The sequence below is a fragment of the Coregonus clupeaformis genome, chromosome 36 (assembly GCF_020615455.1).
Source record: "Coregonus clupeaformis isolate EN_2021a chromosome 36, ASM2061545v1, whole genome shotgun sequence".
In the NCBI taxonomy this organism is placed as follows: Eukaryota; Metazoa; Chordata; class Actinopteri; order Salmoniformes; family Salmonidae; genus Coregonus; species Coregonus clupeaformis.
Genome location: NC_059227.1, coordinates 19,246,123 through 19,318,211, shown reverse-complemented (window position 1 = coordinate 19,318,211; position 72,089 = coordinate 19,246,123). Strand labels below are relative to the sequence as shown.

The 72,089-nt window shown below is 42.8% G+C and overlaps 1 protein-coding gene across 4 annotated transcripts; it reads left to right on the top strand.

Annotated features, from left to right (window-relative positions):
* The first annotated feature begins 19,703 nt into the window (after positions 1 to 19,703).
* LOC121552814 (beta-taxilin) lies at positions 19,704 to 63,939 on the top strand. Of its 4 annotated transcripts, none has more exons than XM_041865865.2 (11): positions 19,704 to 19,869; positions 20,239 to 20,340; positions 42,599 to 42,925; positions 45,702 to 45,793; positions 46,419 to 46,589; positions 55,827 to 56,021; positions 60,159 to 60,278; positions 60,721 to 60,795; positions 62,514 to 62,606; positions 62,818 to 62,913; positions 62,994 to 63,939. In XM_041865865.2, the coding sequence occupies exons 2-11, from the start codon at positions 20,247 to 20,249 to the stop codon at positions 63,588 to 63,590; spliced, it is 1,860 nt and encodes a 619-aa protein (XP_041721799.1). In that variant the 5' UTR covers positions 19,704 to 19,869; positions 20,239 to 20,246; the 3' UTR covers positions 63,591 to 63,939. The 4 variants fall into 4 exon arrangements, with proteins under 4 accessions (XP_041721799.1, XP_041721800.1, XP_041721802.1 ...); XM_041865866.2 differs by lacking the exon at positions 60,721 to 60,795 and adding an exon at positions 60,608 to 60,682; XM_041865868.2 differs by lacking the exons at positions 19,704 to 19,869; positions 20,239 to 20,340; positions 60,721 to 60,795 and adding exons at positions 38,914 to 38,996; positions 60,608 to 60,682.
* The last annotated feature ends 8,150 nt before the right edge of the window (positions 63,940 to 72,089 follow it).

Sequence of the window (72,089 nt, the reverse complement as noted above, 5' to 3'; positions counted from 1 at the left end):
CATCTGGGGACTGAGGTGATAGTCTACACTCCCTCCATAGCTAATAAACATTCCTCCAAATATGGTGTCAGGCTGCATGACCACAGGGCAGTGAAAAAAGGACAAAAGGGCTCCTTTTGAGAACTGTTTGTGTTTCAAGATGGAGAGAATGTCAGAGAATCATGCTGAGATGTCAGAAGGGCTGAGCAGTGAAATGAATAAAGAGTTCTCCCTGCGTGGTGCTGGGGGAAACACTAGCTCTGAGGGAAGCCTGATTAGGAGGTGTTTTTCTTCACTGACCCAATTGGTGCTTACAAGGTCCTGATCCCCTGGCCAACTCTGTGGCTCAGCGCTGTGACCTGGAGGAATTTCTATCACACTCATTAGACGCTGAGCCTCTCTCACGATATGCTAAACCAGACAACTTTGTATTCCACTTATATGGTCAGAGATCATATCAGTAGTTCACATTAGTTGAAGTTACTACAAGGACAACTGATGTGCTCTGATTAGGTTTTAAAAGGTAAATGGACATTTCCCTATACAGTGCCTTGCAAAAGTATTCATCCCCCTTGGCGTTTTCACATTTTGTTGCATTACAACCTGTAATTTAATTTGATTTATATTTGGATTTCATGTAATGGACATACACAAAATAGTCCAAATAGGTGAAGTGAAATGAAAAAAATAACTTGATTCAGAAAATTATAAAAAAGAAATATCGGAAAATTGGTGCGTGCATATGTATTCACCCCCTTTGCTATAAAGCCCCTAAATAAGATCTGGTGCAACCAATTACCTTCAGAAGTCACATAATTAGTTAAATAAAGTCCACCTGTGTGCAATCTAAGTGTCACATGATCTGTCACATGATCTCAGTATATATACACCTGTTCTGAAAGGCCCCAGAGTCTGAAACACCACTAAGCAAGTGGCACCATAAAGACCAAGGACCTCTCCAAACAGGTCAGGGACAAAGTTGTGGAGAAGTACAGATCAGGGTTGGTTATAAAAAAATATCTGAAACTTTGAACATCCCACGGAGCTCCATTAAATCCATTATAAAAAAATTGAAAGAATATGGCACCACAACAAACCTGCCAAGAGAGGGCCGCCCACCAAAACTCACGGACCAGGCAAGGAGGCCATTAATCAGAGGCAACAAAGAGACCAAAGATAACCCTGAAGGAGCTGCAAAGCTCCACAGCAGAGACTGGAGTATATGTCCATAGGACCACTTTAAGCTGTACACTCCACAGAGCTGGGCTTTACGGAAGAGTGGCCAGAAAAAAGCCATTGCTTAAAGAAAAAAATAAGCAAACAAGTTTGGTGTTCGCCAAAAGGCATGTTTTAGACTCCCCAAACATATGGAAGAAGGTACTCTGTGCAGATAAGCTTTTTGGTCATCAAGGAAAGCGCTATGTCTGGCGCAAACCCAACACCTCTCATCACCCCGAGAACACCATCCCCTCAGTGAAGCATGGGGGTGGCAGCATCATGCTGTGGGGATGTTTTTAATCGGCAGGGATTGGGAAACTGGTCAGAATTGAAGGAATGATGGATGGCGCTAAATACAGGGAAATTCTTGAGGGAAACCTGTTTCAGTCTTCCAGAGATTTGAGACTGGGACGGAGGTTCACCTTCCAGCAGGACAATGACCCTAAGCATACTGCTAAAGCAACACTTGAGTGGTTTAAGGGGAAACATTTAAATGTCTTGGAATGGCCTAGTCAAAGCCCAGACCTCAATCCAATTGAGAATCTGTGGTATGATTTAAAGATTGCTGTACACCAGTGGAACCCATCCAACTTGAAGGAGCTGGAGCAGTTTTGCCTTGAAGAATGGGCAAAAATCCCAGTGGCTAGATGTGCCAAGCTTATAGAGACATGCCCCAAGAGACTTGCAGCTGTAATTGCTGCAAAAGGTGGCTCTACAAAGTATTGACTTTGGCGGGGGTGAATAGTTATGCACGTTCAAGTTCTGTTTTTTTGTCTTATTTCTTGTTTGTTTCGCAATAGAAAAATATTTTGCATCTTCAAAGTGGTAGGCATGTTGTGTAAATCAAATGATACAAACCCCCAAAAAATCCATTTTAATTCCAGTATGTTAGGCAACAAAATAGGAAAAATGCCAAGGGGGGTGAATACTTTCGCAAGCCACTGTAACTGAAAGAACTGTTCGTTTATTATTTACAATGGTCTTCCATTTAATAACATGGGTGAAATCTTCCTCATTCAAAACAGCACTGACCTGTGCAAAAACAACAACAATAACAGTTTTACTTAACAGCGTGAAAATATGTCGCACGCAGTGCAATCATTGCAGTATTCATAACTCTTGTATGACATGCCTTTCCCATCTATAAAAAATTGTAGTAGTTATTTTGCTCACTCTGTAATATTTTTTCCCATGAGGAAACAGGAACCTCAAACAGTATTTCTGAGGTGCTAGAGAAAAGCCACCCAGCTGAGAAACTGTGGTCTAACAGTGAGTTGAACTTTGCCTTTCAATGAATCCAGAGCTTAACATGAAATTGACTCTGATTGGTGTTTGCCAATGCTTCAAAGGAAGTCCTTACATGAACATGTATTTCCCGTCTTGTGCAACAGCATGCCTGGGGTCACAATGGAAGTTTGAGCCAGGACATAGCCTACCAAGCTTTTAACAGGGAGCCAGAGGCATCCTCTCTCTAACTTGTAGTAAGTCCAGTTGGTTTCAATATGAAAAGTTATGCCCTTCTGACAATCTCATGAAATTAAATATTACAAAACAATAAATTTAGTATACATGACATATTGTTCATCCCCGACCCTGTACAGTACAATATTGGCTGAGCGTAACCAATAAAGTGCCTTCTAACCACTAAACCTTCTAACCACTAAAGCACACGATTGTGAAATATTGTGGAGCATGTGGTATCACATGTGGATGTTATTCCCTTTATTTCCCCATTTTAACACAATCAAATAAATCTGCACTTTTCACAATTACAAGAGCCTCTCAGAAAAAACATATATATATATTTTAAATTACTAGTAAAAAGACAAATTGTCTCCAAACAATGAAGTTCACCTGCTATTTGATGAGCGAGAGAGAAGTGAATCATCCTGCAAGTTTTGTTGCAGTAAACATTTGTCATTATGTTCTGCTGCAGTTGCCTGGCAACATTTGAGAGAGAGGGTAGAGGAGAGATGACAGGCAGTGAGGGCTAAGTATGGGAGGGCAGCCCACACTACTCTAATCAAACTGCTAAGATGAAGCTAATTATTACTCTGGTAAAATGAAAGACAAAAAAAATCCTTAATATCCTTTACTCAAACTGGGTCGCAAGCTGAATCTTCCATAGCGAATCAAACAACCCTTTAATAATAGCATTGTCTGCATGGCAGGCCTGAAATTCTGTGATTTTAGGGACAAGGCCATTTGGCCTTCAAGAGGTGCCCAATCTGCCAGGGCACCAAGGCCATCTGATAGGGCACCAAGGCCATTAACCAAAATAGCCAATTAAATTGATTTAAAAACAGAAAAACACTAGCTATTCTGTTAAGAAAAACATAAGTGTATGTAAATGTACATAAATAATTAGCATACATGTCGAAGTGTCGATGAAGTGCAGGTGATAGCCTATGCATACTGGCTACAGCCTGTCATGTCCAGACCGATGCTGTCATGAGGGAGGTGCCTGAAAATGTAGCCAAACTTTAATGAGACTTTTAATTACATATACTGAACAAAAATATACACGCAACATGTAAAGTGTTGGTCCCATGTTTCATGAACTGAAATAAAAGATCCCAGAAATGTTCCATATGCACAAAAAGCTTATTTCTCTCAAATGTTGTGCACAAATTTGTTTACATCCCTGTTAGTGAGCATTTCTCCTTTGCCAAGATAATCCATCCACCTGACAGGTGTGGCATGTCAAGAAGCTGAATAAACAGCATGATCATTACACAGGTGCACCTTGTGCTGGGGACAATAAAAGGCCACTCTAAAATGTGCAGGTTTGTCACACAACACATAGCCACAGATGTCTCAAGTTTTGAGGGAGCATGCAATTGGCATCCTGACTGCAGGAATGTTCACCAGAGCTGTTGCCAGAGAATGTAATGTTAATTTCTCTACCATAAGCCGCCTCCAACTTCATTTTAGAGAATTTGGCAGTACGTCCAACCAGCCCCACAACCGTAGACAAAGTGTAACCACGCCAGCCCAGGACCTCCACATCCGGCTTCTTCACCTGCTGGATCGTCTGAGACCAGCCACCCGGACAGCTGATGAAACTGAGAAGTATTTCTGTCTGTAATAAAGCCCTTTGATTGACTGTGCCTGGCTCCCAAGTGGGTAGGGCTATGCCCTCCCAGGCCCACTCATGGCTGCGCCCCTGCCTAGTAATGTGAAATCCATAGATTAGGGCCTAATTTATTTATTTCAATTGGCTGATTACCTTATATGAACTGTAACTCAGTAAAATCATTTAAATTGTTGCATGTTGCGTTTATATTTTTGTTCAGTATATATATAGGCTAAATGCCAGTCATGTTTGACAAATATAATGTTGGATCATTATTAATATCTAAAGGCTTGATTCTGTCGACATACTTGAGGCACTGTTAGTTCCGAGAGAAAGGCCAGTGCCTGTTGTGCACTGCAACATCACTCACCTTGCAATCTGAGCGGAGGTAGTCAACATTTTGAAACTATTTAACCATAAACGTAATTGTCATTTTATGAGGCATGTCACAACCATAGTAATGTTAAAGGCATTATTTTATAAACACTTCCTCATATGCCATTGAAACCAGTAGGGCCTATTTCTCTCATGTTCTCAACTTTCTTTCGTTGTCCACCAGCCAAAGACACAATCCTAGCCATATTAACAACCCATGCTTGTTGACGCGTATTTAGATCTTCCCTCTTTCTACATTTCTGAAGGATATTTTCATCTCTGTCATATGAAATCGCTCGCATTTGCGGTGCACTTTTGAGAATGGTGTTTTCCCACTAATTGCATTTTGGAGCATTCGTGCGTATAGCCTACTGCCGTGTGCGCACTGCTGCGTTTATAATGTGAAGAAATAGCCTAATAGTTTATCAACATTTTAAGCAAACGTTCTGATCTGTTGAATCAGCCTTATTGCTTTTAAAAGGTTTTTTGATGTACAGTGATTCTATTAATTTGAGATTTATCGCATCCCACAACTGTCCCCGAGTATGTTTGGAATATTTATTTATCGCACAGAAGGACAAGCTGACCAATAGACTAGGTCAACTTTTGTACTATGGGGGATAGTAGATTGACATAGGCTAGTGCTTTTGCTGTTCATTAGGCCTACTCATCTTGTTGGCTGACGAAAAGTAAATGTGGACAGTTCTTCTAACATATTCAATATGCACCTCGGAGTTCGATAAGAAAGACGCGCGCTGTTGCTTCCCGGATGTGTCTGTCTTTACTTGTAGCCTACTTCGGAGCTGCGATACCTGTCATTAGGGCCCGATCACGTGACGGGCATTGGCTAATAAGAATTTAGATATCTGAGAAAGCCATGTGAGTGAGAGGTGCTTTAGAGTTCGCTACGGTGATTGGCAGCCGTGAGAAGGGAATTATAATTATTATATTCAGCCCAAGGGCACAACCGCAACTTTGTCCGCATTACAGCCACACAAAGGGGTATCAACGGCCTGCTGCATGGTATTAGATAGCAAGAAGTTAGTGAAATGTCAAATGTCTTGTGTTAAACAGGGAACGCAATAACCTATGGAGTCAGTTTGTCATTGTGTACATGATGTTGTCCTATACAACTCTCTGTTGTCCAATAACTTCTTAAAGGGGGATTGGATAAGGACAACAATGGTTAGATTATTTATGAGCCGAGTAATAGTTCATTTGCATTTGGCAGCAAACTCTATTGTTCATTAGCATCCAGGAACTGACTTTGCACAGATGTTTCTAAGCATATCAATTTAAATCCTTTAAATCATTTTGGTTTCTGATCAATACATTGGGTGCAAAATCCACACTTACTTACTGAAATCAATTGATCAGATAAATCAAGGCAAAGCAAACTAACCCTTATCTCACGTGTGTATGTTAATGGTTTTCTAAAGTGGCTCGTGACACACTGCTGCATATTGACACACCATATGGCCACCAAAACACAATCAACTTCCATGTGCTTCATGTGAATTCCTAAGTGTGCTGGAGCAGTAATGGCTCTGTATTCCAATATTAGATTCCATAAAGTGTAGCTCAGTGTGCAATACATGCGCGCATGTGTGTGTGCGTACATGGGTTCCTGCCTGCATGCGTGGGTCTGACAAACTTCATAAGGTAGAGTAGATGAGTATGTAGACTATCTAACCTGTCTGAGTGCTTCATGTCTGGTAAATTTTGGTAATATCGCCAACATTTCAGTTACAGAGCCACACGGCTTAATTTAATACCTTCAGGCTGGCAATTACATTCCGGATAGCTACCAGTACACTGTCGGATAGAGTATTAATTTCCAATGGCTCTTGTTGCTTGGAGACCAGGGGAAAGTTGCTCTCGCTCTTTTTTTATCTGCTGGATTGCCTCAATGTTTATTTATCCTGCTGCTCTCAGCCAAGTGATGGGGAAAATATTCTGGATATATTTGGGATGAGAAAAAAGCTATTGGTTTAGTGGGAGAAAAACAAAGTTGTCAGTCCTTTCTTGTGGTCTTTTAGTTGAGATGTGCTGTAGATATTGTAGACAGTGAAATAAATACAGCCAATGAGAAGTATGTTTTGTTCTAAGCATTTTACCTTTGTGACAGGTCATACAGATGGAGAATTACAATTGGTCCAATGAGTAACATTAGTCCATAAATGTACACTACTGTTCAAAAGTTTGGAGTCACTTAGAAATGTCCTTGTTTTTGAAAGAAAAGCAATTTTTGAATCCATTAAAATAACATCAAATTGATCAGAAATACAGTGTAGACATTGTTAATGTTGTAAATGGCTATTGTAGCTGGAAACGGCAGATTTTTTATGGAATATCTACATAGGTGTACAGAGGCCCATTATCAGCAACCATCAGTCCTGTGTTCCAACGGCACGTTGTGTTTGCTAATCCAAGTTTACAATTTTAAAAGGCTAATTGATCATTAGAAAACCCTTTTGCAATTATGTTAGCACAGCTGAAAACTGTTGTGCTGATTAAAGAAACAATAAAACTGGCCTTCTTGAGACTAGTTGAGTATCTGGAGCATCAGCAATTGTGGGTTCGATTACAGGCTCAAAATGGCCAGAAACAAATAACTTTCTTCTGAAACTCGTCAGTCTATTCTTGTTCTGAGAAATGAAGGCTATTCCATACAAGAAATTGCCAAGAAACTGAAGCCCATCTCCAAACCAAAGTGAATTGATTTATGGTAATTTTATGGCGAATTGGCTCTGGAGTGTGTAAACATCCTGTCTTTGCATAATGAAACAAATGAAAGGCCCCAGCCAGCAGCCGCGTCCCACTGAGAGAGAGAGAGGAGCAGAGCCAAACAGAGTGTGGTGTGGTGGTCACATGCACACATTCCTGGTGTGCCTGACCCCCCTGACCCTGCAGGCTGTTTTGGAGCATGGAACACATATCACGGGGGTGGGACTGGGACTGCATGGGAAGGAGAAGTGTGCAAAGCCTTGCTGTAAAGCCCCAACAGAGAAACACCTTCTGGCCTAACAGCATGCAAACTGAAATTTGGAATAGCATGAAAGGACATTAATACACAGAAACCAGTCAGCTTAGGGGTACAATTAGCTTAGAGGAAGGACAGATAGGAACAAGCTCTGTTTGATTGATTTGTTTTTCCTGGAAGTACTTTACAAATGAGGGGTGAGGAGGGTGAGGTGTGTGAGGTGGTGCACCATAGAGGTAAAAAAAAATGGTGCCATTGATTGTATGTTTATGAGGGTAAAAACCATAAACTGTTCACTTTACACTCCGATATACTAATACAATAATTTGATGAATGAGGGACAAGGTGATTATCCATCTTGAACCCCTATACTCAACTGGCGGACCGTGGACAGGATCCGGACCCAGAACAGGGTCAATACGGGCCGAGGGTCCCAAAAAAAAAAGTATATATATATATATATATATACAGTACTAGTCAAAGGTTTGGACACGCCTACTCATTCAAGGGTTTTTCTTTATTTTTACTATTTTTTACATTGTAGAATAATAGTGAAGACATCAAAACTATGAAATAACACATACGGAATCATGTAGTAACCAAAAAAGTGTTAAACAAATCAAAATATATTTAATATTTGAGATTCTTCAAATAGCCACCCTTTGCTTTGATGACAGCTTTGCACACTCTTGGCATTCTCTAAACCAGCTTCATGAGGTAGTCACCTGGAATGCATTTAAATTAACAGGTGTGCCTTCTTAAAAGTTAATTTGTGGAATTTCTTTCCTTCTTAATGCATTTGTGCCAATCAGTTGTGTTGTGAAAAGGTAGGTGGGGGTGGGGGGGATATACAGAAGATAGCCCTATTTGGAAAAATACCAAGTCCATACTATGGCAAGAACAGCTCAAATAAAGCAAAGACAAACGACAGTCCATCATTACTTTAAGACATGAAGGTCAGTCAATACGGAACGTTTCAAGAATTTTGAACGTTTCTTCAAGTGCAGTCACAAAAACCATCAACCGCTATGATGAAACTGGCTCTCATGAGGACTGCCACAGAAATGGAAGACCCACAGTTACCTCTGCTGCAGAGGATAAGTTCATTAGAGTTACCAGCCTCAGAAATTGCAGCCCAAATAAATGCTTCACAGAGTTCAAGTAACAGACAAATCTCAACATCAACTTTTCAGAGGAGACTGTGTGAATCAGGCCTTCATGGTCGAATTGCTACAAAGAAACCAATAGTAAAGGACACCAGTAAGAATAAGAGACCTGCTTGGGCCAAGAAACATAAGCAATGGACATTAGACCGGTGGAAATGTGTCCTTTAGTCTGGAGTCCAAATTGGAGATTTTTGCTTTCAACCGCCGTGGCTTTGAGAGACGCGGTGTGGGTGAACGGATGATCTCCGCATGTGTAGTTCCCACCGTAAAGCATGGAGGAAGAGGTGTTATGGTGTGGGGGTGCTTTGCTGGTGACACTGTCTGTGATTTATTTAGAATTCAAGGCACACTTAACCAGCATAGCTACCACAGCATTCTGCAGCGATACGCCATCCCATTTGGTTTTGGCTTAGTGGGACTATCAATTGTTTTTCAACAGGACAATGACCCAACACACCTCCAGGCTGTGTAAGGTCTATTTTACCAAGAAGGAGAGTGATGGAGTGCTGCATCAGATGACCTGGCCTCCACAATCCCCCGACCTCAACCCAATTGAGATGGTTTGGGATGAGTCGGACCGCAGAGTGAAGAAAAAACAGCCAACAAGTGCTCAGCTTATGTGGGAACTCCTTCAAGACTGTTGGAAAAGCATTCCAGGTGAAGCTGGTTGAGAGAATGCCAAGAGTGTGCAAAGCTGTCATCAAGGCAAAGGGTGGCTATTTGAAGAATCTCAAATATAAAATATATTTTGATTTGTTTAACACTTTTTGGGTTACTACATGATTCCATATGTGTTATTTCATAGTTTTGATGTCTTCACTATTATTCTACAATGTAGAAAATAGTAAAAATACAGAAAAACCCTTGAATGAGTAGTTGTGTCCAATGTTTGGGGTCGCGTGGGTTGCGAGGTGGGGGTTTGTTACTATGCCGATAAATTCTGGACCTTTGCAAACTAGGACATTTGTGTGACTGGACCTTCTCAAATAGTACTTGAGTACCCCTGATCTAGAACATGAGAGCTGATACTACCAGGCACCACCTTTGAGGAGCAGCTAGCCATGTGAAGAATCGTCCTATATGAGGGATGACCAAGAGATGGTGTATTTTACAGTTAAATAGCAGGACAGGGTAGGCTATAGTATATTCTGGTATCTATAGACAACAATCAAAGCTTTTAGAGTATTGTGTGGTTGTGTGCTTTATATTAACCAAAGGCCTTCAGCCACAGCACCGGATACAGAGACATCTGACACTCAAGGTCATTCTTCAATTAGAGCTGACAGGAGATGACTCAAAGCAGCTTCTTTTCTCCCATTATGACCATATCCAAATGGGTATGTTTATCCACAATGTAAGTAAAGCTGACTGAAAGTGTGCTGTGTTTATTTTCAAATGCTGAAATTGTTTACCTGCTAAAATACTGACTGTTGTTTTTATCCCTGCTTCAGCATTTTCTGGTGACACACAAGGGTGAGGTAGTAAACAAAAAACATGTTGCAACCAAAGCAGTCCAAGGTTTTACGAAATGTAGGCTTCTGTAGATTGAAATTCTTCAACCGTAATGTACAGTCTCAGTCTTGAACAGTAAATATAAGTCAAAAATCACAAGCAGAGTATCCCAATACCAAAAAGTTGATGTAAATACTTTACAAGCAAACATGTCATCTGAACTAATTCCACAGTAAGTTTCATAAGGGCTTGAGACAGCCAGCTAATAAAGAAATAAAGAGAATATATAATTCATGGAAGACATGGATGTACAATATAACCCAACCATCAGGCTCAATAAAAAATGCATAGTGTTATTCCTGTGGCCGACAGACAGTTGTCTTGATGTTTAGAGAGCGAGAGACAAAGAAAGAGAGAGAACGAGAGAGACAGAGAATGAAAAGGAGAGAGAGGGAGGAGGGAGCGAGCGAGAGAGCGAGAGAGTGAGAACGAGAGAGACAGAGAATGAAAAGGAGAGAGAGGGAGGAGGGAGCGAGAGAGCGAGAGAGTGAGAGAGAGAGAGAGAGAGAGAGAGAGAGAGAGAGAGAGAGAGAGAGAGAGAGAGAGAGAGAGAGAGAGAGAAAATGAAAAGGAGAGAGAGGGAGGAGGGAGCGAGAGAGCGAGAGAGAGTGAGAGAGTGAGAGAGAGAGTGAGAGAGAGAGAGAGAGAGAGAGAGAGAGAGAGAGAGAGAGAGAGAGAGAGAGAGAGAGGAAAACAAAGAGATGTATTAGGTGACAAATGATTTATAATAATAATAATATCTTTATTTGTGTAGCGCTTTCAATATAAGTAATAAAGTGCTCATATCATAATAAAATAAAATAAAATAAAAGTACCAACATAGAAACATAGACAGGAGGAAGGAGAATGGAACAAGATAGTTAATTAAAATCATAATATACATTGAAATCATACATTGAAATCATTTTCAGCAGGGATTTAAAAAGAGGCACTGGCTGAATCTGTAAGCCTGATCTCCTCTGGCAGGCCATACCAAAGTCTAGGGGCCCTAATGGCAAATGTCCGGTCTCCTTTATTTTTCAACCTAGACTTTGGAATGGTCAACAGTGGTGCCCTGCCAGAGGATCTCAGGCTGCGTCCTGGCTCGTAAGGAGATCAAATATCTGAGATATTGGATGGGGCTAAACCGAGCTTAGCCTTAAACGTGATTAATAACATTTTAAAATCTATTCTAAAAGTGAATGGTAGGCAGTATAGAGAAGCTAAAATAGGTGTGATATGGTTACATTTTCTTGTGCCTGTTAAAAGCCGAGCTGCAGCATTTTGAACTAACTGTAGACGATGGAGTAATTTCTAACTGAGACATGTAGACAAAGAGTTACAGTAATCTAGGCATGAGGAAATAAAAGCATGTATAACTTACTCAAGATCAGTGACTGAAATAAAACACTTGACTTTAGCTATATTTTTTTGATGATAAAAGCAGGACTGGACAACCTTCTTTACATGCAGCTCAACATTTAGTTAAGGGTCAAAGAAGACACCAAGGTTTCTGGCCGTAAGCTTTACATTAGTGAAAGGACCAAGGTTATTTTTAATCTGGGTTCTAGCAAGGTGGGGGCAAAATAAAACCACCTCTGATTTCTTATCATTAAGCTGGAGGAAGTTGTCAGACATCCAACATTTGATGTCAGCAAGACACTTGTGAAGGGTAGCTACGCTAGCTTGATCACTGGGTCTGATTGGTAAATAAAGCTGCGTATTATCCGCATACCAGTGAAACTCAATGTTACGATTGCGGATGATGTCACCAAGTGGAAGCATGTACAGGGAAAAAAGGATGGGTCCCAGAATTTACCCCTGAGGGATACCATAGTGAATAGGTGCTGGGGACGATACTGAACCACCCATGCTCACTGAGAAAGGTCTGTCACATAAATATGACCTGAACTAATCGAAGGCAACGCCAGAGATTCCCACCCACCTCTACAGCCGGTCAACAACAATGTTATGATCAATAGTATCAAACGCGCCACTGAGATCCAAAATAACTACAATAGAGCATGCACTGGCATCGGCAGCCAACAGAAGGTAATTGTTGACTTTCAATAAAGCAGTTTCCGTGCTGTGAAGTGAGCGGAAGCCCGACTGGAAATGTTGTAATAAATTGTTCATACTCAAATAAGCCAGCTTGAAACAATTTTTTAGAAAACCTTGGTTAAAAAAGGCAGTTTAGAGATAGGTATATAATTACTCAGTGAGGAATAATTAGGCTGGAAATGAGCCAGAGGTCAGGGAGCTAGTTACAATAGACATTATATAAAGGCCAAAAGAAGGCACAACCTCTTTTAGTAGTCTAGTAGGGGCCACGTCCAAGAGGCAGGAGGTCTTCATGTGAGCTACAGTATCAAAGAAGGGCTCAAAGGATATTTCCTCAAAGGAGCAAAAGGAAGCTGTAGACTGTCTCAGAATAGTTGCCTTATCCATGTGCTGCTGTCTTGGCTCTGCCCCTTTGCCCAGGCAACTTTCACTTTGAAGTTAATATTTAACCTCAGATTACAGCAGGTTCACTCACCTGGCCACCTATTTGTTTATGCCACTCTAGCCTGAAGATAAGACATTTATGCAGAGGGAGAAGTGGCCAGCCATCCACAAAGACCATGTGACACAAACCCAGAGCAGGCTCTTTTACAGCCTGTAGTGAGTAGCGACTGTAATGTGAAATTTGAGCGAAGCTCTGCCACCCAATTGTTGAAAACGTTGCAGCATCCCAGGCCAATTGAGAGGGTTTATTTTCTAAGAGCTGTTTCTTCACATGCTTGCAGCCTGGTGTCTACGCACTCATATTTCTACAGTGGAGCTGTTGATCGCATAGCTTGGCTATGAGTCATCGTATCTTGACTTATTTGCTTAGTGCAAGGGAGTGAAGCTAACGGGTTGTAAACAAGAGGAAATATGCTCCTGACCATGGTGCTTGTAAACAAATAAGCCTTTTAAAACTGCATCTCTTCATGATCTTTGACATTTATCATCAATTACTTACTCTGTTCAAGAGCTCATCTATTGTGATTATTCATAAATCATTTACTAATTAATTCATTTATAAATAAGCTTGTTTAGAAAAAACACATACTTTGATCACAGATATCCATCAAAAGGTTTTAAAATGTGTACTTAAAGACTCATGTATGCACACACAGACACACGCACAGACACACTATCCCCTCACACACACGTTAAACCCAACCAAATCAATTATTAGGTCTACTCCTGGTTGCCCTCAGACTGATCCAGTGCCTCAGAGGGCCGTATCCTCCTCAGGCAGGTTTAATATAGCTGGAAATGGGCAATCAGAACAGACCACAACAGTAGAACCTAATACCTCTAAGACTGAGGTTAAACACCTGGACGTGCAGGCCTAGCTAAAACCACAGCGCTTGGCTGTGTGGTGGTCTTATCCAGAGGGCTCAGCTGGATGCTTGTTTACTGTGCTTAATGGTGGGATTGTGCTATTGGAGACTAAAAGGAGGTCTATTGCAATCTTTTTTCTCTGATTTATTAAGAGGCATAAAGCTGTACTTTCTGATTCAATTAAATCGTATTGGCCCCACTGCGTTTACTGCATGGTTGGTTGCAGTGCACAGCAGTAAATAAAAACGCAGGCGCTTCTATTAATATAATTTCACACCACAGTGGATTTTTTTATTTTATTTTGTTTTTTGGGGGGGGGGGTCTTATATTTTAGAAACAGAAGAACAGTAGGATAAATAAAATATGCCCAATGAATTAAACAGTGAACAGCACATTAAAACATGAATATAGCACATTGCATTTCCTTTAAAACAAAGAGATCCAGCCAGAGCACCCGGGTGACTTCTTCTGGCACAAATGTGCAATAGGTTTCCATTATGGCTTAGTGGCTGTAGGCTCATTAGTTCTATTCCCCACTGGGGTTGAGTGAGGCATGACATTGGGATTAAACCACTGAGGAATGCTATTGTCCCTCCACATTCAACAGCTGGAAAGGGAAGAAAACTGTACATTTGAAAAGGACAGACCAATTAGTAAAATGATAGAAATGTGGTTATACAAGACGCTGGCTGGCTGGGGGAAAGCCAGGCATTAAGAGTCTCTTTTATCATTATGTACTATCATTGAATTGCAGGCATTCTGCATTAGTCTACTGTGATGACTTGGAAGCAATGGCTCAATATTGTTTGTTCTGCTTTATAATGATAATAACCAATATCAACTAAAAAGGGAAATTGCATGTGGTTTGCCAAACAGCATGTACAATATCCCTAGGAGGAAAGTGTTGAGAGACTGGAAATACAACAAATGCCTTTATGTTGTAGCCTACAGAGGAGAAACAGCATCATAACTATTAGGGCTCAAATCTAAAAGAAAAAGAAAGAGGCAATGGAGACCCAGAGTGCTTCTATAGAGGAAACAACATTGATTCAACCCGAAACGTGTAAACAACTTTCTATTTCCTTCCAATGGCTCCCCTTCCTTCTACTTCCCTCAGCCACTTTCCAGATCTGTGACTCAAAGGGCATTTTTACAAAGAGGTTACCTGCCGAGGTCCCAGAATCCCCAGCTCTCCCTTTTCACACAACGGCTTAAGCGTTTCCCTCCAGCTAGGAGCAGTGCTTTCTAACCAAGCATGGCTAACTTAAAAAGAATCCACACATTCCACACTGTGTGCTCCACTCACTAGCCCCTTTCATTTTTACACAGTCAGCTGAGTGCACTCACATAGCCTACCTCCTCTTCCCTCACTCTCAGTCAACACCAATGATGCATATAAACCCTGGATTTCCGATGCTATGTATTGGCCAATGAGAGGCATTGAAGCCATATTGGCCATATTGGCACTCCCCAGAAGGAGAAGGGTGTAGCTGCATCCCAATATGGCGACCGGAGTATGGGCGAGTGGGTGTGTGGAAAGGAGTGGGTGTGTCGAAAGCGCTCTGCTATAGGTTAGACAGTTTTGTACGCTGCTGTATAAATGATGTAATATTCCAGGGAGATATCTACAGTATATTCGGAAAGTATTCAGACCCCTTGACTTTTTCCACATTTTGTTACGTTACAGCCTTATTCTAAAATGGATTAAATAAATAAAAATCCTCATCAATCTACACAAAATACCCCATAACGACAACGCGAAAACAGGTTTTTAGAAATGTTTGCACATTTATTGAAAATAACAAAACAGAAATACCTTATTTACATAAGTATTCAGACCCTTTGCTATGAGACTCGAAATTGAGCTCAGGTGCATCCTGTTTCCATTGATCATCCATGAAATGTTTCTACAACTAGATTGGAGTCCACCTGTAGTAAATTCAATTGATTGGACATGATTTGGAAAGGCACATGTCAACAGTGAAGAGGCGACTCCGGGATGCTGACCTTCTAGGCAGAGTTGCAAAGAAAAAGCCATATCTCAGACTGGCCGAAAAAGAAAAGATTAAGATGGGCAGTCTGAGATATGGCTTTTTTCTTTGCAACTCTGCCTAGAAGGTCAGCATCCCGGAGTCGCCTCTTCACTGTTGACATTGAGACTGGTGTTTTGCGGGTACTATTTAATGAAGCTGCCAGTTGAGGACCTGTGAGGCGTCTGTTTCTCAAACTAGACACTCTAATGTATTTGTCCTCTTGCTCAGTTGTGCACCGGGGCCTCCCACTCCTCTTTCTATTCTGGTTAGAGACAGTTTGCACTGTTCTGTGAAGGTAGTAGTACACAGCATTGTACGAGATCTTCAGTTTCTTGGCAATTTCTCGCATGGAATAGCCTTCATTTCTCAGAACAAGAATAGACTGATGAGTTTCAGAAGAAAGTGATTTGTTTCTGGCCATTTTGAGCCTGTAATCGAACCCACAATTGCTGATGCTCCAGATACTCAACTAGTCTCAAGAAGGCCAGTTTTATTGCTTCTTTAATCAGCACAACAGTTTTCAGCTGTGCTAACATAATTGCAAAATGGTTTTCTAATGATCTATTAGCCTTTTAAAATGATAAACTAGGATTAGCAAACACAATGTGCCATTGGAACACAGGACTGCTGATTGCTGATAGTGGGCCTCTGTACGCCTATGTAGATATTCCATAAAAAATCAGCCGTTTCCAGCTACAATAGCCATTTACAACATTAACAATGTCTACACTGTATTTCTGATCAATTTGATGTTATTAAAATGGACAAAAAAATTGCTTTTCTTTCGAAAACAAGGAAAATTCTAGGTGACCTCAAACTTTTGAACGGTAGTGTATATATATTTGCAAACATTTCTAAAAACCTGTTTTTGCTTTGTCATTATGGGGTAATGTGTGTAGATTGATGAGGGGGAAAAAACAATTAAATCCATTTTAGAATAAGGCTGTAATGTAACAAAATGTGGAAAAAGTCTGAATACTGAATGCACTGTATTTATCAAGGTGACATCTATGGTTTTCAATATTAGTTGTTTCTTGTGTAGGCTGCTATCCTACTTGAAATAAAATAATGTGAGATAAAAGAAATGGCCACGTATCTACCGCCGGCGACACGTCCATGGTACCCAGTAGGAAGCACTATCGACTCATAGTGCAGCCCAATTAGCCATGCAAAACGGTCTTGAGTAGCAACAAATCTGCCCAATTAGCAGATTCGCTTTCCATACACCCACTCCTTTCGACACACCCAATCGCTCATACTCCGGTCGCCATATTGGGCTGCAGCTAGCCATACTTGAGAAGAAGCAGTCCTCAATAGGAATGAATGGAATTCTACAGTATTTTAATTAAATGTTCCAAGGACAAAATTATATGTATTTAATAATTGTTTTGTTGTAGTTGGGGAGAGTAACATCAGAACTTAAAAAATATATATACTTTAAGGAAAATGTTATTCTATATTTTGTAATTTATTTGTATGTGTAGCTCACATAATATAATGTTAAAGTATGAATTAACGTGTCTGTAATAGAATAAACATGGCAAAAATAAATGTAGACATTATTAAATGCATTTCAATAGCTTCCAAAATTAATGTATTTTATGGTGGGGGAGTGCTAAGATGTAGGCGTGGTGGCTTCAAAATTAGGGTCCCCTGTCAGTGTATATATAAATCATTGGTCAACACTTGTTTTCACTCTGTCTGACATGACAAGATGAAAAAGGTTGGTCATTTTATATGTCTACCTTACATCCAAAAGCATTAGATGGTAAGAATTCTTATCATACGAGTAGTAGGGTTCTGAATGACAGTCCAAAATGAAGCTGCATCGGCACCAAAGCAAATTGCAAGGTGATTTGCATACACCAGTATCATGCAATTTTCATATGTGTAACAGTGTTGATTCCGTCCCTCTCCTCGCCCCTACCTGGGCTTGAACCAGGGACCCTCTGCACACATCGACAACAGTCACCCTCGAAGCACCGTTACCCATCACTCCACAAAAGCCGCGGCTCTTGCAGAGCAAGGGAAACAACTACTTCAAGGTCTCAGAGCGAGTGACGTCACCGATTGAAACGCTACTAGTGCGCACCGCTAACTAGTGCGCACCGCCATTTCACACTGGTTCCATATGCATGAGCCACCTTCACTTATTAAGTACTGACATAGGCCTACTGATCTGCAAATAATAGATGTTTACAATCATGCATTGCTAATTTGCCTCCAGTGTGGCACTGTTAATTGGCAGGCAGATCCCTGCACAGTCAGTCGCTTTAAAGCGGCAATCAGCAATTTAAACAATAACAAAGAGTCCTCCCCACCACTATTTGCAGCAGGTAGCCAAGCGGTTAAGAGTGTTGGGCCAGTAACAGAGAGGTCACTGGTTCGAATCCCCGAGCTGGCAAGGTGGGAAAATCCGCCATTCTGCCCTTGAGCAAGACAGTTAACCCCAAACAACAACTGCTCCCTAGGTGCTGAGGACGTCTATTAAGGCAGCCCCCGCACCTCTCTGATTCTAAGGGGTTGGGTTAAATACGGAAGACACATTTCGGTTTAATACTTTCAGTTGTGCAACTGACTAGGTATTCCCTTTCCCACTCTCAAATTCAAAGACAGAGCTATGGATGCAAGGACTGACAATCCATGATATCAAAATGATAGTTTTGAAGCTATACATTATTTGTTTACATTTGCTTTGTTTACAAACATTGGAGTAAAACAAGTTTATATTTTGGCTTCTGATAGGGTGTCTCAGTTCAAATAAGGTCATGAGGCATTTATAAATTAGGCTATATTTTTCAAGAATCAATGTACATATCATTAATTTATAAGTACAAAAATGGATGTAGCAACTGCTGATTGCCCCTTTAAGAGCTGGCTTTGTACCACAGGAGGTTGGTGGCACCTTAATTGGGGAGGATGGGCTTGTGGTAATGTCTGGAGCGGCATCAGGGGAATGGTATCAAAGACATCAAACACATGGTTCCATGTGTTTGATGCCATTCCATTTGCTCCATCCCAGCCATTATTATGAGCTGTCCTCCACTCAGCAGCCTCCTGTGCTTCGTACCCTCAGGAGAAGCAACAGGAGATGTTTTTGTGTACAGCAGTAGGCATAGTCAGGTTTGAGGCAAAAACAGTACATTGGTTGAGGTGATCAGGTTTGTTTACAGAGCAGGAGTTTGGCTGATCAAAACACCAGTGACAACCGCTACAATCAGAGCACACGTACCGCACGCCTGCAGAGAGGTTTGGATATGCATAAAACATGGTTATGAGCAAAGGCTCCAGAAGCAGTGGATTCATTCGACTGTTCCAACTGTATTCATGTGTCTCTCAACATGTAAGAAATGTTGAATACTGATTTAAAAACACGAATTAATAAAATCGAAATATAGACTATTAAAGTGTTGTATGCTGTATACTTATAGCCTACTTTGCCTAGCCAAAACATATCGTCCCATAAACAGAGCATTTCATCGTCATTCATAACATTAGGATTAAGGAAAGTTGATTCGAGAATATATTCTCAGATGCAGTAAAATTCCATGGGGTTTTAAATAACATCTGGATCTTTTGTAATTATGAAGGTTGATTAACTCGTGGATAAATACATCCATGCTTTCCTAATTATATTGTTTTATGAATTGATAAATGTTTAGATCCGGACCAGTTTTAGGAGTCAATAGATAGCCTAATAATCTGGCCATTTGGTCATTTTCTCACCTCTATGAGCAAAAGTGGGGGACAGCTTCTATGCATGTTGAACTTTCCAAAACTGTGAAACGTGAATCCATGTTTTCCCACTCTTGCCTTGAACAGAAATAGCTGCAATGAGGTAATGTGCCTTGGTGTTGCTGCTGTGAATGCAGAGGCGATTGGTGCGAAGGCTCTGCTCCACGTTTTTTGCGATCCTGAATCCAGACTTTTGCTCGTCAGATTCACGATTTGGCTCGCTCCGCCCATGACTGGTTGTATAGTATATCAGCACTGGGCGAGGGCGCATGAAACAGTTTTTTTTATTTTTTTCTGAGCTGAGGTTGAAAGTACACTATCTTGGTTTTCAGAATGCATAGCGTTCACTGAGTTGGGACTACAGATCGCGTAAACTGGACTGATACAGTTACTCGTGTTGTGCTGACAGCGGAACCAAATCCAAGGGATCCAGTCAAGGAGGTAAAGAGCACATTTTGTGTATGGAGAACAGGCGAGGAGTGACCTGCGGAAATTTAAACACTGAAAAAGAAAGTAATTACAATATCACGGAGACAATTGATACAACCTTGCAGCTCTGTTATTATTGTGATCCAATCTGCAATATGCAGTTACATTGTATACATGCATAGTGTCTAATATTAATGTTTTGCATGGGATGTATGCTTCTAAATACTTTTTAATATAATAATTTGAAGGCTTTAACCGCTAAACTATTTACTGGGTGATAATCCTTTCCACTTTCACTGTGCGTAAATGATTGGATAAGCTAATGATGTTTGTCTTATCCGGTCGATGCAAATTTAATTTTTGTTTTTTAATTTGTGACAGCTTGGGGAATGGTAGACCGCATGATGGCAATGAACCATGGACGATTCCCCGAAGCTATTAATGGTCTCCACCATCACCACCCAGCGCGCAGAATGGGCATGGGTCAGTTCTCGAACCCACTACACCATCAGCAACAGCAACAGCATGGCTACACTACTGGTATAATGGCAGATCATTTGCTCTACGGAGGGGGCAATGTTACAGCTAACCACGGAATTAGGCATTCTGTGGGGTCGGGGAATGTAAATGTAAACGCTGGACACCCAAACAGCAACATGCCTCCAGGTGCGCGCTATAGCTCTCAATTTGTGGGACCCACCGCCGCCGTCCCCACTCAAGGACAGCTCGCGGCAAGCATGCAGTTACAAAAGCTCAACACGCAGTACTACAGCCACCATACACATCCCTCTCATCATCATTATATGCATGAGTTGCATCCTGCGAATCATCAACTTAATGGGACAGGACAACAGTTCAGAGATAGCAACGCGAAACACAGCACGTCCAGTTTGCCTCTACAGGCGCACCATTTGCCTGCAGCAATACTGCCCCCCAACGTCATTGACACGGACTTTATTGATGAGGAGGTCTTGATGTCTCTGGTCATTGAGATGGGGCTGGACCGTATAAAGGAGCTACCTGAGCTGTGGTTAGGACAGAACGAGTTTGATTTCATGACAGACTTTGTATGTAAGCAACAGCCAAGCCGAGTGAGTTGTTAAATCTCAGCAAGTGGACTTATACAGTCATCTACTCAAACATACTTTAAAGCATTCTTTTTGTCTCTTAAACTCCAGCATTCGAGAGAGAAGATCTGCAATATACCAATGGAGAACCATTCAAACATGTAGGCTATACTAGATAAATTCCCCGAATATTTTGGGGGTAATAGGCTTACACTGCACTGCAGACATCATGGAAATGAGTTTGTTTGACATAGGAATGCACTACAATCACAATTGAGTCTGTCAGAAGGACAAATCTTCAAATCCATGATATGCATCATTATTTAATTTAACAACTGAACATGGGAAATCAAGAAAACCTTTAGATGAGTAGAGCTGTCTGCTTATTTGAATAGTCCTCAAAGAAAATAGAGATGGTGTGCTTGGTATATTTATTTTCCTGCCTCATTCAAACATTTGATGACAGAAAATGTTGAATTATTATGAATAGCAAATTAACCATATTCTAAATGACCTAAGTGGTTAAGAAACATGCTTCTAGACAAGTACTGTGTCATTGTTCCCTACAATAATATACTGTACAATTTTGTGGCGATATACTTATCAGATATCTGTAATGTAAAATGATTTGTCTATCATGGAAGAGAACTGCAACTTGTGTTTTTTTTCTCCCCTGCAAATGTATTTTTAACATTGCTTGTATCACAGCCAGGATGCGGTGTGAGTGAACTTGGCTGTCTCGGTTATTGTAAAGGTTAATTGTAGGAATGGAACTGACATGTCTTTACAGAGATGTGGATCCTTCAATAACAGAGGGAGTGATGTGTTGAGGTGTGGGTATTGTCCACATGCTTAAATGGGAACTGTCTGGTAGAAAGAGCGAGAAAAAATATTGTCTTTGGGAAAAGGATACTCCTCGCTTGTAAACCCCGCCCCCCTGCTCCCCGCTCTTTCATGTGTGGACAATAAATGGTGTGGAATGTTGTCAAGGTAGAGAGTATAATTTCACAGGATGCTTTCTTCCTCATCAGTTCTGAGAATTGACACCACTGTGCTTATTTAGTGTATGCGATACATGGCAATACTACTGTGTTGAAGCTTTCTAGCAAAGTTGGACAGTATTTTTGTAATTTATTCTATTTTAATTTGCAAACATGAATAAAGCAGCTGAAGTGCATTACTGAAGTGAACATGGTGTCATTGTGGGTGTTGGCATCCGTTCCATGTGTTTTCAATTTGTGGGGTTTGTTGTTGCGTACTTTTGCATAGTGGCAAGACAAAAAACAACTATCCTTTTACATTCAGATTTTAGCTGGGTTCACATGGTTCCAAAGTTGTAGTTAGAGAAAGGGGGATACCTAGTCAGTTGTACAACTGAATGCATTCAACTGAAATGTGTCTTCCGCATTTAACCTGGACCACCTATTGAGATGTGCCTTTTGTTAAGTAAATCAGGTGTTAAATGAGGTGAAAATGAGACTGGAGTGCCACTAGGAAGTGTTCAATGAGATTATGGAATGAACCCTGAGATGTAACGCTGCAGGCATCTAACCTTTACCATGCTAATGTTCATCAGCTTCATGTGTTGAGCTCTCGCTCACCGTCTGACGAGACCTGAACCGTTTCTCAGCTAAGGCAATTATACTACTGACTGTTCACTCCTAATTTATGTATCTATTACAGAGTTAATTTGAAGAGAATTTTAAACACGGCTTAAATCAATAATTGAGACTAATAAAAAGTGCAGGAAGATCAGCCCCATGTGAGATTTTCACTGAATATTGAAGTGGAGAGACTCATTCATCCCAGAGGCATGCTACCCTGTATTGTCCTTGAGGTTTTTTCCCCATTTCCAAATCAGTCATCCCTTTCATAAGGAAGAAAGGATTAGGTTATCAGAAAAAGACACACTTTTAAAAGAAGCTTGAATTGTTAGCAGAGAGAGAGACTGAAGACTTGACGGGTCATCAGTAAATTGCAATAATTCCTAAAATTGGTATCATTGACTATAGAAAACAAAATTGACACATCAATACAGTAGATTAGCAATAGAGACCCTTGTCTTTGTGAAGTGTGCTGTGCAAACCATTTAATTATACTGAACAAAAATATAAATGCAACATGCAACAATTTCAAAGATAAAGTCAATTGAAATAAATTCATTAGGCCCTAATATATGGATTTCACATGACTGGGTAGGGGCACAGCCATGGGTAGGCCTGGGAAGGCATAGGCCCACCCACTCGGGAGACAGGCCCAGCCAATCAGAAGCCGGATGTGGAGGTCCTGGGCTGGCGTGGTTACACATGGCCTGCGGTTGTGAGGCCGGTACTGCCAAATTCTCTAAAATGATGTTGGAGGCGGCTTATAGTAGAGAAATTAATATTCTCTGGCAACAGCTTTGTTAGACATTCTTACAGTCAGCATGACAATTGCATGCTCCCTCAAAACTTTAGACATATAATACATTGGTCATTTAGCAGACGCTCTTATCCAGAGCGACTTACAGGAGCAATTAGGGTTAAGTGCCTTGCTCAAGGGCACATCGACAGAATTTTCAAATTTTTACAGTGAAGAGTATCATCATGCCAAAAACCATAGCTACTGATCTGCTGGTCAGTCTGTGTTCCATTAACACCTTGTTGAGTGTACAACAAGCCCTGATTTGTATGTTTACAGTTTCTAGAAGAAGGAATAAAATTACCTGTCTTTAAAAAAGGCTAAATGCTATCAGTGATGAATTTTGCTAACAGGTGTGCACAGATTTTTTGTTGAAGACTTGATAGTCCTCTGTAGCTCAGCTGGTAGAGCACGGCGCTTGTAACGCCAAGGTAGTGGGTTTGATCCCTGGGACCACCCATACACAAAAAATGTATGCACGCATGACTGTAAGTCGCTTTGGATAAAAGCGTCTGCTAAATGGCATATTATATTATTGATCCCCACCATTTAAAGAACCAATCTGTAATTTCAACACCCTAACCCTGCCACTGTTTGGAAACTGATGGATTAGGCTGTAAAACTGTAACCATTCAGATTCACAGACAAAGCTATGGATGCAAGGACTGACAGTCCAACTGATTTTTCAAAAATGTGTACATGTATAGACATAATCTTAGTGTTTATCTATGGTGTTCTGTGTTAAAGGATAACCAACTAAGAAAAAGTATGAGACTAAAAAGAAGTACAGTTGAAGCCGGAAGTTTACATACACCTTAGCCAAATACATTTAAACTCAGTTTTTCACAATTCCTGACATTTAATCCTAGTAAAAATTCCCTGTTTTAGGTCAGTTACGATCACCACTTTATTTTAAGAATGTGAAATGTCAGAACAATAGTAGAGAGAATTATTTATTTCAGCTTTTATTTATTTCATCACATTCCCAGTGGGTCAGAAGTTTACATACACTCAATTAGTTTTTGGTAGCATTGCCTTTAAATTGTTTAACTTGGGTCAAACGTTTCAGGTAGCCTTCCACAAGCTTCCCACAATAAGTTGGGTGAATTTTGGCCCATTCCTCCTGACAGAGCTGGTGTAACTGAGTCAGGTTTGTAGGCCTCCTTGCTCGCACACGCTTTTTCAGTTCTGCCCACAAATGTTCTATAGGATTGAGGTCAGGGCTTTGTGAAGGCCACTCCAATACCTTGACTGTGTTGTCCTTAAGCCATTTTGCCACAACTTTGGAAGTATGCTTGGAGTCATTGTCCATTTGGAAGACCCATTTGCGACATTTACATTTTTACATTTTAGTCAGTCATTTAGCAGACGCTCTTATTCAGAGCGACTTACAGTTAGTGAGTGCATACATTTTTCATACCCACAACCCTGGCGTTGCAAGCGCCATGCTCTACCAACTGAGCTACAGGAGGCCAAGCTTTAACTTCCTGACTGATGTCTTCAGATGTTGCTTCAATATATCCACATAATTTTCCTTCCTCATGATGCAATCTATTTTGTGAAGTGCACCATTCCCTCCTGCAGCAAAGCACCCACACATCAATGATGCTGTCACCCCCGTGCTTCACGTTTGGGATTGTGTTCTTTGGCTTGCAATTCCCCCCTTTTTCCTCCAAACATAACAATGGTCATTATGGCCAAACAGTTCTATTTTTGTTTAATCAGACCAGAGGACATTTCTCCAAAAAGTACGATCTTTGTCCCCATGTGCAGTTGCAAACCGTAGTCTGGCTTTTTTATGGCGGTTTTGGAGCAGTGGCTTCTTCCTTGCTGAGCGGCCTTTCAGATTATGTCGATATAGGACTCGTTTCACTGTGGATATAGATACTTTTGTACCTGTTTCCTCCAGCATCTTCACAAGGTCCTTTGCTGTTGTTCTGGGATTTATTTGCACTTTTTGCACCAAAGTACGTTCATCTCTAGGAGACAGAATGCGTCTCCTTCCTGAGTGGTATGACGGCTGCGTGGTCCCATGGTGTTTATACTTGCGTACTATTGTTTGTACAGATGAACGTGGTACCTTCAGGCGTTTGGAAATTGCTCCCAAGGATGAACCAGACTTGTGGAGGTCTACATATTTTTTTTCTGAGGTCTTGGCTGATTTCTTTTGATTTTCCCATGATGTCAAGCAAAGAGGCGCTGAGTTTGAAGGTAGACCTTGAAATACATCCACAGGTACACCTCCAATTGACTCAAATGATGTCAATTAGCCTATCAGAAGCTTCTAAAGCCATGACATCATTTTCTGGAATTTTCCAAGCTGTTTAAAGGCACAGTCAACTTAGTGTATGTAAACTTCTAACCCACTGGAATTGTGATACAGTGAATTATAAGTGAAATAATCTGTCTGTAAACATTTGTTGGAAAAATTACATGTGTCATGCACAAAGTTCTAACCGACTTGCCAAAACTATAGTTTGTTAACAAGACATTTGTGGAGTGGTTGAAAAACGAGTTTTAATGACCCCAACCTATGCATGTAAACTTCCGACTTCAACTGTATATGGGAAATTCATAACAATTTAAACTTAGGAGAAGATGTAAAAAAGGTAGTTGAGTTGAATCATGCTGTGAATGAGATAGCAAACATCACAAATCTCCAGTCAGAATCCCTCGCTGCAGATATGCAGGTGCTGGGTACAAATAGCATTAAAGGCAACCCAGAGAGATCTGCACCATCCCAGGTACTCGCTCACCTTGGGATGGAAAGAAGAAGTGGCACAGCGCTGCTCCTACAGTATTACAGGCCCTAGCTGCTCCTCACCTCCTCCTCTCATATCAGATTCATTGGGAACCAAGACACTCTCCTGCTTTAACACTCCAGAGAACCTGAACATGTCATTCAAAAAAGATAAGTCGGAGAGATACAATGTCAGGGAAGTCAGTGGGATGTATCTTGTATGTGCAAGATGAAAGCGGCCCTGTTACACAGTTCTACATGTGTATTTTGAATGTATAACTCCTCTGCAATGTGACTCCTCTACAACGTGATGCTTCAGAAACAGAATGTAGATTGACATCGATCAAGAGAGACGCACAGTATAAAATCCCAAAAGATCAAAAAGCATGTACATATGTGCCACATCTAAGACCAGTGGAGATACAATACATGAAATACCAGATCAAACATATAGTCAGCTTTCATGGTCGGATGATCTGATTTGAGGTCTACGTTTGATTTAAACAAGCAATTGCTTTCTGTCCCGACGTTTTTCTGAAATCATACTGCAAAGCTTTCTTTGCGCTTCACTTACAAATTCACTGCACATACTGCAGGACTCCAACTCAACTCCATGAAAAGATAAGAGTCACCTTGGGTCAAATTAAAGCAATGCTTTAGATCTCTGTTGCTTATGTAACATGCACTCAGGGGATCCTACCTTTTATGACAGCTACTGTAGCACTGGAATATGAGTTGGCAAGAGCGGAGCAGGTCCACATTTGACTACGGAATGTTTGATTGTGCCAATTATATTGGCATCTAGCGGTAAGTCATCTTATCATATAGTGTCAATCAGAGCAAAGATGAAATTAACCTTCTGAAAAGTACATGGAAGACATAATAGATTTTGTTAATTAATAAACTAACCACAGACCTATCCATACTCAATAGTTTCTGGTCTATTACAGATACCTTTTTTGAAGAAGTCTGATGTTAAATCTATTCTGAACAAAAATATAAACGCAACATGCAACAATTTCAACGATTTTACTGAGTTACAGTTCATATAAGAAAATCAGTCAATTGAAATAAATAAATTAGGCCCTAATCTATGGATTTCACATGACTGGGTATGGGCGCAGCAATGGGTGGGCCTGGGGGGCTAGGCCCAGCCAATCAGAATGAGTTTTTCCCCACAAAAAGGGCTTTATTACAGACAGAAATACTCTGCAATTTCATCAGCTGTCTGGGTGGCTGGTCTCAGACAATCCCGTAGGTGAAGAAGCCGGATTCAGAGGTCCTGGTCTGCGGTTGTGAGGCCAGTTGGATGTACTGCCAAATTCTCTAACAATGTTGGAGGCGGCTTATGGTAGAGAAATGAACATTAAATTCTCTGGCAACAGCTCTGGTGGCCATTCCTGAAGTCCGCATGCCAATTGCACACTCCTTCAAAACTTGAGACATCTGTGGCATTGTGTTGTGTGACAAAACTGCACATTTTAGAGTGGCCTTTTATTGTCCCCAGCACAAGGTGCACCTGTGGAATGATCAAATCAAATTATATTTGCCACATGCGCGGAATACAACAGGTGTAGACCTTACAGTGAAATGCTTACTTACAAGCCCTTAACCAACAATGCAGTTTTTTAAAAGAAAAATAAGTGTTAAGTAAAAAATTGATCAGTAAAACATTTAAATTAAAAATTAAAGAGCAGCAGTAAAATAAAATAACAGTAGGGAGGCTATATACAGGGGGTACCGGTACAGAGTCAATGTGCAGGGGCACAGGTTAGTCGTGGTAATATGTACATGTGGGTAGAGTGACTATGCATAGATAAACAGAGAGTAGCAGCAGTGTAAAAGAGGGGGTGGGGTAGGGGGGACAATGCAAATAGTCCAGGTAGCCATGATTAGCTGTTCAGGAGTCTTATGGCTTGGGGGTAGAAGCTGTTAAGAAGCCTTTTGGACCTAGACTTGGCACTCCGGTAGCGCTTGCCATGCGGTAGCAGAGAGAACAGTCTATGACTAGGGTGGCTGGAGTCTTTGACCATTTTTAGGGCCTTCCTCTGACACTGCCTGGTATAGAGGTCCTGGATGGCAGGAAGCTTAGCCACAGTGATGTACTGGGCTGAACGCACTACCCTCTGCAGGCAGTTTCCATACCAGGCAGTGATGCAACCAGTCAGGATGCTCTCGAAGCTGTTTAATCAGCTTCTTGATATGCCACCACTGTCAGGTGGATGGATTATCTTGGCAAAGGATAAATTCTAATTAACAGAGATGTAAACAAATTTGTGCACAAAATGTTAAAGAAATAAGCTTTTTTGTGCATATGGACAATTTCTGAGATCTTTTATTTCAGCTTTTGAAACATGGGACCAACACGTTACATGTTGCTTTTATATTTTTGTTCAGTATAGATGAAAAGCTACAACCAAGGTTAATTTTCTGTCTACCAATACATCTTATTCAGGATGGAACGGTCTGTGATTCTATTGAACGCCTTCTCTTTGAGGTAGAGGACATTATAAACAATTGACCTGCATGCACTCGTTGATATAATTGAGCCTTGGACGCAATGTCAAAATCTCTCTCTCTCTCTAGTAATTAGTGAGACATCAATAAAATACTAAATCCATGGAGGACATTGAGAGTTAGATTTCCCATTGTAAAGACTGATGGCCTCCCTAAGATCAGTATTGCTGTAGCAATGTGAATGGATGGCTAGATAGATTTCTGATGCCTTCTACTGATGGCTACTACACATGCATTCGGAAAGTATTCAGATCCCTCCACATTTTGTTACGTTACAGCCTTATTCTAAAATGGATACAATTGTTTTTTTCTCTCCTGATCAATCTACACACAATACCCCATAATGACAAAGCAAAAACTGTTTTTTAGACATTTCTGCTAATAATAAAAAAACGGAAATATCATATTTACATAAGTATTCAGACCCTTTACTCAGTACTTTGCTGAAGCACCTTTGGCAGCGATTACAGCGTCGAGTCTTCTTGGGTATGACGCTACAAGCTTGGCACACCTGTATAAGGGGAGTTTCTCACATTCTTCTCTGCAGATCTGCTCAAGCTCTGTCAGGTTGGATGGGGAGCGTTGCTGCACAGATATTTTCAGTTCTTTCCAGAGATGTTCGATCGGGTTCAAGTCCAGGATCTGGCTGGGCCACTCCAGGACATTCAGAGAATTGTCCCGAAGCCACTCCTACGTTGTCTTGGCTGTGTGCTTAGGGTCGTTGTCCTGTTGGAAGGTGAACCTTCGCCCCAGTCTGAGGTCCTGAGCGCTCTGGAGCAGGTTTTCGTCAAGGATCTCTCTGTACTTTGCTCCATTCATCTTTCCCTGGATCCTCACTAGTCTCCCAGTCCCTGCCGCTGAAAAACATCCCCACAGCATGATGCTGCCACCACCATACTTCACCGTAGAGATGGTGTCAGGTTTCCTCCAGATGTGACGCTTGGCATTCAGGCCAAAGAGTTCAATCTTGGTTTCATCAGACCAGAGAATCGTGTTTCTCATGGTCTGAGAGTCCTTTAGGTGCCTTTTGGCAAACTCCAAGTGGGCTGGCATGTGCCTTTTACTGAGGAGTGGCTTCCAAATGCCTGATTGGTGGAGTGCTGCATAGATGGTTGTCCTTCTGGAAGGTTCTCCCATCTCCATGGGCTCTGTCAGAGTGACCATCGGGTTCTTGGTCACCTCCCTGACCAAGGCTCTTCTCCCCCGATTGCTCAGTTTGGCCGGGCAGGCAGCTCTAGGAAGAGTCTTGGTGGTTCCAAACTTCTTCCATTTAAGAATGATGGAGGCCACTGCGTTCTTGCGGACCTTCAATGCTGCAGAGATGTTTTGGTACCCTTCCCCAGATCTGTGCCTCGACACAATCCTGTCTCGGAGCTCTACGGACAATTCCTTCGACCTCATGGCTTGGTTTTTGCTCTGACATGCACTGTCAACTGTGGGACCTTATATAGACAGGTGTGTGCCTTTCCAAATCATGTCCAATCAATTGAATTTACCACAGGTGGACTCCAATCAAGTTGTAGAAACATCTCAAGGATGATCAATGGAAACAGGATGCACCTGAGCTCAATTTCGAGTCTCATAGCAAAGGGTCTGAATACTTATGTAAATAAGGTATTTCAGGGTTTTAATTTTAATACATTTGCAAAAAAATCTAAAAACCTGTTTTCGCTTTGTTATTTGTATTTATTATGGATCCCCATTAGCTGCTGCTAAGGCAGTTATACAATAAAAATAAAAAAAACATTACAATATATTCACAACAGATTTCACAACACATTAAGAGTGTGCCCTCAGGCCCCTATTCTACTAACACATATCTACAACACAAAATCCATGTGTACATGTGAGTATAGTGCGTATTTTATCGTGTGCTTGTATGCATGTGTCTGTGCCTATGTTTGTGTTGCTTCACAGTCCCCGCTGTTCCATAATGTGTATTTTTATCTGTTTTTTAAATCTAACTTACTGCTTCCATGAGTTACTTGATGTTGAATAGAGTTCCATGTAGTCATGGTTCTATGTAGTTCTGTGCGCCTCCCATAGTCTGTTCTGGACTTAGGGACTGTGAAGAGACCTGTTTTGGCATGTCTTGTGGGGTATGCATGGGTGTCTGAGCTGTCCAAACCTCTCGCAGTCCCTCTTTGTGGCACCTGACCACACGACTGAACAGTAGTCCAGGTGCGACAAAACTAGGGCCTGTAGGACCTGCCTTGTTGATAGGGCTGTTAAGAAGGCAGAACAGCGCTTTATTATGGACAGACCTCTCCCCATCTTAGCTACTGTTGTATCAATATGTTTTGACCATGACAGTTTACAATCCAGGGTTACTCCAAGCAATTTAGTCTACTCCTCCTAAGTGTTGCAGTCAATTTACTCGCTGTAGTAGCTGACGTGTATAGTGTTGAGTCATCCGCATACATAGACATAGCTTTACTCAAAGCCAGTGGCATGTCGTTAGTAAAGATTGAAAAAAGTAAGTGTCCTAGACAGCTGCCCTGGGGAATTCTTGATTCTACCTGGATTGTGTTGGATAGGCTTCCATTAAAGAACACCATCTGTGTTCTGTTAGACAGGTAACTCTTTATCCACAATATAACAGGGGGTGTAAAGCCATACCAAATAAGTTTTTCAAGCAGCAGACTATGATCGATAATGTCAAAAGCCACACTGAAGTCTAACAAAACAGCCCCCACAATCTTTTTATCATACATTTCTCTCAGCCAATCATCAGTCATTTGTGTCAGTGCTGTGCTTGTTGAATGTCCTTCCCTAAGCGTGCTGAAAGTCTGTTGTCAATTTGTTTACTGTAAAATAGCATTGTATCTGGTCAAACTAAGGGTTGGTAACAGGCTGATTGGTCGGCTATTTGAGCCAGTAAAGGGTGCTTTACAATTCTTAGGTAGGGGAATGACGTTTGCTTCCCTCCAGGCCTGAGGGCACACACTTTCTAGTAGGTTTAATTGAAGATATGGCTATTATCCTCAGTAATTTTCCATCCAAGTTGTCAGACCCTGGTGGCTTGTCATTGTTGATAGACAACAATACTTTTTTCAGCTCTTCCACACTCACTTTACGGAATTCAAAATTACAATGCTTGTCTTTCATATTTGGTCAGATATACTTGGATGTGTAGTGTCAGCATTTGTTGCTGGCATGTCATGCCTAAGTTTGGAAATCTTGCCAATGAAAAAATCAGTAGTCGTTGGCAATATCAGTGGGTTTTGTGATGAGCCATCCGATTCAATGAATGATGGAGTGGAGTTTGCCTTTTTGCCCAAAATGTCATTTAAGGTGCTCCAAAGCTTTTTACTATCATTCTTTATGTCATTTATCTTTGTTTCATAGTGTAGTTTATTCTTCTTTTTATTCAGTTCATCACATGATTTCTCAATTTGCAGTACGTTTGCCAATCGGTTGTGCAGCCAGGCTTATTTGCCATTTATTTTGCCTCATCCCCCTCAAACATACAATTGTTCAATTCCTCATCAATCCATGGGGATTTAACAGTTTTTACAGTTATTGTCTTAATGGGTGCATGTTTATTAGTAACTGGGATAAGCAATTTCATAAATGTGTCAAGTGCAGTGTCTGGTTGCTTCTCATTACACACCACGGACCAACAAATATTATTTACATCAACAACATAGGAATCACTACAAAACATATTGTATGACCTCTTATACACTATATTAGGCCCAACTTTTGGAACCTTGGTTATCCTAGATATGGCTACTATATTGTGATTGCTACATCTGATGGATTTGGATACTGCTTTCAAGCAAATTTCTTCAGCATTAGTAAAGATGTGATCAATACATGTTGATGATTTCATTCCTGTGCTGTTTGTAACTACCCTGGTAGGTTGAATGATAACCTGAGCCAGGTTGCAGGCACTAGTTACAGTTTGAAGCTTTCTCTTGAGTGGGCAGCCTGATGAAAGCCGGTCAATATTTAAAATCACCAAGAAAATATACCGCTCTGTTGATATCACATACTGTACATTATGAAGCATTCCACACATGTTATAGTGACTGTTAGCACTTGGTGGTCTATAGCAGCTTCCCACCAGAATGGGCTCTAGGTGAGGCAGCTGAACCGTATTTAACATAAGCTTTACAGGAATGTGGTTCTGAATATAAAAACGGCCACACCTCCACCTTTGGCATTTCTGTAGATCTTATTTTATAACCATGTATTGCTACCACTGTATCATGAAAGGTATTATCTAAGTGAGTTTCAGAGATTGTCAGAATATGAATGTAATCTGTTACTAGCAAATTATTGATTTCATGAACCTTGTTTCTTAAGCGACATTTGTTAACATGTGCTATTTTTAGCACTTTTCTGGGATGCTTAGCAGAGGTAGACATGCTCGAGTTATTTACAGTGGGGGAAAAAAGTATTTAGTCAGCCACCAATTGTGCAAGTTCTCCCACTTAAAAAGATGAGAGAGGCCTGTAATTTTCATCATAGGTACACGTCAACTATGACAGACAAAATGAGAGAAAAAAAATCCAGAAAATCACACTGTAGGATTTTTTATGAATTTATTTGCAAATTATGGTGGAAAATAAGTATTTGGTCACCTACAAACAAGCAAGATTTCTGGCTCTCACAGACCTGTAACTTCTTCTTTAAGAGGCTCCTCTGTCCTCCACTCGTTACCTGTATTAATGGCACCTGTTTGAACTTGTTATCAGTATAAAAGACACCTGTCCACAACCTCAAACAGTCACACTCCAAACTCCACTATGGCCAAGACCAAAGAGCTGTCAAAGGACACCAGAAACAAAATTGTAGACCTGCACCAGGCTGGGAAGACTGAATCTGCAATAGGTAAGCAGCTTGGTTTGAAGAAATCAACTGTGGGAGCAATTATTAGGAAATGGAAGACATACAAGACCACTGATAATCTCCCTCGATCTGGGGCTCCACGCAAGATCTCACCCCGTGGGGTCAAAATGATCACAAGAACGGTGAGCAAAAATCCCAGAACCACACGGGGGGACCTAGTGAATGACCTGCAGAGAGCTGGGACCAAAGTAACAAAGCCTACCATCAGTAACACACTACGCCGCCAGGGACTCAAATCCTGCAGTGCCAGACGTGTCCCCCTGCTTAAGCCAGTACATGTCCAGGCCCGTCTGAAGTTTGCTAGAGTGCATTTGGATGATCCAGAAGAGGATTGGGAGAATGTCATATGGTCAGATGAAACCAAAATATAACTTTTTGGTAAAAACTCAACTTGTCGTGTTTGGAGGACAAAGAATGCTGAGTTGCATCCAAAGAACACCATACCTACTGTGAAGCATGGGGGTGGAAACATCATGCTTTGGGGCTGTTTTTCTGCAAAGGGACCAGGACGACTGATCCGTGGAAAGGAAAGAATGAATGGGGCCATGTATTGTGAGATTTTGAGTGAAAACCTCATTCCATCAGCAAGGGCATTGAAGATGAAACGTGGCTGGGTCTTTCAGCATGACAATGATCCCAAACACACCGCCCGGGCAACGAAGGAGTGGCTTCGTAAGAAGCATTTCAAGGTCCTGGAGTGGCCTAGCCAGTCTCCAGATCTCAACCCCATAGAAAATCTTTGGAGGGAGTTGAAAGTCTGTGTTGCCCAGCAACAGCCCCAAAACATCACTGCTCTAGAGGAGATCTGCATGGAGGAATGGGCCAAAATACCAGCAACAGTGTGTGAAAACCTTGTGAAGACTTACAGAAAACGTTTGACCTGTGTCATTGCCAACAAAGGGTATATAACAAAGTATTGAGAAACTTTTGTTATTGACCAAATACTTATTTTCCACCATAATTTGCAAATAAATTCATAAAAAATCCTACAATGTGATTTTCTGGATTTTTTTTCTCATTTTGTCTGTCATAGTTGACGTGTACCTATGATGAAAATTACAGGCCTCTCTCATCTTTTTAAGTTGGAGAACTTTTACAACTGGTGGCTGACTAAATACTTTTTTTCCCCACTGTATGTTAGTGCAAGTTATTTATGTTAGTGCAGGGTGAGCTGCACACAGTGGACTTCCTGCTAGGGCACATCGCCTCAGTACTAACAGTATAACTCTGGTTCATAGGCACATGATTACTGCATACAATAGCTGTAGGATCAGCAGAGGCATTCAGGGCAGTAAGAGGGACATAAATTAGGTTACTTACATTGTGTCTTCCAGCGCCCCTGGGATAATGTACATTTGCTGAAGCATTATGAGAACTCAGCGACACAATGGTAAGGATTAAATGGGCTGGGCTTGGGTCATTGATAAGTCAGTCTCAACGCAGCCTTATAATGCTGTGAAAGGACCCAGGAACCCCAATTATTATGATTACCACCTTATAATACGAGCTTTGTTTCCAGAAGGTATCAAAATTGTCAATAAATGTTACACCCACAGAGCTGCAATAGTCTCTTAGCCAGTTATGGAGGGCTAAAAGTATGTTGCACCGTTCAATGCCACGATTTAGGGAAGGCCAGATATTAATGGGGCATTTGTTGGTGTCAAGTAGTGACCCAATCAGTTATTGGACTATGATAGACTCAATTTCCAGATGCTGGTTTAAAATGTGTGGGAGCAGCTTATTGATGTCATGTACTCGTGCTCTTGGATAGCACAACGTTTTTACTCCAGGGACTGAGACATTTCTCACCATTGAACTGCCCAATACAATGGCTGGAGAAGGGAATTGAGAAATCTGCCCATTTCCACCCCTCATACAATTAGTTGAGCCTTTCACGAGCCCACGAGAAGCAGGATAGCGTACGCCCGCTGCTCCCGGCGATAGGTCCAGACCTCCCCATGCCCCGTCAGATCCAGAGAGAGGGAAAGGAGCCGAACTTGACGACAAAGCCGCTGCTGGAGTCAGGGTAGTTGGAGTTAGCACTGCCGTCATAGACACAGGTAGTTCCAGCGATGAAGGCGCAGGTAGATCAGGCACCAGTACAGCGAAGCTATTCCTTATGTCAATCTGCTCCAAACCTCTCGCAGTCACTCTCGTCCACCTAGCAGCATGCCGCTGCCTTCGGTTTCCACAACTTGTGACATGGGACCAGCGCTGATTGGAACACTCTTCTTGCTTCTTCTACAGGATGGAGGAGGAGAAGCAGATGGAGACGACTTCCTTGGCAGGCAAGTTCCAGGTAGCACAGGCCATTCGGATAGGGAAAGATTACAAGGTGGGGAAACATCCATTAGGCCCGAGCGGCGTCCTGCCATTGGAGTTGACAACGAGAAAGTTCCAATCTGCGTTTTCCCCATAAATTCGCGCAGAATTTAGATCTGTTTGCTAAGCATAGCCACCTCATTCCTGTAGTCCTCCGTTAGCAAACAATTTCCGCATTGGAACTCCGGATTGTCAATATTGTTCCTGACAAGAACGTAATAAAACACAGCGTCTACAGCGCTGAAAACGTTCGTTAGCTATTCCAGGCGAAGCAGGCTCCATTAAAACCAAGTTAGCTAGCTAGCTAGCTGGCTGGTTGGTAGCAGGTGTTGACACAGGTATCCGAGTTCTTAAATTCTGAAGTTTTCGGCGTTGAGTTGGTGTCTCCCGACAGCAGCTTTTGTTCCTTTGTTTCTCCTTTAGATCCAGGGTTCCGTAGTTTGCCACACGTCTTCATTCACTGCTAAATTAAACTTTCAAGAACAATGCAATGCCTCATTATGGGGGGAGTCAAGTGGGATTGTGAGTTCACGAAAGGCTTCAAAAATATATTTTTTGTTTTGTTTATTTTATTATTTTTTTATGTTAGGGGGTGCAAGGGAGGGTGCTGTGCGATTATTTAAGATACTCTTTGAAGAGGTAGGTTTTCAGATGTTTTCGGAAGATGGGCAGGGACTTTGCTGTCCTAGCTTCAGGGGGAAGCTGGTTCCACCATTGGGGTGCCACTGCCAGGACAGAGAAGGGCTTGGACTGGGCTGAGCGGGAGCTGCCCTCCCGTTGGGGTGGAAGGGCCAAGAGACCAGAGGTGGCAGGACAGAGTGCTTGGGTTGCGGTGTAGGGTTTGAGTGTGTAGAGTTTGAGCATAGCCTGAATTTAGGGTACTAGCGCAGTAGGATACTGTATAGTACAACAGACACGCCATGGCTTTCACTATCAACCCCAACATACTGTCAAGCTGCTGAGACAGTGCCCCATCCCCCACCCCAATCCCAGCCACCTCAGTCACGTCCTGAATTACTAGATTTAGGATTATAATCCCAGTCCAGCAGTAGGATTCAACATATTCTTCTGCTCAGTCAATCCACATCAATCAGATAAATCTGAGTCGCCGTTTAGCCAGTCATTGAATTTGACCATATAGAGGGTTCGGGGGCAGTAGCTACATACAGTTTATTTTCAATATACAGTTCAGTGCTGGCCTATGAAATAGATGGGGCAGAGGAAAAGCTTCCACATGAAATCCATGAAATGAAATAATTAACATTTATGACTTGGCAAGAAGTAGAAGTAGCACTGCAGCTGGTGGTAAATCAGGGCGCCAACGCAGTTACAAAATGCACTCTGGAGCAGTTAAATGCTCATCATGAGGAGTCATTCCATAAAAGTTTTAATTAAAAAGAGGTCATTTAGATGGCCCAGTGCCATTTTGGCTGCCTCCTGTAAATGTTGATAGCTGATGTCCATCACATATTCCATTGGATTAAATGTATACACGTTTTTATGAGTCCTACAAACAGCTCTATTAAATACTTCTACATAACATGATGAGACATCGCCGTTTTTACAGCGGTCACAACACAACATGAGCTTTAACTAGGGCCAGGGGAGGAGGTTATCATGACCACATGATACACTACATGACCAAAAGTATGTGGACATTTGCTCGTCGAACATCTCATTCCAAAATCATGGGCATTAATATGGAGTTGGTCCCCCCTTTGCTGCTTTAACAGCCTCCACTTTTCTGGGAAGGCTTTCCACTAGATGTTGGAACATTGCTGCGGGGACTTGCTTCCATTCAGCCACAAGAGCATTAGTGAGGTCGGCACTGATATTGGGCAATTAGGCCTGGCTCGCAGTCAGCGTTCCAATTCCTCCCAAATGTGTTCAATGGGGTTGAGGTCAGGGCTCTGTGCAGGCCAGTCAAGTTCTTCCACACCGATCTTGACAAACCATTTCTGTATGGACCTCGCTTTGTGCATGGGGGCATTGTCATGCTGAAACAGGAAAGGGCCTTCCCCAAACTGTTGTCACAAAATTGGAAACACAGAATCATCTAGAATGTCATTGTATGCTGTAGTATTAAGATTTCCCTTCACTGGAACTAAGGGGCCTAGCCTGAACCATGAAAAACAGACCCAGACCATTATTCCTCCTCCACCAAACATTATAGTTGGCACTATGCATTCAGGCAGGTAGCTTTCTCCTGGCATCCGCCAAACCCAGATTTGTCCGTCGGACTGCCAGATGGTGAAGCGTGATTCATCACTCCAAAGAACGCGTTTCCACTGCTCTAGAGTCCAATGGCGGCGAGCTTTACACCACTCCAGCCGACGCTTGGCATTGTGCATGCTGATCTTAGGCTTGTGTGCAGTTGCTCGACCATGGAAACCCATTTCATGAAGCTCCCAATGAACAGTTATTGTGCTGACGTTGCTTCCAGAGGCAGTTTGGAACTCGGTAGTGAGTGTTACAACCGAGGACAGACGATCCAGCACTCGGCGGTCCCGTTCTGTGAGCTTGTGTGGCCTACCACTTCACGGCTGAATTGTTGTTGCTCCTAGACGTTTCCACTTCACAATAACAGCACATATAGTTGACCGGGGCAGCTCTAGCAGGTCAGAAATTTGACAAACTGACTTGTTGGAAATGTGGCATCCTATGACGGTGCCACGTTGAAAGTCACTGAGCTCTTCAGTAAGGCCATTCTACTGCCAATGTTTGTCTATGGAGAGTGCATGGCTGTGTGCTCGATTTTATACACCTGTCAGCAACGAGTGTGGCTGAAATAGCCACTAATTTGAAGGGGTGTCCACATACTTTTGTATATATAGTGTATGACCAGGAAAAACTGGACCCTAGTTATGAGCCATCTAGGGACCAGAGTTTTTCCTAGCCAGGAATAAAAAAAAAACTCAGTGCCCTAAACAAGAGCTATAATAACCAGACAATCCAAACTTGCACTGTAGAACTACACCAAACCTTTCTTTAAAAACAGCCCCTGGAGATTCCAGGAAGGACAGTCGAGGGTGGGCCTTTGAGCTGCCCTCCAGCAAAGCCTGATCAGAAAGGCTAATATTGTGGCCCCCCCATACGCTGACACCTTCTCCACTTGGTGTGAGCAGAGTTGAGTTGCAGTAAGTTATTTTGAGGGTCTTGCCTGTCACAGCTGTTGTCTCAGTCACCAGAGTCCTGTTGGACCCTCTTCACTTTTCTCTTTCTACCCGCTGGACCTGGTAAGTGGCTTTCCCAAACTCTTTTACACACTGTTCAGGTACAGAAATTACACTTGTCTTTGAGCTATGTCTATCTGCCCCGTTTAGTTCTGATGGTTTGTAAAACGCTGCTTCATGATGTGTGGTGACAAAGTTTATGAGTTGTTTTTGGCTTTACTGTCGGGTCATAGTGACAAATATGTTGTGCTAGTGTGACATGTGTAACTTACACAGTGTAAGCTAACTATTCTGTATCATTGTGATGAATTGAGTTGGTGGTGAAGTTTTCTGCTGTGTTGGTTTGGTCTGAAGTCACTGAATTATTCAAACACTTGTGACAAGTGTTTTTTTATTTGTGTTATTTATTCAACATTATCAGAGGAGGTAATGATCTATTCGAAATCATCAACTGAAACACATTGTTTAAAAAATATATATGTCATCTCATCAGGTGTATTATCAGCTAACACAGAATGAATGTAGACATTTAGAACAATGTCAACTGTGTTTTTCCCACTTCTATATTAAAAGTGCCGTCATTGACATCAACAGGTACGTGGCTGGAATAACAAATAGCTTGACCATATTTAGAGGCTCCTAAAATAGAGTGAGGCCTCAGAACAGGTGCCATGTGCCTTCCTGCTGGAAGCAGGGAGGGTGGGAGGGGGAATGTGGCTGCAGGGGGGGACTAGGGCTAATTTGATCCTGATAAGCAGGGAGCAGTCATGTAGCAATAGAGCTGGGGGATAAACAACCTCTGGATGCTTTAAATTCATTCCATATTAAATCAAATGGAGCCTGCTGGGCCTGAGGTCTATTTGTGACAGGGCATATTTAAATCCTCACAGTGGTATTGTTTCCTTACTCCTGACAGGCTACTGGGTTTTGTGCTATTTTTCACCACCCACAGTGATTTGTACCACATGCATCAGACTGAAAGTTACTTTGCTGGGAAGTAATACTATACCTATTCCGACTAAGAGAAGCTTAAACGTCAGATGAAAAATAAAAATTGTAAATATTTGAGATTTATTTCAGAAATTGTTCATCTTTTAGTCTAACAAAGTGATATTGCAGTTTGGAGATTTTGTTTTAGATTTAGGCAGGTGGTAGACAATAGTGGTGCGCGGGTTAGCTTTTTGTTCACCCGCACCCGCCCGCAATTGCTAATAACCCATTTGAAACCGCTCGACTATATGTGTTAAAGTGAAATCTGAGGCCCACACCCATGCCTAACCTGCAAATACAGACAATGCGCTATAGGCTACAGTCAAAGACTGCAGAACGATTTTTTGACAGGGGTGCAGGATTTTTTGTTGTTGCCTGATTTAGATTTGTTTCTGCTTATAATTTCCGACATTTTGGTAGGCTATTTGTTAGTCAACTTGTCTATAATTAGATACATGTAGCTTTTCTTTTGTCATTATATGTTGCCCTAGAAGACTAAATAAACCCTTCCTTAACAGAATAATGTTAATAGATCGATATAATTAATTATTCAATCTAGTTGACATCAGTAAAGTTCTCTCTATCATCTTTCGCGGAGCAAAGACGTTTAGGGGGAGAAAATACAATAACGCAACCCAAAAAAACTGGAAAGATTTTCTGTGCAAAATGTCCAAATTACATCAGTTTGACCGGTTGCAAACTAAAAGAAAGCTGTGAATAGCTTTTATGATGTTTTTATAATAAAGACAGCACCTCTACAGATGGTATCTAACTGAGTATTGCATTCTCTCAAGATGCAGAAATAAATAAATCATATTTCTCCACTCCCGTTCCCATGTCCAAACTTTGCCTACATTTAGTGTATCATTTTACTGCAAGAAATGCTTAATTATGCAATAGTTATTACGTTTCTAAACCATACCAAACCATCTTCGGTATAGTGTCGCCATAATATTTGAATTGAGGAAGTGTGATCATAATCATTAGGATATTTTAGCGATCCGCAGTAGAAGACGTCCAAAATGCCCCCCAGCCTTAAAATGTGAGCTAAACAGCTAACTTGCACTTGATATGCGATTTTAGGCTATGATTGAGAAAGTTAACTTGTTCCAAACGTTTAGCTCTGTTGTATGCTGCTTTGGGATCTATTAACAGCAAGGGTTGCATTAAATAGGTGCAATATTTGTATGACGCATTTGGCGATGTTCAATTTATTCGCACAAAACGTATAAACAAAAGCAATTACTGTTTAAGTTTATAAATGTAAACCCTTCATATATTGGCTATGCAGCACTTCGTTCAATTTATCGAATCAGTTCATGTTTTCTCGCTCAAACCGCGAGCAATAAGCTACCTGTCAAACTCAGACATTTCTCTCAAAACACAGGGATGTCGATTCGCACGGGACTAGTACCATCAGAGGACTTCGGAGTTTGCCAAAAAAAACTGATTTTAGTTTGCATTTAACCCATCTAAACAGTAGGCTACAGTTCCCTTGACATGCCATAGGCCTATTTGAAGTCCCGTCTTGTGACTGTCGAATTTGTATAGCGCCTCACAATCATCACATATAACATAGCTGGCACTGCTATCATCCTCTTTTACCACTTCACCAAATATTTTCCAAACATAACTTTTCTGGCCCTCCCTTCTCAATATTTTCAACTCTCCTTTCTCAGCTTTTGTCTTATTGAATTAAACTTGGACAATGTCCTTTTGGCCTCCGTGGATTGACGTTAACTTTTTCAGCCCATTCCCAAAAGCATTATTTGGAGATTAGCTTTGTAGGCTATTTGGCGCGTTTACAGATAAGCCCTGAAGTTTAGGCTTATATAGTGAAAGAAAAACTTCAATGTAGCCTATATAAATTGCACAATAACCATACATTTATGAATTTCTTTAAAGGTATTGTTTCTCTTTATTCAACCCCCTGCAAAATATTGAATGACCCTAAACCCATTCCCCTGCCAGAGTCAACACTTGCATCACTATTACACAGGTACCTTTTTAGTATAGTTAGTATAATTAGTATAGTTGTCAGTTTGTTTGTTTGTTCGTTTTATAATGTGTCTCTGTATCTGCCACATGGGTACTAGTACACTCCGTGACCAAAAGTATGTGGACACCTGATCGTCAAACATCTCATTCCAAACTCATGGGCATTAATATGGAGTTGATCCCCCCTTCACTGCTGTAACAGCCTCAACTCTTCTGGGAAGGCTTTCCACTAGATGTTGGCCCATTGCGGCGGGGACTTGCGTCCATTCAGCGATAAGAGCATTAGTGAGGTCGGGCACTGATGTTGGGCGATTAGGGCTGGCTTGCAGTCGGCGTTCCAATTTATACCAAAGCTGTTCGAAGGGGTTGAGGTCAGGGCAGTCAAGTTCTTCCAGAACGCTACCGGGGAAGCTCTATCAGGGCAGAAATTTGATGAACTGACTTGTTGGAAAGGTGGCATCCTATGACAGTGCCACGTTGAAAGTCACTGAGCTCTTCAGTAAGGCCATTCTACTGCCAATGTTTGTCTATGGAGATTGCATGGCGGTGTGCTCGATTTTATACACCTGTCAGCAACGGGTGTGGCTGAAATAGCTGAAACCACTAATTTGAAGCGGTGTCCACATACTTTTGTATATATAGTATATCTAATATCCTACATCTCCGTCCACTCTCAGCCACATCTGTGAGAATGGAGATCAACGTCCAGTCTGCTGCAGAGGTCATCCCAGCCCAGACCAGTGTGACTCCACCACCGTCCCCAGTCACCACAGAGACCCAGGTCCCTCCACCCCAGGAGGCCCAGCACATGGACCCCATGGAGGAGTTTGGTCATCGGCTGGAGGAGATCATCAACACCTATGGTTCCGCAGCCAGTCTGATAGAGAAACAGTGCATCATCCTGGAAACGGAGAAGGTGGATGAGGAGGCAAGCGGAGAGCAAGATGAAGTCACAACCGCCAAGGACGCCAGCACAGGCAAGGATACGAAAAAGTTGCTGAAAGGTAGGTGGATATAGGGTGGTCAATGTTTTGTTTTCCTCATGCATTATTTGGATTGTGCAGCTTTGCTTTTAAAGACAACATCAACACTTTGATTTATATGGAAAACATAGTACCACTTAACCTTACATTCAGCCGCAGAATGGTTTTGTTTTTCGACACAGCTGTGCTATAATCTGTTGTTGTTCGACAGCAGTTTCTGTGAGGGCAAAGACAGGGCAGTGTGCTAATGAGATAGCCCAGAGGAGATATTCTAGTCACCACTCAATCAATAGACAGAACATGTACACTACTGGTCAAAAGTTTTAGAACACCTACTCATTCAAGGGTTTGTCTTTATTTTCTAAAACAATTTTCTACATTGTAGAATAATAGTGAAGACCTCAAAACTATGAAATAACACATATGGAATCATGTAGTAACCAAAAAAGTGTTAACAAATCAAAATATATTTTATATTTGAAATTCTTCAAATAGCCACCCTTTGCTTTGATTACAGCTTTGCACATTCTTGGCATTCTCTCAACCAGATTCATGAGGTAATCACCTGGAATGCATTTCAACTAACAGGAGTGCCTTGTTAAAAGTGAATATGTGGAATTTATTTCCTTCTTAATGCATTTGAGTCAGTTGTGTTGTGACAAGGTAGGGGGTACACAGAAGATAGCCCTATTTGGTAAAAGACCAAGTCCATATTATGGCAAGAACAGCTCAAATAAGAAAAGAGAGTGATGGAGTGCTGCATCAGATGACCTGGCCTCCACAATCCCCCGACCTCAACCAAATTGAGATGGTTTGGAATGAGTCGGCCCACAGAGTGAAGGAAAAGCAGCCAACAAGTGCTAAGCATATGTGAGAACTCCTTCAAGACTGTTGGGAAAGCATTCCAGGTGAAGCTGGTTGAGAGAATGCCAAGAGTGTGCAAAGCTATTTGAAGAATCTCAAATATAAAATATATTTTTGGTTGCTACATTTTGATTTTGATGTCTTCACTATTATTCTACAATGTAGAAAATAGTTTAAAAAATAAAGACAAACCCTTGAATGAGTAGGCGTTCTAAAACTTTTGACCGGTAGTGTATTAAAATAAATGATAGGATACATACCGCTGTATATCGCTCTTAAGAATAGTTTTAATTGACAATTTCTACGATTTTACTGTTACAGTTCATATGAGGACATTTAATTGACAATTTCAAAGATTTTACTGTTACAGTTCATATGAGGAAATCAGTCAACTGAAATAAATTCATTTGGCCCTAATCTATGGATTTCACATGACTGGAAATACAGATATGCATCTGTTGATTAAAAATACCTTTAAAAAAAATGGGCCTCAGGAACTCGTCGCGGTATTTTGGTGCATTCAAATTGTCAGTCGATAAAATGCAATTGTCTTCGTTGTCCGTAGCTTATGCCTGCCCATACCATAACCCCAACGCCACCATGGGGCACTATGGTCACAATGTTGACATCAGTAAACCGCTCGCCCACACGACGCCATACACACGGACTGCGGAAGTGAGGCCTGTTGGACGTACTAACAAATTCTCTAAAACGACGTTGGAGGCAAAAAAAATAACAATTAATTATCTGCCAACAGCTCTGGTGGACATTCCTGCAGTCAGCATGCCTATTGCACACTCCCTCAAAACTTGAGACATCTGTGGCATTGTGTTGTGTGACAAAACTGCACATTTTATAGAGTGGCCTTTTATTGTCCCCAGCCCAAAGTGCACCTGTTTTATGATCATGCAGTTTACTCAGCTTCTTGATATGCCACACCTGTCAGGTGGATGGATTATCTTGGCAAAGGAGAAATGCTCACTAACAGGGATGTAAACAAATTTGTGCACAACATTTGAAAGAAATAGATTTTTTGTACGTACGGAACATTTCTGGGATCTTTTATTTCAGCTCATGAAACATGGGACCAACACACTTTACATGCGTTTATAGTTTTGTTCACTGTAAATGGGGCGGCAGGTAGCCTAGCAGTTAGAGTGTTGGGCCAGTAACTGAAAGGTTGCTAGTTTGAATCCCTGCGCTGACAAGGTGAAACATCTGTCAATGTGCCCTTAAGCAAGGCACTTAACCTTAATTGCTCCAGAGTTGCTGTTAATAATGGCAGACCCAGGCCATAACCCTACTCTCAGGGGGAGTTGGGATATGCAAAAACTAATTTCCTATACACACTTGTAAATGTTTTAAATAGGACAAATATAAGCACCCACCAAATTATTATTATATAGTCAGAGGATGCATTCCTTCATCATCATCTTCTTTTGAATCTAAGACTTATAAGTGGGCATGTTAATTTACAATCATGACCTCTTATCCACAAAGGAACAAGCAGACATGTTAAGTGTCATGTTATTGTATCTCAACATCTGTCCAGGTTGTGCCTCATGTTTAGATTGTGTTTTGAGGACAGGTTACACAAGTTATGGGGAGAGGCCTGCTTCAGTGCAACACAAAGTGTATTTTTTAACCAATAGCAGATGTTGGAGATAGTTTTTTGCCACAACATGAAACCAGGCCAGCAACAGAGGTTAATACAAATCTTGGTTACGCATTTTCAGCCATTTGATTTTATTTCCTTTTCCAAAGCCATAGGTGTCAAGATGCAACAGCTTTCATGCAGGGGAAATTGCTTCAGAAAAGTATTTATTTTGAAGCCATTTATAGAATGATCCCTGGTGGCCTTTTTTCATCTTTCTTTTTCTAGTGCCTGTCCAAATGGAAACGAACATTACATGATTTCTCTCTATCCACACAGGAAAGGAGGGCAAGCTTCTAATGCAAAGTTTGAACAAGCTGTGCACACCAGAGGAGAAACTGGATGCTCTGCTCAAGAAGTATGCCGAACTGGTGAGTGTTCTCTTCTCCCCTCTATCAGCACACCAGAGAGTAGAGTCCTTCAGCACAGCAGGAACCAGCGGCAATAAAACAGACCAGGGAAAGTTAAAAGGAAACAAATAAAAACACACATGAATCAACAGGAAAAACAGGGAGTGCCTGGTGAGATCTTGAAAGTGGTTCAGCCTCGTACCGTGATGACCTAAATATTCTGCGCCTCTGGCAGCAAAGGCGAATCTGAACGCAAAGGCCATATTCCATAATAAGACAGCTGGCTACAACATGGCTCTGTAATTCCTCAACAAGACAACATCAGGAACACTATGCATTATGAATAATATTACCAAAGACGTCGGCTATCACAGTTAGCTTCATGTTTAGTAATTGGACAGTTCATATATATATACAGTGCATAGTATCACCAGGAAAACGAAAGAGACAAACCTAAAGAGATGTTGGGATGAAACAAATATATACCCACCCAGCCATACCAAATCCTCTTAGGACATTAGTTTCTTCTTTTAGTCACCCAGTCGGTTGTTAGCCAAAAGCAGCATAGACAGCCCAAGTCTGTACAGAGGGCAGAGGCTGAAAGGCAGTGCTATGTATATGGCACATCTGTCTGCGTGGTCCACAGCTGGAGGAGCGGCGGGGGGAGCAGAAGCAGCTGAGGTTCCTGCAGAAGAAGCAGGGCCACATGGGGAAGGAGAGGGACCAGCTCCAGTACGAGCACAGCAGAGCCATCATGGCCCACAGCAAACTGGAGGGCCTCTGCAGGGAACTCCAGAGGCACAACAAGACCCTCAAGGTGGGTGATCACTGTTCAGCTCCATCACAGTTAGCACTACACTAATTTACTCAACATTGTGGGTTCAAGACCCTGAAGGTGGGTTGATGCTCACTGCTCAGCTCAGCCTCAGTTAACACTACACTAATCTACTCAACATTATGGGTTAAAGACCCTTGAGGTGGGCGTTCAAGACCAACTGGGTTTTGAACACAGGTCATCTACAGAGTGTGAGACCATATTAGCCTGCTGAGCTAAAGCCTATAAGCATTAGCTCTGAAAGAAAGCATTTATCAAGGTCTCAAACAAGACTATGTACCACAAACCTACTCTGCTACAGCTCAACCTCAAGTCAACCCTACATTGCTGAACAGCAGGGGTCCAGATACCTCAGTTTATCATCAGTCAACTCCATTCAATAGCGGACGATATTGCCACTCCTATTTGCCATAACTTCAATTTTACATTTACATTTTAGTCATTTAGCAGACGCTCTTATCCAGAGCGACTTACAGTTAGTGAGTGCATACATTTTCATACTGGCCCCCCGTGGGAAGCGAACCCACAAACGCCATGCTCTACCAATTGAGCTACACAAGACTAATTTAAGCCTACTAGAAAGTGTGTGCCCTCAGGCCTGGAGGGAAGCAAAAGTTATTTCCCTACCTAAGAATAGTAAAGCCCCCTTAACTGGCTCAAATAGCCGACCAATCATCCTGTTACCAACCCTTAGTAAACTTTTGGGAAGAAATGGTGTTTGACCAGATAAAATGCTATTTTACAGTAAACAAATTGACAACAGACTTTCAGCACGCTTATAGGGAAGGACATTCAACAAGCACAGCACTGACACAAATAACTGATGATTGGCTGAGAGAAATTTATTAGAAAAAGATTTTGGGGGCTGTTTTGTTAAGACTTCAGTGTGGCTTTTGACATTATTGATCATAGTCTGTTGCTGGAAAAACGTATGTGTTATGGCTTTACACCCCCTGTGTCAGGTGTCAGTGTGCAGTGGTAGGACGGAGTCAGGCGCAGGACACAGAACTGAGTAATAGACAAACTTTACTCGAAAAACAACAAATCTAATTTCTTAGCAGGGAAATACATCAGCTCACAGCAGTATAAACACCAAACAAAGAACAATCACGCACAACCAGAGGGTTAAATAGGGAAACAAATTAACGTGATGGGAACCAGGTGTGTACAATAAAGACAAAACCAATGGAAAACAGAAACGTAGATCGGTGGCAGCTAGAAAGCCGGTGACGACGGAAGTCGTGACAGTACCCCCCCCCCCCTTGACGCGAGGCTCCAGCAGCCAACACTGACCTCGGGGACGACCCGGAGGACGAGGCGCAGGACGATCCAGGTGGAGACGGTGAAATTCCTGCAGTAAGGAAGGGTCCAGGATGTCCTCCACCGGCACCCAGCATCTCTCCTCCGGACCGTACCCCTCCCACTCCACGAGGTACTGAAGGCCCCTCGCCCGACGCCTTGAGTCCATGATGGCTTGCACAGTATACGCCGGGGCCCCCTCGATGTCCAGCGGGGGCGGAGGAACCTCCCGTACCTCAGACTGCTGGAGCGGACCAGCCACCACCGGCCTGAGGAGAGACACATGGAACGAGGGGTTATACGGTAATCAGGGGGGAGCTGTAACCTATAACAAACCTTGTTCAGTCTCCTCAGGACTTTAAATGGCCCCACAAACCGCGGACCCAGCTTCCGGCAGGGCAGGCGAAGGGGCAGGTTTCGGGTCGAGAGCCAGACCCGGTCCCCCAGTGCATACACCGGGGCCTCACTGCGGTGGCGGTCGGCGCTCGCCTTCTGTCGCCTGATGGCCCGTTGCAGGCGCACATGGGCAGCGTCCCAGGTCTCCTTCGAGCGCCGAAACCATTCATCCACCGCAGGTGCCTCGATCTGGCTCTGATGCCACGGTGCCAGGACCGGCTGATACCTTAGTACACACTGAAATGGAGACATGTTAGTGGAGGAGTGGCGGAGGGAGTTTTGGGCCATCTCTGCCCAGGGGATGAGAGCCGCACACTCCCCCGGCCGGTCCTGGCAATAGGCCCGCAGAAACCTACCCACATCCTGGTTTACTCTCTCCACCTGCCCATTACTCTCGGGGTGAAACCCTAAGGTCAGGCTGACCGAGACACCCAAACGTTCCATGAACGCCCTCCAGACCCTCGATGTGAACTGGGGACCCTGATCAGACACTATATCCTCAGGCACCCGTAGTGCCGGAAGACGTGGGTAAACAGAGCTTCCGCAGTCTGTAGGGCCGTAGGGAGACCGGGCAAAGGAAGGAGATGGCAGGACTTAGAAAACCAATCCACAACGACCAGGATCGTGGTGTTACCTTGTGACGGAGGAAGATCCGTCACGAAGTCCACCGATAGGTGTGACCACGGCCGTTGTGGAACGGGTAGGGGTTGTAATTTCCCTCTGGGTAGGTGTCTAGGTGCCTTGCACTGGGCGCAAACCGAGCAGGAGGAAACATAAACCCTCACGTCCTTAGCTAAAGTGGGCCACCAGTACTTCCCACTAAGACAGCGCACTGTCCGACCATTTTTACATTTACATTTTAGTCATTTAGCAGACGCTCTTATCCAGAGCGACTTACAGGAGCAATTAGGGTTAAGTGCCTTGCTCAAGGGCACACTTACGTCATTTAGCAGACACTCTTATCCAGAGCGACTTACAAATTGGTGCATTCACCCTATAGCCAGTGGGATAACCACTTTCCAATATTTTTGCCAGAGCAGCGAACAGTTTTGACTGGGCTGAGCGGGAACTATGCTTCCGCAGAGGAAGGGGAGCCAGCAGGCCAGAGGTGGATGAACGCAATGCCCTCGTTTGGGTGTAGGGACTGATCAGAGCCTGAAGGTACGGAGGTGCCGTTCCCCTCACTGCTCCATAGGCAAGCACCATGGTCTTGTAACGGATGCGAGCTTCAACTGGAAGCCAGTGGAGTGTGCGGAGGAGGGGGGGTGACGTGAGAGAACTTGGGGAAGGTTGAACACCAGACGGGCTGCGGCATTCTGGATGAGTTGTAGGGGTTTAATGGCACAGGCAGGGAGCCCAGCCAACAGCGAGTTGCAGTAATCCAGACGGGAGATGACAAGTGCCTGGATTAGGACCTGTGCCGCTTCCTGTGTAAGGCAGGGTCGTACTCTCCGAATGTTGTAGAGCATGAACCTGCAGGATCGGGTCACCGCCTTGATGTTAGCGGAGAACGACAGGGTGTTGTCCAGGGTCACGCCAAGGCTCTTCGCACTCTGGGAGGAGGACACAACGGAGTTGTCAACCGTGATGGCGAGATCATGGAACGGGCAGTCCTTCCCCGGGAGGAAGAGCAGCTCCGTCTTGCCAGGGTTCAGCTTGAGGTGGTGATCCGTCATCCATACTGATATGTCTGCCAGACATGCAGAGATGCGATTCGCCACCTGGTTATCAGAAGGGGGAAAGGAGAAGATTAGTTGTGTATCGTCAGCGTAGCAATGATAGGAGAGGCCATGTGAGGATATGACAGAGCCAAGTGACTTGGTGTATAGGGAGAAAAGGAGAGGGCCTAGAACTGAGCCCTGGGGGACACCAGTGGTGAGAGCACGTGGTGCGGAGACAGCTTCTCGCCACGCCACTTGGTAGGAGCGACCGGTCAGGTAGGACGCAATCCAGGAGTGAGCCGCGCCGGAGATGCCCAGCTCGGAGAGGGTGGAGAGGAGGATCTGATGGTTCACAGTATCAAAGGCAGCAGACAGGTCTAGAAGGACAAGAGCAGAGGAGAGAGAGTTAGCTTTAGCAGTGCGGAGAGCCTCCGTGACACAGAGAAGAGCAGTCTCAGTTGAATGACCAGTCCTGAAACCTGACTGGTTTGGATCAAGAAGGTCATTCTGAGAGAGATAGCAAGAGAGTTGGCTAAAGACGGCACGCTCAATAGTTTTGGAAAGAAAAGAAAGAAGGGATACTGGTCTGTAGTTGTCAGAGTGTTGGTTTTTTGAGAAGGGGTGCAACTCTCGCTCTCTTGAAGACGGAAGGGACATAGCCAGCGGTCAAGGATGAGTTGATCAGCGAGGTGAGGTAGGGGAGAAGGTCACCGGAGATGGTCTGGAGAAGAGAGGAGGGGATGGGGTCAAGCGGGCAGGTTGTTGGGCGGCCTGCAGTCACTAGTCGCAAGATTTTATCTGGAGAGAGAGGGGAGAAAGAAGTCAAAGCATAGGGTAGGGCAGTGTGAGCAGGACCAGCAGTGTCATTAGACTTAACAAACGAGGATCGGATGTCGTCAACCTTCTTTTCAAAGTGGTTGACGAAGTCATCCACAGAGAAGGGAGGGGGGTGGGGGGAGGATTCAGCAGTGAGGAGAATGTGGCAAAGAGCTTCCTAGGGTTAGAGGCAGATGCTTGGAATTTAGAGTGGTAGAAAGTGGCCTTAGCAGCAGAAACAGATGAAGAAAATGTAGAGAGGAGGGAGTGAAAAGATGCCAGGTCGGCAGGAGTTTAGTTTTCTTCCATTTCCGCTCAGCTGCCCGGAGCTCTGTTCTGTGAGCTCGCAATGAGTCGTCAAGCCACGGAGCTGGAGGGGAGGACCGAGCCGGCCGGGAGGATAGGGGACACAGGGAGTCAAAGGATGCAGAAAGGGAGGAGAGGAGGGTTGAGGAGGCAGAATCAGGAGATTGGAGGGAGAAGGATTGAGCAGAGGGAAGAGATGATAGGATGGAAGAGGAGAGAGTAGTGGGAGAGAGAGAGCGAAGGTTGCGGCGGCGCGTAACCATCTGTGTAGGGGCAGAGTGAGTAGTGTTGGAGGAGAGCGAGAGAGAAAAGGATACAAAGTAGTGGTTGGAGACATGGGAGGGGAGTTGCAGTGAGATTAGTAGAAGAGCAACATCTAGTAAAGATGAAGTCAAGCGTATTGCCTGCCTTGTGAGTAGGGGGGGATGCTGAGAGGGTGAGGTCAAAAGAGGAGAGGAGTGGAAAGAAGGAGGCAGAGAGAAATGAGTCAAATGTAGACGTAGGGAGGTTGAAATCCCCCAAAACTGTGAAGGGTGAGCCATCCTCAGGAAAGGAACTTATCAAGGCGTCAAGCTCATTGATGAACTCTCCAAGGGAACCTGGAGGGCGATAGATGACAAGGATATTAAGCTTAAATGGGCTAGTGACTGTGACAGCGTGGAATTCAAATGAGGAGATAGACAGATGGGTTAGGGGGAAAATTGAGAATGACCACTTGGGAGAGATGAGGATTCCTGTGCCACCACCCCTCTGACCAGATGCTCTCGGGGTATGCGAGAACACATGGTCAGACGAGGAGAGAGCAGTAGGAGTAGCAGTGTTTTCAGTGGTAATCCATGTTTCCGTCAGCGCCAGGAAGTCGAGGGACTGGAGGGTAGCATAGGCTGGGATGAAGTCAGCCTTGTTGGCAGCAGAACGGCAGTTCCAGAGGCTGCCTGAGACCTGGAACTCCAGGTGTGTGGTGCGTGCAGGGACCACCAGGTTAGAGAGGCAGCAGCCACGCGGTGTGAGGCGTTTGTGTAGCCTGTGCGGAGAGGAGAGAACAGGGATAGGCAGAGGCATAGTTGACAGGCTGTAGCAGATGGCTACAATAATGCAGAGGAGATCGGAATGAAATGAACTAAACATCTGGGAAAGGAGAGAGCAAGGCCTCCCTCACCAGAAAATATAACTCTCCCAACTTCCACCTCAGAAACTATAATTGTTTCACTGAACCACCCGAATAAAACTCTCCCAACTTCCACTTTAGAAATTAGAATTGTTGTAAACTACAGCGGTTCAATGTTTCAAGGACTAGACTCAACTTACTTTATTCAGCTAGCTAACTATGACGCCATAGCTAACTAGCATGCTAGCATCCAATAACACACAGTTTAGCACCAATACTTGGTTACAACAAACTACCAATAGTGTGTTAACACACTAAACAGATAATTCATGTCCGTGTCTAGTTCTTTCATAACGCAGCAATGATTAAATGTTGGCTAGCTAGCACAAAGATATTGTATTTAGCTACCACAGTATAGCCAGCTGGTAGTGTTGGCTAGCTAGCAATGGCTGCTGTGTTGACTTTGTTTGAAAAACGGCGTCGCTGCGAACGAATGTAGCTGGCTAAAAGGATATTGTATTTAGTTGCTACCGTTGCTAATAGCTACTAGCCAGCTAGTCCAGGAGGTGAGTTAGCTAGCTAGCTTCGTGCTACACCCGGCACCGCCGAATACAAAAGTAACCTACAATAACTACATACAACAACTACCCACAACAGCCCACGATGCCTACCTATAATACCTAATAATATACAGCCCACGATGCCTACCTATAATACCTAACTACAATCTAAATACATAGTTTAAGTCTTACTCGACAAAGCTCAAGCTATGTATAAAGCCAAACTTACCCAACACCAGCTAACTGGGTGGCAGACTGCAATCAGTAGCTGTAATTAAGTACAGCAGCTACCAACCACCTAACGTTAATGCCTCGGATAATGAGGTTAGAAAAACAGCTGAATGGTAGGTAGCTAGCTGGCTCAATTACAGGTACTCTTAAGCGTGAAATAACATTGGAAACAACTAACCACAGTTGCTAAAAGTTACCAGTAGCTACCCGCTAGCTAGCTAGCTTTGTTGGTCCAAGTAGTGGGTTAGCTAGCACTCGTGCTTCGCCGGGGTCCGCCGAATACAATACTTACCTACAATAATTACCTACAATAACCTACAATAACCTACAATAACTACCTAAGTAAACTACCTATAATACCTGACTACAATACCTACCTACAATCTAAATACATGGTTTAAGCTTTACTCAACATCATATAAGAAGCCAAGCTTACCTCCTGCTAGAGAAAACACAACCTCTCCCGACCACCGCGCTATCCAATGCCAGGATGACCAGAGGGTGATGTGTGAGCCCAACAGATCAATCGATCGCGGACATCAAACGGAACGTACAGACGCCCAACCGGACACTGGGTGGGAGTGGGCTCCGTACGTAACGCCCGCTTGATGTCCGCGTCAACCTCCCATACCACCGGTGCCACCAGGCAAGAAGTATGGGAGTGGGATCCGTGGACCACTCCTCTGTGTCATACAACCGGGACAGTGCGTCTGCCTTAGCGTTCTGGGAACCTGGTCTGTAGGATAGGGTGAAAACAAAACAGGTGAAAAACATGGCCCACCTTGCCTGGCGAGGGTTCAGTCTCCTCGCCGCCCGGATGTACTCCAGATTGCGGTGATCAGTCCAAATGAGGAAAGGGTGTTTAGCCCCCTCAAGCCAATGTCTCCACGCCTTCAGAGCCTTGACAACAGCTAACAGCTCCCGGTCCCCCACATCATAGTTTCGCTCCACCGGGCTGAGCTTCTTCAAAAAGAAAGCACAGGGGCGGAGCTTTGGTGGCGTACCCGAGCGCTGAGACAGCACAGCTCCTATCCCAGCCTCGGACGCGTCCACCTCTATGCACGAACTGTTCCGGATGGGAAGCATACTGACACCTTTAGATGACTCCAATACACAGCAGGGGAGCAGAGCAACAACCTACCAACCTCTTACTTTATGTTTAATCAACTGATGTCTCACTGTTGTGAGTATTGAAACTCAAATAGACTTTATGAGGGTAATAATACATCAAATGCAGGAGAGAGAAAATGTTACTGTCAATGCTTGTCAACTATACTCACTGTCCACTGTACATTTTATTTTGTTTCTTAAACTACTGGTATTTTCATTCGAAAAGTTAGATGGCTAAAGGGGCAACTTCCAAAAGGCCTTGACTCTCTTCCCTGAGTCAGAGTGCTCTCAATGTGAGAGGGTCATAGCTCAATTAGCCCTTACGTGCTTGAGTGTCCTGTTACATCTATAAATAATAGATTGACAAATGTTTAGTCATCCCATAAGCAGTTTGTCTGTAAGGTTTCAAAGAAAGAGCATGACCAATGGCACTACCTAATTTGGCCACATGCTTAAGCAAAGGTCACAGGTTTAGCACAATCAAAGATTTATATTGTGTTGCCACATTGCCACTGCTGTTATTCCTCTTAAGGTGAAACCTCTTCAGCTAAACCTCCGGTATTGATGAAGTTTATCCCTTAAATCAACATAAATGAAAACAGTGTTCACTTATTCTTTGATTCACAGCCAACAGTTATGTACACAGTTTGATTAAATGGGCATTTGATTTGTTTATGAATAATTTATAAAATCACCCTATTGGTCATTAATGGCATAATGCTCAATGATCTGTAAACAAATGGACCCTTTTCACTGGATCAGTATCCTGTCTATTGTGTAACCCTTACACAACCTCTGGGATGTATTATATCTCCTGTTCTTCTCCCCTGGGGAGGTAATTGGACACCCCGTCTCTCTCCTCCTGGAGGACCTCTGTCGTCTCTCACTGCGCCGTGTGTGTGTGTTAGTGTGTGTGAGATTCACACTCAGGCCTTGGGAGGAGACCCCTCAGACACAAGGCACCGGTGACGTGGTTCTCTGACAAGAGGGATGGTCTCATTGGGCTTTTGTGGCATCTGCCCTTCGACTATAAATCAAAGGCGAGAGAAAAAGGCTCAGAGGCAAAAGCAGAGGATGGGCGCGGCCCTCCCCTGATGGGCTAAAGCTCTAAAGTCTTGACCCATCCATCTCTTTCTGCTCCTAACATCTTCACATTTCAATATTTAGAGGAAATCAGGGTTAAAGCAGAGTTAGGGTTATCATTTGACTATTAGGTATAAACCGATTAATATGCAGATGTGTAAATAGCCAACTCTTACATTCTAAATCCAACAATCATTATGCAAAAGTCTGATTGTAAAGTGATCATTGTTCCTACATGCAAAGTGAATGAAAATGTGCCGATTCTGAATGGGAATGTGACAGCTGTTGAAAGCGGAACATCATGTCTTGTCATCTGGTAGCTCCTTATGTAAGACAGAGTCTGAGGAGGCGTGGCATTAATGTGCTTTGCTACTTCAGTGGTAGGAGCTATGTCTTCAAGCACTTAGCTGCGGGTTGAATTGAGTTACATTTCCCATGTGGGAGCTTACGCCTGTGTCATTTGTAAAATAAACAGCCATGTCTTAAGATAGAAACTCTGGCAATGCTTGGTTTGCTTCTCAGTAAGCTGAGTCTGGAAACTGGCATTTCACAAACCTGACCCCAGCAACTTTATGAGAGGGTTGTGTTGGAGGTTGACTAACATCTGAATGTCTCTCTCTCTCCCCCTCTCTCTCCCGCTCTCCCTCAGGAGGAGACCCTTGCGCGTTGTCGTGAGGACGAAGAGAAGCGCAGAGAGATCACCACTCACTTCCAGAGCACGCTGACAGACATCCAGGCTCAGATTGAGCAGCACAGTAACCGCAACAACAAGCTGTGTTCGGAGAACACCAACCTGGCAGACAAACTCAAACACATCATCAGCCAGTACGAGCAGAGAGAGGAGGTACACTACAGGGACACGTAACCTCACTGTTACATGTCTGTATATCTGTACACCCCCATCCCTGGCCTACTAACCCCATGCATGCAGGCTCCAGTCACAGTCATTTTCTCCAGTCTGCTGATTGCTCATACAGGAGTAATAAAGGCTAGTGCACACATTTAAAAACACACAGACACATATATATATATGTGTGTGTGTATAGATGTATGTGTGTGTATATGTGTGTGTGTGTATGTATATATATGTGTGTGTGTATATATATATATATATGTGTGTGTATATATGTGTGTGTGTATATATATATATATATGTGTGTGTATATATGTGTGTATGTATATATATATATATATATATATATATATATATATACATATATATACATATATATACACACACACACACACACACACATATATATATATATACACACACACACATATATATATATATATACACACACACACACATATACATACACATGGGGGGCCAGTATGCAAAATGTATCCACTCACTAACTGTAAGTCGCTGAGTGTCTGCTAAATGACAAAAAATCTGCTGATTTTGTACGTTTGCCCACTGACAAAGACATGATCAGTCTATAATTTTAATGGTAGGTTTATTTGAACAGTGAGAGACAGAATAACAACAAAAAAACTTAGCAGTCCATAGGGAAATGCTGGAATTTAACATGGAAACATGATCTGTTCGATGGTCATGGACTAGTTTGCAGACAAATCAATGGACCAGCTGACATTCCTGTGTTTAGTGGGTGTGACTACAAGGGAAAATTGATGCAGTTAATTAGTGTAAGATAAGATAAGATATACACTATACAGTTGAAGTCGGAAGTTTACATACACTTACAGTGAGGGAAAAAAGTATTTGATACCCTGCTGATTTTGTACATTTGCCCACTGACAAAGAAATGATCAGTCTATAACATTAATGGTAGGTTTATTTGAACAGTGAGAGACAGAATAACAACAACAAAATCCAGAGAAACGCATGTCAAAAATGTTATAAATTGATTTGCATTTTAATGAGGGAAATAAGTATTTGACCCCCTCTCAATCAGAAAGATTTCTGGCTCCCAGGTGTCTTTTATACAGGTAACGAGCTGAGATTAGGAGCACACTCTTAAAGGGAGTGCTCCTAATCTCAGTTTGTTACCTGTATAAAAGACACCTGTCCACAGAAGCAATCAATCAATCAGATTCCAAACTCTCCACCATGGCCAAGACCAAAGAGCTCTCCAAGGATGTCAGGGACAAGATTGTAGACCTACACAAGGCTGGAATGGGCTACAAGACCATCACCAAGCAGCTTGGTGAGAAGGTGACAACAGTTGGTGCGATTATTCGCAAATGGAAGAAAGACAAAATAACTGTCAATCTCCCTCGGCCTGGGGCTCCATGCAAGATCTCACCTCGTGGAGTTGCAATGATAATGAGAACGGTGAGGAATCAGCCCAGAACTACACGGGAGGATCTTGTCAATGATCTCAAGGCAGCTGGGACCATAGTCACCAAGAAAACAATTGGTAACACATTACGCCGTGAAGGACTGAAATCCTGCAGCGCCCGCAAGGTCCCCCTGCTCAAGAAAGCACATATACAGGCCCGTCTGAAGTTTGTCAATGAACATCTGAATGATTCAGAGGAGAACTGGGTGAAAGTGTTGTGGTCAGATGAGACCAAAATCGAGCTCTTTGGCATCAACTCAACTCGCCGTGTTTGGAGGAGGAGGAGGAATGCTGCCTATGACCCCAAGAACACCATCCCCACCGTCAAACATGGAGGTGGAAACATTATGCTTTGGGGATGTTTTTCTGCTAAGGGGACAGGACAACTTCACTGCATCAAAGGGACGATGGACGGGGCCATGTACTGTAAAATCTTGGGTGAGAACCTCCTTCCCTCAGCCAGGGCATTGAAAATGGGTCGTGGATGGGTATTCCAGTATGACAATGACCCAAAACACACGGCCAAGGCAACAAAGGAGTGGCTCAAGAAGAAGCACATTAAGGTCCTGGAGTGGCCTAGCCAGTCTCCAGACCTTAATCCCATAGAAAATCTGTGGAGGGAGCTGAAGGTTTGAGTTGCCAAACATCAGGCTCGAAACCTTAATGACTTGGAGAAGATCTGCAAAGAGGAGTGGGACAAAATTCCTCCTGAGATGTGTGCAAACCTGGTGGCCAACTACAAGAAACGTCTGACCTCTGTGATTGCCAACAAGGGTTTTGCCACCAAGTACTAAGTCATGTTTTGCAGAGGGGTCAAATACTTATTTCCCTCATTAAAATGCAAATCAATTTATAACATTTTTTACATGCATCTTTCTGGATTTTTTTGTTTGTTATTCTGTCTCTCACTGTTCAAATAAGCCTACCATTAAAATTATAGACTGATCATGTCTTTGTCAGTGGGCAAACGTACAAAATCAGCAGGGGATCAAATACTTTTTTCCCTCACTGTATATACACACACACACACACACATATATACATATACACACACATATACATATATACATACACATACACACACATATATACATACACATTATATATATATATATACATATATACATACACATTATATATATATATATATATATATATATATATACATACACACACACACACACACACACACACACACACACACACATATATATATATATATACACATATATATATATATATATATATATATATATACACACACACACACACACACAGTATGCAGCACTCTTACTTCCAGCGACTATTTAAGGTTGAATCTCGCTCATGTCATATACAGTATAATCACACAACATCAGGGAAAGGACAAGCCTGAAGTGACACACGAAAGCCAGGATCTGTCACGCAGTTGGTTGCCACTGAGGCTGCTGGTGCTGCTGCTCACACAGCTGGGACTGGTGTGTAAAAACCATCATAGATGATTTAAATGTCATATTTCTTTGTTGTCGTTTTTTAGTGGTGGAGTTTCTAATAATTTGTCTCAAGTGCCATCTGCTGGTTGTAGTCAGTATAAACACTTAAGAGGCAGCGTGCCAGAAAGAGAGATGTGATTATTTGACATCCAAATAACATCTAATGTGTCCTATTAAAATAAGTGATTAGAACCACACATTGCAATGATGAACAAGCCATTCTGACATCAGCAGTTGCATAAAATGGACACAAGTTGACATTTGATAGTTGGCTAAATGCTGAGATGGATTCATTTCCAGATGGACATGAATTAAATGTTCTCCGTTTCGCAGAGAAATTGTTTATGCATATTGCTATTTGCCATAGTAAAGAAAATACACTGAACAAAAATATAAAACGCAACATGTAAAGTGTTGTTTCCATGTTTCATGAGCTGAAATAAATCCCAGCAATTTTCCATACGCACAAAAAGCTTATTTCTTATTTATATCCCTGTTAGTGAGCATTTCTCCGTTGCCAAAATAATCCATCCACCTGACAGGTGTGGCATATCAAGAAGCTGATTAAACGGCATGATCATTACACAGGTGCACCTTGTGCTATGAACAATAAAAGGCCACTCTAAAATGTGCAGTTTTGTCACACAACACAATGCCACAGATGTCTCAAGTTTTGAGGGAGTGTGCAATTGGCATTCTGACTGCAAGAATGTCCACCAGCGCTGTTGCCAGATAATTTAATGTTCATTTCTCTACCCTAAGCTGCCTCTGTTGTTTTAGAGAATTTGGCAGTACGTCCATCCGGCCTCACACCGCAGTTTAGGGTAGACATTACTTTAAAACAATTTAATAAGGCTTTTGCATTTGCCCTGCTGTTAATTGTGAAACAGTAATTCAAGTCCCAGGTTTGTATTAGTCCTCCACCCACTATTTTGTCTGTTCTCTCAGGCATCATAAAAAGTGTCTGAACTTTCCAATGAAATACTGTGCGCAAACAACAATGGCCTTAATTACTTTTCAAGGCACACGTTTATGACAATTTCTCATAGACAAACAGGATGGCAGTGGTGGTTTTAACAAGATAGAAAGTGTGAGAAATGTATCCTAACTGATGGAGTCATAACCTGTACAGAATGTCTTAGAAGCCCTTCTCAAACCAAAGTGTCTAATCTAGTGTGTCATCTCACCTTGTCTATCACTCAGAGCTTGGAGAAGATCTTCAAGCACCGCGACCTGCAGCAGAAGCTGTCTGATACCAAACTGGAGCAAGCTAATGCACAGCTGCAGGAGGCCGAGGAGAAGCACAAGAGAGAGAAAGAATACGTGAGTCACTATACTTACATTTTTAGTCATTTAGCAGACGAGCGACTTCCAGTAGTGAGTGCATATATTTTCAGACTTTTTCCATACTGGTCCCCCGTGGGAATCGAACCCACAACGCTGGTGTTTCAAGTGCAATGATCTACCAACTGAGCCACACGGGACCGCAACTTTTACTGACCTTACCCACAAAGTACTGTAAAGTAATGTAAATACAGTTGCCTTTAATACTGTTTATTCTGGTGTACCTTTAAGTTTAAAAACAATGTCTTATTGTGCATGTGATGCTCACAGAAATGAGTATTGTAACCATCCACTGTCTCTGTTGTTAGCTGCTTAGGGAGGCAATTGACAAAACAAAGAAATGCTACACTTTGAAGGAGCAAGAGTTGCAGTTGAAGAAAAAGGTAAATTTGTGCTTTACGTGTGTTTTGTTTTTAACCAGTTACTGGTACATGCAGCTGAGTGGAAACTACAAGCTAAACTTCTGAGAGAGCAAGAGACAGTCATGCAGGCTCAGGTGAATATATCCAATGTGGTGCCAAACACCCTTATTCAATACATTTCTTTCAGGGCCAAGGCTATGAAAGGCAAGCCCAATCCTACCGTTAAGGTTCTCTGGATTGCTCCATGTGTGTTAAAGACAACTAGCATTTCAGTAGTTACTGTATTTCATTCATTGGGATCTATAGTAAAGCTTTTCAATATCCTCACAATGGCAAAAGTGACCATCTGATTTGAGAGAAATCCCAAATCAGATTCTCCTCTCTCATAACTAACTATGCTATATGGCTTGATGTACCTAGTACTTGATATTAAAGGAACATCTGTCAGCTTGCTGTACTGTACAGAGCAGCCATTATTCCCATGATAGCAGCAGGCAAGAGCAACTCCCTCTCCCTGAACCAGCAGGATGACACACAGCATCATGGGAATACTAAAAAAAGTGATGCAAGTGATGCAATGCCACAGTTATTTTTTTCTGTTGGAACATTGAATACATACTCCAGTACCATTGATCATTCGATTGTAAAATTATGATAAAATTACAATTGCTATGTTTATTGGATGTGGTGCAATCATTGTATGGGTGCAAGAAAATTATACAATTAAATTAGTTGGTCTGACGCACACAAAGATAAATGCTTTCACGCTGGATTCATAAATTATCGCTGCCAGTTTATATGGTTCTAAATAATTGCAGCGAAACCTTGCCATTATTTAAAGCCTTGTGTTTTCTCAGTAGAAACATTAGCCTGGCTCCCAAATGACAAAGTAATAATAAAACAAATTATGTTAATACTGCATTTCAGTACCTATATGATTCATCATGTATTTGTACCAGGCCATGTCATATTTCCAATCCAATTAACTGGGAATGTCAACCTTATTTCTCTCTACAATAACAGGCATAGATTTAGATCATACAAGGAAACGGCCGAAGCAGCGCAGCCAGCAATAAAAATCTATTAGAAAGACTTGAGGCAGAAACTGATCTGTATCAAGTGAGCTTTTCTGAAATACAAAACATAATCAAGCAAAAAGCCTTTCCTATTTTATAGAGCATGTCAAAGCAGTTGTTTTGCTTTTGTGTCAAACCAGTAACTCTCAAATGAAGACAGTTGATCTCAACGGGGTGGCTAGCAGAGAGACATGTTTGAATATGGGAGACTGGCTGTGTGTTAGATGCGGTTTCCCCTGAAGGCGTCGGGAGATCAGCCTGTTAACTCTAGCTGGACCGACTGCCTCTGAAACATTTATAGAGCCGCTCATTAACGTAGCTCTGCCAACACTGAGGAGAGGACTGCTAAAGGGAAGCCCAGGGAGGCTGAGGCCGCCTGGCCAGCTGAATGTAGAGCACACACACCGAGGGCCCTAGGACTTGGAATGTAATGCTCTGCAATTGGGCCCTGAAGCAATGAAGAAACCAGGCAAGGCATCCCAACAATGAGTGGCCTTGTTTGTCAGGGAAAATATACACAGTGAAAATTTGAGTCAGTCAGCCAGCTCATGAATGACCAAATGTTTGATGAACCCCACTGGCTCTTCCCCTCACCTCATCTCATCTCCCTCTAAAGTATAGCAAATTTGTTTCTGGTGTCATATATAGTTCAAAGCATAGATCTGATTGTTCCTGAGGTGAATAGATGCATATGAATGCTAAATGTGAAGTCAACATCCATATCTCCTGAAATCAATTTCTAGAGTTCTCTCCTGACTGTCCCTGTTTTTCTTCAGCTTGCTCTGTACTCCCAGAAGTTTGAAGAGTTCCAGACTACGTTGTCTAAGAGCAACGATGTGTACGCCAGCTTCAAAAATGAAATGGAGAAGGTATGTGGCATCCGTTAAAAAAATAAAATCCTTCCTTTAAATATACTGTTTATTTTTAGGGCCAAGTGCTTGAAGGTAATATAAGGTCTGCATAACTCTGAAATTAGAAAACAGCTATATTTTGGAGGGACTGTCTTCTATATTAAACATATTCAGAATTATGGTTACATTTTCTGATACGTTTTAACCCAACAAACATTTTGCTTCATAGATGACAAAGAAGATGAAAAAACTAGACAAAGAGTCTAATGTTTGGAAGACCAGATTTGAGAGCACTAACAAGGCTCTCTCTGAGATGATTGAAGAGGTAACTACTCATCTATAACACATGCAAAAGTGTCAGCCTTTATTCAAATGCACTACAAGTTAGACTCTCTTTTCCCACAGAGGACTCTGAAGGAGAATGAGTATGAGATGTTTGTCGTGAAGATTGACAAGCTGGAGAGGCTCTGCCGAGCACTCCAGGACGAGAGGAAGATCCTGTACTCGAAGATCAAAGGCATCCGCCAAACGCCTGACGCCACCGAGGGGACACCCAAGGATGAGACACAGGAGGTGGCCACTGAACCAGTCCACAGCCTCATGGACATAGTTGAGGAGCCAGAGATGACAGAGGAGATGGCCCGTCTGAGGGCTGAGCAGAACAGGCTGGCGGAGTTCGCGGCCTCCCTACTGGCCCCGTCCACAGGAGACGATGATGACGATGACTCTGACAGTGAGGAAGAGCCAGAGTCTACAGAACCTGCTGAGGCCCAGAAGATCCCTGAACCAACACAGGCCCCAGCACAGGTAGTGGTAGAGACACCAGCACAGGCAGAGGAACCAGCACCAGCATATGCAGAGGCACCAGCACAGGCTACAGCACAAGTAGAGGCCCCAGCACAGGCAGAGATGGCTGCACCAGTCCAACCAGAGACCCCAAAAGAGCCAGAGTCCGCCACCAAGAAGCAGACACCAAAGAAGAATGCAAATAAGACTAGCTGAACCGACGGATGTGTCATTTTGTGAGCGTTAGTACTGTAGTCCCTGTGCCTTGTTTATGGTGGAGTTGAGATATCAAATCCAGCTTGGTTTGTCTATATACTGTTGTATCTGAAGTGGCGTGCAGTAGAAGTATGTTTAAGTTGTATATCAGATGAGGACAGATAGAGTTTTACAGCATAACCAAAGAATAGGAAACAAGGTTATTCAGGACATTGCACCCTCAAAACTTTCCAATGCCAAATGTTACCTTGCGCAAACAGCATCAGAACAGCCACTGTCTTTTTTGACTTTTTCCATCTGAACCCCTATAATGTAAATTCAATAAATATCTCATTGTAGACTACGTAGACATGCCTGTGCACTTTGGAATGTATTGCTTAGACCCATCACTCTGTTTTACACAATACATTTAAAAAACACATATCGAACCTTATATGACCAAATATTGGAAGATGGATCCATATATCTAGATAAAGGCCTGATAATGCATCTAAGTCCCTTTTTATTTGGACCACTGTATTATCTGTATGAATTGTTAACTATTTGCTTAAAAGTTCTGGCCAGTCTTTCACAATAATTTAGAGATGGATCCTTACAGGAGTTTCCATGGCAACACTCCCCCCATCCAAGCGGTGCACATTTCCTTTTTTAACACAATCTGTATCAGACAGTCTCTATTCCCAGAGTGGGTTGTTCTGGCCTGGCCGTGGTCTGTCTGAGTTACACCAACTCTCCTCCACCAAGGACACAACAGGACATTAGACTGACAGGCACTGCAACTCCATCTGCGGATTCGTTGAGGACGGCACTAATGTAGGAGTGATAATAGTACAGAGGCCCCTGGGTTTTTAATAAATCCAGATCAGTGTTGAGTGCCCCAGGGAAAACAAATTAGACCTGCTACTGATCCCTGTGAATATCATGTTTATGTTCTGGATTGTTTTACTGGTTCAGCAGATTGCACACCAAATATGGTAAACAATTTCTACTGTTATGAACTAGAGTAAAGGACAAAAGGACCTAGTTGTCACTTAATGAAGAAACTGACAAAAGTAGGACTAACAATGTCATACAGTAACATCATATCACCACCAACCTATGGGAATCATCAGTCAGCAGGCGGAAAGAGACACTGCAAACATACACATTGGTATGGAAATAGGCTACACTGTAATTCCAAGAAGAGGATGGCAGAGGTTCCTCAAAGCTTTCCAATCACAGTTATATTTCACTTAATAGTTGTGGCCACCAGATGGGGCCTTTGAAACCCATTCACAATTTTACCAAAACCCTCATACTGACTTTCCTCTTATTTTTTAATCCCATGCTCATTAATGGATTGATTCAGTATGTCTAGACACACTCACATCAGCTTTAACAGTCTTGGGAAAATGTTGGGGGAATAAATTAATTGCATACTTCATGTTTTAGGAGCGCTTGCACTTCATACAGTCAGAATCTTCGAGATGAATGTATCTACCAACAGCCTATAAAAGTCATTTTAGCCTGAAGGGTGAATATTAAAATAGGTATCCACTTTTTCAAAGCCCCAGATACCACCTCGATATCAAACTGGATACAATATGTCCCCTGGATGTCCATACCAAATATCTAGTCGTAATAGCAGTTAGGCTTACCCCCTTTTTCTGACTTTAGATATCGGATGCCAGATATCCAATCTCCCTAAACCCGCTTCATCAGCAGCTTTATCAGCAGTTATTGACAGTGAAGTGAGAGCAGGGAGTCTGGGTTCAGTTTACTCAAATGGAAACTAACTGAGACAATGAGACATTGGCTGCGTTCAGTACGTTTTTACGTTCTGGAACGTTCAATTGAACGGAAACTAAATGGCGCCGGAGAAGATGGCTGCCGTTTTACAGCCCTCTAACCAATTGTACTATTATGTGTGTTTTTCCGCGTTATTTGCAATTTATTTTGTACATAATGTTTCTGCCATCGTCTCTTATAACCAAAAAGAGCTTCTGGATATCAGGACAGCGATTACTCACCTCGTATTGGACGAAGATTTTTTCTTCAACGAGGCGTCCGTGAAGGATATCCTACAGACACCCGACAAGGCCCAAATCCCCGTCATTCGCATGAGAAAGAGACGGAGATATCGTGGACGTAGGTCGGGGTGCCTTGTAAGGATCCGACGGCGAGTGAGTAAACTGCCTCTCCCATCAATCCTATTAGCCAATCTTCAATCATTTGAGAATAAATTGGATGACCTAAGATTACGGTTATCCTACCAACGGGACATTAAAAACTGTAATATCTTATGTTTCACGAGTCGTGGCTGAACGACGACATGGACAACATACAGCTAGCGGGCTATATGCTACATCGTCAGGATAGAACGGCTGACTCCGGTAAGACAAGGGGTGGCGGTCTGTGTATATTTGTAAACAACAGCTGGTGCACAAAATCAAATACTAAGGAAGTCTCGAGGTTTTGCTCGCCTGAGGTAGAGTATCTTATGATAAGCTGTAGACCACACTATTTACCAAGAGAGTTTATCTATATTTTTCATAGCTGTCTATTTACCACCACAAACCAATGCTGGCATTAAGATTGCACTGAATGAGCTATATAAGGCCATAAGTGAACAGGAAAACGCTCATTCAGAGGCAGGACTTTAATGCAGGGAAACTTAAATCCGTTCTACCTAATTTCTACCAGCATGTTAAATGTGCAACCAGAGGAAAAAAAAACTCTAGACCACCTTTACTCCACACACAGAGACGCATACAAAGCTCTCCCTCGCCCTCCATTTGGCAAATCTGACCATAACTCTATCCTCCTGATTCCTGCTTATAAGCAAAAACTAAAGCAGGAAGCACCAGTGACTCGGTTAATAAAAAAGTGGTCAGATGACGCAGATGCTAAGCTACAGGACTGTTTTGCTAGCACAGACTGGAACATGTTCCGGGATTCTTCAGATAGCATTGAGGAGTACACCACATCAGTCACTGGCTTCATCAATAAGTGCATCGATGATGTCGTCCCCACAGTGACCGTACATACATACCCCAACCAGAAGCCAAGGATTACAGGCAACATCCGCACTGAGCTAAAGGGTGGAGCTGCAGCTTTCAAGGAGCGGGACTCTAACCCGGACGCTTGTAAGAAATCCCGCTATGCCCTCCGACGAACCATCAAACAGGCAAAGAGTCAATACAGGACTAAGATTGAATCGTACTACACCGGCTCTGACACTCGTCGGATGTGGCAGGGCTTGAAAACTATTACAGACTACAAAGGGCAGCACAGCCGCGAGTTGCCCAGTGACACAAGACTTCCAGACGAGCTAAACCACTTCTATGCTTGCTTCGAGGCAAGCAACACTGAAGCATGCATGAGAGCACCAGCTGTTCCGGATGACTATGTGATCACGCTCTCCGTAGCCGATGTTAGTAAGACTTTTAAGCAGGTCAACATTCACAAGGCCGCAGGGCCAGACGGATTACCAGGACGTGTACTCCGAGCATGTGCTGACCAACTGGCAAGTGTCTTCACTGACATTTTCAACATGTCCCTGACTGAGTCTGTAATACCAACATGTTTCAAGCAGACCACCATAGTCCCCGTGCCCAAGGGCACTAAGATAACCTGCCTAAATGACTACCGACCCGTAGCACTGACGTCTGTAGCCATGAAGTGCTTTGAAAGGCTGGTCATGGCTCACATCAACACCATTATCCCAGAAACCCTAGACACACTCCAATTTGCACACCGCCCCAACAGATCCACAGATGATGCAATCTCTATTGCACGCCACACTGCTTTTCCCACCTGGACAAGAGGAACACCTACGTGAGAATGCTATTCATTGACTACAGCTCAGCATTCAACACCATAGTGCCCTCAAAGCTCATCACTAAGCTAAGGATCCTGGGACTAAACACCTCCCTCTGCAACTGGATCCAGGACTTCCTGACGGGCCGCCCCCAGGTGGTAAGGGTAGGTAACAACACATCTGCCACACTGATCCTCAACACGGGGGCCCCTCAGGGGTGTGTGCTCAGTTCCCTCCTGTACTCCCTGTTCACCCATGACTGCATGGCCAGGCACGACTCCAACACCATCATTAAGTTTGCCGACGACACAACAGTGGTAGGCCTGATCACCGACAACGATGAGACAGCCTATAGGAAGGAGGTCAGAGACCTGGCCGTGTGGTGCCAGGATAACAACCTCTCCCTCAACGTGATCAAGACAAAGGAGATGATTGTGGACTACAGGAAAAAAAAGAGGACTGAGCATGCCCCCATTCTCATCGACGGGGCTGTAGTGGAACAGGTTGAGAGCTTCAAGTTCCTTGGTGTCCACATCACCAACAAACTATCATGGTCCAAACACACCAAGACAGTCGTGAAGAGGGCACGACAAAGCCTATTCCCCCTCAGGAGACTGAAAAGATTTGGCATGGGTCCTCAGATCCTCAAAAAATTCTACAGCTGCACCATCGAGAGCATCCTGACTGGTTGCATCACCGCTTGGTATGGTATGCAACTGCTTGGCCTCCGACCGCAAGGCACTACAGAGGGTAGTGCGTACGGCCCAGTACATCACTGGGGCCAAGCTTCCTGCCATCCAGGACCTCTATACCAGGCGGTGTCAGAGGAAGGCCCTCAAAATTGTCAAAGACTCCAGCCACCCTAGTCATAGACTGTTCTCTCTGCTACCGCACGGCAAGCAGTACCGGAGTGCCAAGTCTAGGTCCAAAAGACTTCTCAACAGCTTCTACCCCCAAGCCATAAGACTCCTGAACAGCTAATCATGGCTACCCGGACTATTTGCACTGCCCCTCCACCCCCACCCCATCTTTTTACGCTGCTGCTACTCTGTTAATTATTTATGCATAGTCACTTTAACTCTACCACATGTACATATTACTTCAACTACCTTAACTATCCGGTGCCCCCGCACATTGACTCTTCACCGGTACCCCCCTGTATATATAGCCTTCCTACTGTTATTTTATTTTACTTCTGCTCTTTTTTTCTCAACACTTTTTTGTTGTTTTATTTTACTTTTTTATTAAAAATAAATGCACTGTTGGTTAAGGGCTGTAAGTAAGCATTTCACTGTAATGTCTGCACCTGTTGTATTCGGCGCATGTGGCCAATAAAATTTGATTTGATTTGATTTGAAACATTGCTGTACTGAACGACCAGTTGAAAAAGGGGAGGGGTTGGGTTGTGGAACACTGTCAGCATGGCCACTGCCCTTTAAATATGTCAAGCATTGCTTCAAGCCACACCTCGCCACAACCACCAAACAGGAGCAAACTTCCCTCAAAGTCTGTTCAAGAACGTTTTGGGGAAACGTGTCGTTCAGTACAAACCGTTCCTCAACGTAGCAAATGTTCAAGCGAACTGAACGCACCTATTGATGAAGTCTTATGCCGCATTCAAAACAACTGGGAACTCAGAAATGTCCGACTTCTGATTTCAAGACAACTGGGAGCTCGCAGAAAAAACTAGCTACGACTGTGAAAAATAGTTTTGAACGTTCATCCAACTCGGAATTCCATGTCGGGAACTCAGGCATCTTTCTAGAGCTCCGACTTTCTGACCTGAAGATCACTGAAGTCATGATTCGACCTAGTTTTTTTCAGAGTTCCCAGTTGTCTTGAAAGCACCAGTATGCCCCGTACACATCGTGACATTTTACATTATGCTTTACGTCATCATCATCACGGATTAGGGATTAATATTTTCCCGAAAATCTACCAAGTTTCAATACCGGGAATAATTCATATTTATCCTGAGAGTCCCAGGAAATACCGCAAAAATGTGAAGTGCCAATTTAAAGCATTTAAAACCAAGATATGGTCACTCAATGTTGTCCCAAAATAAGATTGTTGCTCCACATTGCCGTCTTGGCTGCGCCACTATGTAAAGACTTCACAGCAAGTGAAACTGATGTTTAGTAATGATAGAGTAACTTTGATCGCCAATGACATTGTTGTGAATTTCAAAACAGGCCGTTCATAAATTCAGAGTGTTCCTCAATTAATTCATCGCATTTCAGCAGTAGGCCTAGGCTATCTCGACACAGAGCGCGCTCAGGACGCACAGAGCGCACCCCGAGTAGGCCATAGCATTGTTGAATCATACAAACTTTGTAATGGCAGTCAAACAAAAGTCAAATGACCAAAGTTGCTAAGCTTGCTAGATAACCTCCAATAAATGACATAATATCTCCTATTTGGCAAAAATCGGGTTGATTGTTTTACAGATAGTATATCAGCTCATGAATAACGGGGAGATGAAGAGAGGAAATTGTTTAAATATCAAGGTATCTCAACGGGGACCAACTCTGTTAAAAGAAATATCCATATCTACTCTCATATTGTTTGTTGATCACACATTCTCTATCTAAGCTCTCATATGGGCAGCAATATGAGACAGCGCAGAGAAGCAGGGGAAATGTTATAGCGGTATTTTGACATGCATAGCCCAGACGTGGTTTGATAATGCAACCTATGGATTACAGAATAAAGTTAGGAATTTTCATGCGAGACAGGAGTCAGGATTTTGGGTTTCAGTGGGATTGGGACGATAGGAAAATAGCCTATTTTTAAGGCTACTACGTGAGTCAATAGATAAATAATACACTTGATTTAGGCTACATTATTGCATGCTAAATGTTTCTAATCAGTGATAGATTAGCAAACGAATAAATGAGCTACCACTTCCACTTGTCCAGCCAGAGATCAATTAACCAAATATACAGACAGAGATACCATGAAACAAAATCACATTGATTGATTATCAGACAAGTCACAGGCTTTTGGTTGGGAGCAGGACATGCTACTAAGCGAGGGAAGAGGAAAATCCACTTGTATAACAAGCTAGTTAAATGTTCTGATCAGCTAATATATGAGCAAACTACAATAAAAATGATCATTAGCACTCACCTCAATTTAGCTAACATTTCCCCAGCCTAATTGTTACCAAATATCCAAACGGAGATTCAGTGAAACAAAGATCTGACACTGATTGATTTATCTAGAGGAGTCTCCCACACTTGTCTCAAAGCAGCACGATGGTGCTGTCCCAATCAAAAGGGTGCTGAAATTACACTGAACATGTAAGATGGCGCCGACAGACATGGCAGCTCTGCTTCTAGCTCCTAAGCAACTTTGCAGTAGTTTTTTTGTGTGTGTGTCATTTCTTACATTATTAGCTCAGAACGTTTTTTTGTGTTATTACATACAGACGGAAATAACTTTGGGATATCAGAGCGGCGGTAGCTCACCAGCATTACGACCAGGAATATGACTTTCCCGAATTGGATCCTTTGTTCGTACCCCCCAGGGCAATTAAACGTATCCCAGAGGCTGCTCCAAGACGCCGCTGGCGGAGAAGAGTGGATTTCTAGTTCGACTCAGGAGGCGTACACACCATCCACCGCTTCCGAGTATATTACTCGCTAATGTTCAGTCTCTGGACAATAAAGTAGATGAGCTCAGGGCGAGGTTCTCCTTCCAGAGAGACATCAGGGACTGTAACATACTGTGTTTCACAGAAACATGGCTCTCTCGGGTTATACTGTCCCCATCCATACAGCCAGCTGGGTTCTCAGTACATCGCACAGACAGGAATAAAGAACTCTCTGGGAAGAAGAAGGGAGGTGGTGTATGTTTCATGATTAACTGTTCTCCGTGGCCGACGTGAGTAAGACATTTAAGCCTGTTAACCCTCGCAAGGCTGCTGGCCCAGACGACATCCCTAGCCGCGTCCTCAGAGCATGCGCAGACCAGCTGGCTGGAGTGTTTACGGACATACAGTGAGGGGAAAAAAGTATTTGATCCCCTGCTGATTTTATACATTTGCCCACTGACAAAGAAATTATCAGTCTATAATTTTAATGGTAGGTTTATTTGAACAGTGAGACAGAATAACAACAACAAAAAATCCAGAAAAACATGTCAAAAATGTTATAAATTGATTTGCATTTTAATGAGGGAAATAAGTATTTGACCCCCTCTTAATCAGAAAGATTTCTGGCTTCCAGGTGTCTTTTATGCAGGTAACGAGCTGAGATTTGGAGCACACTCTTAAAGGGAGTGCTCCTAATCTCAGCTTGTTACCTGTATAAAAGACACCTGTCCACAGAAGCAATCAATGTCACAAGCCGGGCTAGAACTCCGGTCTCAAATGTGTAGAGCTGGGGGTACTACCCCTTGCCACAGAGGAGATGTTGTAGGACCCAAATGAAACACCCCAGGCAAAACTCCAGGTAAGTAGATTTAATGTTCAAAACAGGAGGCAAAACAAAACAACTCCCCGAGGGGAAAAACAAACAAAAGATAACTTCGAATAACTTACTAGGACTGATACGGTGGGACAAAGCAGGAGACACATAGACAGGACGCAATAACCAAGTGAGAAACAAGGGGAAAACACACAGCTAAAATACTCAAGGGGAAACAAGGCACAGGTGACATAGATAAGCTAATTAGGACACATGAGGAAAAACTAAGGC

Excerpts from the sequence above, each read along its gene's own strand:
- LOC121552814 (XM_041865865.2), top strand. The coding sequence starts at position 20,247 with ATGGTAGACCGCATGATGGCAATGAACCATGGACGATTCCCCGAAGCT. Across the intron at positions 20,341-42,598 it reads AGCGCGCAGAATGGGCATGG|CCACATCTGTGAGAATGGAG; the intron begins GTCAGTTCTCGA and ends GTCCACTCTCAG. Across the intron at positions 42,926-45,701 it reads TACGAAAAAGTTGCTGAAAG|GAAAGGAGGGCAAGCTTCTA; the intron begins GTAGGTGGATAT and ends CTATCCACACAG.